The sequence below is a fragment of the Lissotriton vulgaris genome, chromosome 8, assembly GCF_964263255.1.
Source record: "Lissotriton vulgaris chromosome 8, aLisVul1.2, whole genome shotgun sequence".
NCBI lineage: Eukaryota > Metazoa > Chordata > Amphibia > Caudata > Salamandridae > Lissotriton > Lissotriton vulgaris.
Genome location: NC_141696.1, coordinates 824,001,023 through 824,073,111, shown reverse-complemented (window position 1 = coordinate 824,073,111; position 72,089 = coordinate 824,001,023). Strand labels below are relative to the sequence as shown.

Here is a 72,089-nt window from a genome sequence, read left to right as displayed (position 1 = left end):
CTGTCCGGACATATACTAGCACTCAGGAATCATGTTCCTCTGTCCAGACATATGCTAGCACTCAGGAATCATATTCCTCTGTCCAGACATATGCTAGCACTCAGGAATCATATTCCTCTGTCCAGACATATGCTAGCACTCAGGAATCATGTTCCTCTGTCCAGACATATGCTAGCACTCAGGAATCATATTCCTCTGTCCAGACATATGCTAGCACCCAGGAATCTTGTTTGTATTCCCAGTTGGAGCTCCGTTGCCTACTAGTAGCAGAACAACAGGCCCCACAGATATTGCTCTACTGCCCAGGATCCTCTTGACCCATAATGTGCTGGAATTGCTGAGAACAAGACTAAGCTTTTTTCAGCTGGGTCCTGTGAGTACAGGTGTGTGTTTTAGTTAGCTTCTTTCCTTGCATTCACTTAGACAGTAAATACTTAGCCTTTGTAAAGCATGTATTTGTCCCTCTGATCCCAGACATCCTGAAACAAAGTGCAGTCTATCCAAAGCACACAGAATAACTACCATTGGGCTCAGAATAATAGCTTACAGGGGCAGAGAGAAAAGTGGGGCCCATAAAAATGTGGTAGAGAGGAGGGAGAGAGATGGCAGTCACTAGGCCCATCCTGCTTCTCTCCAGCTTTCTCACAAATGCTTACACCTTCTCATTATATCTAAAGAAGAGAACACTGGACACACGATCGCAGAGAATATTTTGACCATCAATCTCTTGACCCCCAGACATCGCGGACAGGTACTAAGACACTTAAATCGGTTTAATTAGGGGAACCACGATTTAAGAACATCCCTAGCTAATAAGTAGTGAATACCGGTAAAAAAGACTAAAATAGAGAGATACCGGCATTATAATCGGAAATGTGATCAACTAAACCTTGCTATATGACCAACACCTGCTAGACTGTAACAACCAATTAAAAAAAGCCTAGAGGAAGCCCCAGGCCAGCCAACCGTAGCGGGTGAAACATGTTGGCTGAGCAACAGAGAACTGTGAACAAAAAGCTGTACATTCACTACCAAGGTTACTATCATTACAATAACATGATCAATAGAAATAGCGATTGGAGATTCCGTCTTATAATATAGAAAACTATTTATGTGTGTTGAACTGTTGATGAATATGAACTATGCATGTATACAAAACCAAAACCCAGAAATGTATTATCATGAAGATTAGGTTTAAGTAAGCAAAAGACCAAAGGAAGCACAAGGTGAAATGACTCTACTTCACATCATTTTAAAAATAAATCATATTGCTTATACATTTTTAGCTTCAATTTAGTCATTATAGTTAAGCATGTCAAAGAGAGGAGAGAGACATGCTGGCGTTTCTTTCGATGTTCTGATGTTTCCCTTTCAAACTAACAGTGATGCTCCCTTGTTCTGTTATGTTAAAATACTTGTAAAGCGCTATGTATGCCCTAGGGTGTCTTGGCGCTATCTCAGAAGAAAGCAGAGGGAGCAGACAGAGGGTTAGAGTGAAAAGCCAGGTCTTTAGAAGCTTTCTGAAAACCTATAGAGAGGGTGCCAATCTTATGTGTAATGGTAGAAGATTCCATTCCCTGGTTGCTCCTGCCAGGAAGCTGCTTTCACTCCATTTCCCTGTGAAGGAAAAGGCAGGATATTCGCCTGTCTTGAAAGCATGCTATGTGGGTGGCTGATCGTCCCTACACCTGCATCCACGGCAGCCAAGTTTGTGAGATGTCATCTTAGTTTTGCACCAGCGAAATATGGTACTGTCTGCCAAAACATGGCTTCTCTATGAATATTGAACCTTTTAAACCAAAAATAATGGATCTCAAATATAGTATATGCAGTAGCTAAACTGCCTGCATCACTGAATGACAGTTAAAATCAACCAATGACAAGAATGTGGGCTGAACATTTGAATTATGCTTACCAGAACCAATGGCTCAGAGGTGCTGACCTTTTACCACTCTCTCTACATAGATTGTATTTGCTTTGTTTTAGAATTTGGGTTGTTGATTGACTGGGGTATAAGCCTCAGTCAAGTAGTAACCACAGTCCTATTCATGGTAAGAATCAGACAAACCCTAAATTAACCTGTGCTTTCCCTTTGGTAGCTTGGCACGTAAAACTTAGGCTTAACATAGAGGCAATGTGTAAAGTATTTGTGTGGCACTTCAAACAGTAAGACAGTGAAATACCACACAAAAAGATTCCACACTAGGTTAGAAAAATCAAGCTTAATGTTACTCGGTGACTGGTCCAAAGGTGATGTGTCAAGTCCAATCCACACAGCAGCGGTGATGTGTCAGTGCCGACCTACGCTGCAGCAGCGATGTGCCAGTTTTTAATCCATGCAGTAGGGCAATGAGTCAGTTCAACAGAGGATGTGTCTGTTCCGCTAAAGCAAACACCTTAGGTCCACTTCCAAGCCTCCAGGACTGGGGTAGTACCACTTGGCATGGCAGACTTACAGATGGCAGAGTCCAGGTGCAGAAGCAGGGTGGTTGGAAGTCTTTTATGTCCCTTAGACTTTAGATAAGGAGGCCAGCTAGCTAGCCCTCAGATTCACTTGATGCAGGTCCAGTCCGTTTCACAAAGGCAGGAGGGCAGCAGACAAGAAGCTCAGCACAGCACAGCAAAGCAGGCCTCCTGCAAAGTCTAACAGAGTGCCAGTCCTTCAGCAGCACAGCAGTCCTATTTACTGGGATATCCACAGATCCAGAGGCGTACTGAAGTGGTGGTGTCAGAAGTAAAGTACTGAAACCCAGGTGTGCTTTGAAGTGGGAGACGCTTCAAAGACATTGTAGGAAAGTAGAATATGCTTCTTATGGTTAACCCCACTTTTTGCTTGATATTACACTGTTTTTGACTAGTCTGACTGGGATCGTGCTAATCTGGACCCCAGTCTATCTGCTTTCTCCTTAAAATGTTATGCATGTACTTAGGTATACTCCAGATTGGATACTGGGGTACCCTTGTCAGTCCCTAGTATATGTTACACATGTACCCAGGGCATAAGAACCACAGAGGCCTCCCATGGGCAGAAGTATCTATTATGCCACCCATGAGAGGCCATGCAAAATGGAACTACAGACCTGCCATTGCAGCCTGTGTAAGATAGTGCATGCACCACTTTAGATATAGGTTTACTATATCTACAGGTCACCCTTCTAGCAGGCCTTTACAATCCTGAAGGCAGTGTGCTGGGTTTTACGGGAGAGGGTGCCCCTGCATGAGCAGAGCCCCTCTGCAGCCTTTGGAGACCAAATTCCTGGGTTGTTGGTGTTGCAGCCAGACATATAGGTAGAGGTGCATTATATATTCACGTAATATGCTATCCCGAAAACGGTTGCAACAAAACATGTTGTGTTGGGTATGAAACACCTTGGAATCATAACTCCACACCGGTAACCGGTGTGGGAGGTATCATTCCACCCTTTTGAAGCAAGCTTCGTGGGGTCACTGGTCCAGAGACCCATTTCTGCCTTCCTGCTGCTGAGCCAAGCTCGAGCAGGGTAAGGCAGGACAATAGGCATCCTGTCACAGTGAGGTGTGACCACCTCCCAGACAGGATTTAGTGTATTGGGGCTGAGTCGGTGCACTCCCAAAGTGCCTGAAGGTCTGCATTTGGGGCACACTTGGTGTCCCTGTGCATAGTCCAGTTCAAACCAGTCCTGGGAGCCATTTGCTTCTGCTCTGGTGCGAAACTGGACACAGGATATGGGAGTATCCTCCCCAATGTCCTGACACTCCCCTGAGAGGGTCTCCTGAACCTGTCCAACCCTCTCCCGTGGGTACAAAAGGGCTTTCCTGGCTGTGGGATCCTAGATTCGACGTGGACAAGATTCTGATCAAGAAACGGCTGACCTTCGACTGTCTGGACACTCTGGACTTTGACTGGGCCCGACTTCATCTCGCTCTCCATCCAAAGCATTGTCTGTGCCCGTGCACCATACAGGCTCCATGCAGGACCTGTGGAGCATCAAGGACAGCTAAGGTATCTCCCTAAGGGTGAAGGAGTCACTCCCCTGCATTCACAGGCACTGTAACACAACTGACTGGTCAGCTGATCTTGAGCTCCTGCGGACTCTGAAGGCTCCAGCAACACAGAAGGTGGGTTCCTACATTCCTTGACATTGAGCTGCCCTCTCACCGAATTTGAGTCCGATATCCCTCGTGGGGACTGCTAGCACATCCCACATAGACGCCAGCGCCCCGCACCCTGAGGCGCATGAACTAAAAACTGACGCCAACTAATTGACTTGCTAACCCTCACTAAAATATATCATTTCCCATACAGTGAATCCCAGTTCTACTTATCCATGCTGACGAGTTATGTTCCCTATTGTATTTAGGCACACCAAGCAGTGGTCTATATCACCGGTGCAGCAGGACAGCACATGAGATACAGAACATCATGCAGGAAACAACTTAAGGTCGAATGGATTATAGTGACACAATGTTCCCAGAAACAAAGACGTTTAAAGAATCCTAACTTATGTCCATACCTACTGTTACAATACCTGAGTAATGCGTGGCATGTAGAAACTGTAATGTACATCTTTCAATAATCTTTCATGCTGAATGTACCTTGCATAACAATAAAATGGCAATAAAAAGGATTTGCTAAAAAATGTAACAATCCCTCGTGGGGACCGCATAACTCAAACCCCTGTGCACCGCGTACATTTGCAAGTGCATATGCTTGTTGGTGTTCCCCAACTGAGTGCATTGAGCTATCGATAGCCCCAACCTCTGTGCACATTTCGTACAAAAGACTTCGGCCTTCTTGCACTCTGTGCCCTGCAAGCTGTTGTTTTGCGAAACTGCTAGAGGTCCCACAGGACTCCTGTGCCTTCGGCCTGTGGATCCATTTGAGGGACAACATTGCTTTTCTTGGGCTCCCCTGGTTGCTCCAGGCCTGCCCTGACTCCCCTTGCTGTGGTGAGTCTCCTGGTCCTTGCTGGGCCAGACCGTGATCTTCCTCGACCTTCTTCGTGGGTTGCTGCTGCCAAGGCTTGTTGGTGCTCCCGCCGGACACTGACCCCTCAGCACTCGACATCCTTTGTGGGACAGCTCATATGTGGCTCCTGGTCATCCTCAACATCTCCTGGTCCCTGTGGCTGTAGAGATAAGTTCTCCCTCTTCACACCTGAAGCACCTTGTAGTGTAGTTCCTATATTCCCAATAGGCTCTGCGCATTGGAATAATATATTCTATAGATGTTATGTGTGACTTAAGTCGAATTGGTCTCTATCGAATATATGTGACTTAATTGTGGGTGCCAGCTAGCTCAGAGGTCACTAGAAACTTTCTTGAATGCACAAGAAGGGATTAGTTTCTGACAACCGCATAAACATGACAACTTTGTTTCCCCAAGATAAAACTTATCTTCAGAGTCGTGGAAACAATAGATAGATATTTCACACAGTCAACCGTGCATGCTTCGTTTCATCAGAGATGCAGAGAAATAGAGAGACTGGCATTTTCAATAAAAGTATTTATTGAACAGTCTTCTTTCTCATGCAGAAGAAATTAACTGCTACAATTGTAATACTGTCTGTAAAGTATAATGCGTACAGCAAGAAGAGTATTATGAAATAATACTGTAAAAGCAGGGTATGGCTTCTAAATCATAAAATACATACATAAATAACAAAGACTAAAAGTACTCAACTGGTGCTTCTAAAATACGCCTACCTCGATGTACCTAACCTAAGTCTTAGTACAAGGGAAGAAGTATGTGTTTAGTTTCTTTGCCAAGAATCTATCCAAGATTTCTCTTAGGGTATAATCAGCTCCGTACTTGGTTTTAGAATGAAGGAGGTCCGGTATCTCTGTCTCCGGACTCGATTTCCCAACACCCCGCAAGGGGAGCTTGGAAACACTGGAGCTAGATTCTCAGCAAGAGAAAGGCAGCCTCTCTGTCAGTGCGTCAGCTGGAGGGTCGGCTTCCTTCGGCACTTGCTGTAGCGAGCTGCGTCGGGCAAGTAGATAGTCGAACTGCTCCACACCACTGTGTGTTGGCTAGGGCAAGTGTGGGCATATTTATACCTTGAAGGTGCCTGGTTTGACGTAAAGTCGGACATAATAACGTCACCAAAGAACCTCAAGGGAATGGTAGTTCTTTGGAAACGCCATGATTTCTAGGACAAATCAATATTCAAGAAAGGGGATGTAACTGACTGTTGAAGCAGAGTTTTCCAAGAAATCGTTGTGGCTTTTTGGAACTGGTGGAAGTAGCCATGCCTGTATTTGAACTGCATGGGCTATGTCTAAATATGGGTATGATTTCTATACCTATATAAGGGTAATGTGAACTATACCTATTTTAAGGGCATGAATCGGGAAAATAACACTAGGGTCCTAAAACGCTATACCACAACCTGACATCGGTGGGCATTTGTCTACAGAGCCCCTGATCACTCCTGAGTGACCCAGACTCTGTCCCCTCTGCTTTCAGGTTCCTTCCTTCAAGAATCCACCTGTGGGTTCCACCGGACACTTTTCTTCTTTCCAGCAGTGGCATTTCTGTGAAGACTCCCATTGAGATCGACAACGGTTTCCGACGACATTTCAGCCCTATGCACCTGGCTTCCATGGGATAGGTAACTCTGGTACTTCGGTAGACACAGGTGGTGTGGCTCTCCAATCTTCTATGTTCCAAAGGGGTTCCGCGCAATTGACTGGGAAGGGTCCTTAAACACTAAAACTGCAACTTCGACTCTCCCATTGAATTGTAGGTGGAACGCGGTCGTGTTCTTACACTGCACCCGTCCTCCGTGGAGTCCCTCCTTACTCACCTTGGGTGGTTTCTTGGAGTCCCAGCGATTCTACAACCTCTAGACACTGTCTTGTCTCGAATCACGGTTCTTATAGCACTATTTTAGTGTATGGTTTGGTCTCCCTCTGGAGCCCACTGTGCATTAGTGCTACTTACATTTGTGTCTGTACTACTGTATTGTGTGCTTTGTGTTTATCTGCATGTAGCAGATACTGTGAGGTATTTAAGATGTTTTAAAATAATAAATACATATTTTTATAACTACTTTGTGGTTTTCCTTTCATTTAACCAAAACAATAAGATTGTGTTCTGGTAAAACAAGCTGCTTAACATTCTTTCAAGACTAAGCCTGAAGTCTGCTCTCCACAGCTACCAGTTGGATAGCTTTCTAAGGTTATCTTTTACCTCTTAAATCACCATAAGGGTTGTTTGGACTGGTGCAAGGTGCCCACTTTAACTAGTGGACATCATATACCAGGCCAACTTCTCACAGACATGCCTTTGAATGGGACAGAGGTCCTCCCTTCCATCCCTGGCTCTAGGATCACTCCATGGTGGTGTGCAGCCCTCTGTGTGGGGATAGGACACAGCCCATTCAGGTGTGAGGCTGTATCCAGCTCCTCCCTCCCATCCTGCCAGAATGACCCATCAAGTCACACATAAGCTCCTATTGTGTGTGGTTGTCTAGGAGTAATACACAAAGCCTAACTGTCACCCACCCTAGACATGTGATCATAGACAGGCAGCAGACACCAAATGACTAATGTAAGAAAATGCCAAATTTCTGAAAGTGGCATTTTCAGAGTTGCAGTGTAAAATCTGATTCCACCATAAATTTGGATTTTAAATTGTGATTCCAGATTAACCAAACTTGAAAAGTCTATCTCTTCACAATTGGGAATTACACTTATAAAATTCATTAATGTAATCTCAATGTTATCCTATGGGAGAAATAGACATTGCAGTAGTGAAATAAGAATTTGAGAGGTTGTCACTACCAGGAGATGTGTAACTTAAATTTACATGTCCGGCCTTTTAAATACATTGCACCTTGCCCTCTGGACCGTCTGGGGCCTACCTTGGGGGTGAATTATATGTATATAAAGGGAAGATTTGGACCTGGCAAAAGGTTTATTTTGTCACTGAATAAATCCAATAAATTGAAATTTATATGCTTAATTCGCTTATTTCATTGCTTACTCTTTAAACTTTTCCCCTGTTTTCCATTTGGATGTAATCAATTTATTTGACTTATTACCATTCTTCTGCAAAGTTCTTCGTAAAACACAGGAACAAGATCCGTTGGAAGGTGAGATCAAACCCACAGCAAAAGCTTTTTTTCTTAGGTCTGATGTTAGCAAAGACCTTTAGATTTTACTAAAATTATATGTATGATTTGCTTACAGGAGTTTTGAGCCATCCCTTTTAATTATTTAGGCTGTTATTGTATCATTCACATTTTTCTTCCACCTACTACAGCATACATGATGGGGCAATGGTTCAGCCACCTTGTCCGTTGACTAACTTCACTGTGAGTGAAGTAATTCTGACATTCACAAGAATGTCTGCTTTTTGAGGTTAAAAGTATTCTTGCTTTGAGCCAATGTTTTTTAGACTGATGTAGGCCCTACATTTTTTCAAACAATAACATTTTGCAAAGACCATGACAAAATAGTTATTGGCGAAGTCAAAAGGCTAGTGCCCAGCGCCAGACTTTTTGGCTTTGCCATTGCTTCTTTAATTCACAGTACCAAACCAGGTTTTGAGAGTGGAGGTCAGTCATATTTCTGCTGCATAGCCTCTTTTTAAAAGATCCACATTTTCAGATGTTCTCTGCACATAACATCCCTCATACACAAATTACAAAGTATTTGCAATGCAATAGGTCTTGCATTCATGCGGGTTTGAGCTATTGGCATTGTAAATGACAATGCCTTTTATTTATGTTTTGGGTCTTAAAACATAAATGAAAGGCATTGTCATTTACAATATTAATAGCTTAAACTCTAGCAAATAAGAGACCTATTGCATTACAATAAAGGGCCTTCTAGACCGCTTATTGTAAATATCAGAGGAAGAGACCGTCCTGTGACGTCTTCAAAGTAGAGCTGAATAGTGCACTGAAGAAGATGTGTAAGTGTTGTAAATTACACGGACCCAAGGTGTGAAGTGAGAGTTACATATGATCCGAGCTATAAACACTAACAAAGCCCATCAACACCTTTCGTTCCGTGATTACACTGTCGCTGCACAGGAGGCTGAGCGGGAGGGGGGGTTATTTCATGCCCTCTCCGTGATTTGAGTGTGCAGTGTGGAATTGTGTAATGTCATTGCTATCTTTGGCCTAACAAAAATACTCCAGCTTTAGTAAGACCCTAGCTTCACCTCCTGGTGCAGGGCGGGCTGTGCTTTATAGCAGGCATGGAGGGAGGGAGGAAGGGAGGGATGGTCTTGGCTGCAGTTCCGGCCTCGTACAGTGCCCCTGCTATTACTAGTGAGCGAGAGGTGCTGAGGTGGTGGTATTGGTATTGGTGGCGGTGGTATTGGTATTGGTATTGGTGGTGGTGGTTGTGGTATTGGTATTGGTGGTGGTGGTATTGGTGGTACTGGTATTGGTATTGGTGGTGGTGGTGGCATTGATGGTATTGGGGTGGTATTGGTGGTGGTGGTATTGGTGGTGGTGGTATTGGTGGTGGTATTGGTATGGGTGGTGGTGGTGGTATTGGTGGTGGTATTGGTATTTGTGGTACTGTTGGCATTGGTGGTGGTGTTGGTAGTGGTAGTATTGGTGGTGGTGGTGTTGGTAGTGGTATTGGTGGTGGTGGTATTGATGGTAGTGGTGGTATTGTGATATTGGTGGTGGTGGTTGTATTGGTATTGGTGGTGCAGGTATTGGTATTTGTGGTATTGGTTGTGGTATTGGTGGTATTGGTGGTGGTTATGGTATTGGTGCTGGTGGTATTGGTGGTTGTGGTATTGATTGAGGTGGAGGTGGTGGTATTGATGGTGGTGGTGGCATTGGTGGTGATGGTATTGGTTGTGGTGGTGTTTTTGTTGTTAATAAAACAGGCTTTTGAAAACAACCTGTCAGATGGCTTAGTGCAGATGACATGTAACACGGATGTGCTGCTAGTTTCAGCCCACTAGCACACGATTATGTGCTACCTGGAATTCACATGACTTAGTTCCCTAATGCTTTCTAAATCCATTTCACTTGCAGGGGGAGGGGGGGGGGGGGTTGAAACAGACATTTCCCGGGTTAAAGTGAATGAAAGCGGGCGCCCATGTTACGGGGCGGCCCTGCTGCTTAAAAACTTATAAGCGGTTTCAGGTGAAGCAGCGCATGTCCGGTCTGCAGTGAGAGAAATTTAATAAAGTAAATAGTGCTTACATACTAAATAACAGGTCCCGTGTAGCAACCGAAGTAAAGGGGCCAGTAGCTATGGGAGGTTACAAATAAAGACAAGGTTGTACTAAGGATGGACTAAAAAGCTTATTAACAAGTCCAAAGGCAGCATTTACCAAAGACAATGACACAAGCCAGTGAAAATATAGGAGGAGAGTGGGTGTGGCTTCTCTCTCCTACTCTTCTACAGCAGGCTCGCAGAGTGAGCAGTGCATGCACGCTGCCGCTATGCTAGACGTAAAAGCTTGGGACGATGGATTTAAACACAAACACGTTCTGTTTGTGGTTGGTTTTATGTTTCCAGGCAAATCTTTCAGTCTGATGGAGATCACAGATTTGGGGCCTTACTGTGAGGAGCTGTCATGGCTCAAGGCAGAGCCAAGCACCAGTATGTTTGCGTTTGATGTGTTAAGCTCATACATGTAGCTCAGAATTTTGGAGTTAATGCATGAAATGCATGCAGCACAAGTCGAAAACAGTCTGTTTCTGACTTGATTACACTTTAACTCTGGGAAATTCTGAATTATAAGAATAGACTTTAGAACCCTCAGAAACAAAAAACACATGCTTGACTCTGCCCTGACCACCACAGTTCTTCATGAATCTCTCACTTCTCTGTTTAAAAGTCAATTTAGATCAGAAAGATCACCATTGTCGATTCTGCCAATTTCGCTACGATGAATTCCCCACATTGCTGCTTTTTGTTTTTTTTGTTTTTTGTATTTTGCATGGATAGTCCCATCATGTAATTCCATACAGTGGTGCATTGGTAGAGTTTGAAAGTGGTAGGGCATAAGACCATTTAAAGAAATGTATTAAGGTTGGGATTGATTTAGAAGCAATGTATAAAGTATTTAGGCAGCACTTCAAACAGTAAAAAAGTGAAAACACAACACAAGAAAAATACCACATCAATTTAGAAAAACTGAGTAAAATGTAATAAATAATTTGACAACAAAACAACAGAAATCCAATCAATACAACCAGAGTTATGAATTTTCAATTATTTGGTGAAAATTGCACCAAAAAGCCCCAAAATGCCCCTTGCAGCTATCTGGTCATGTAAGACTAGGAGGAAGTCACAAGTTCAGCCCGACTGCATGCCACACAGGTTGGATACAGGGTCCAGGTTAGTCCTGCAAAAAGAGTTACCTTCTCAGTCCAGCCAAAAGAGTTCCGTTTGCGGTAGAAGAGGCCACAATGAGCAGGGAGTGTGTCACAGATGTCTGTTGAAGTAGTGAGAAGATCCGGCCAGGAATCGCGGAAGGTTGCTGCTCAAGTGTGAAGATCCTGTCAGCATTGCGGACGGTTAAGGCTGGAGCTTCCCATTGGCTGTCACCATGGCAATCAATGCTATAGTGCGAAGAGGTGGTTTGCCAGTACTTCATGTTGGCACCTGATACCGTTGGAAAGGGCTTGGTGTGAACTAACCTATTTGTGAAAAGCCCAAAAACATCAGGGGAGCTCAACTGAGGCCACACCAAGGGCGCCCACGGGGTCAGAAACTCACTCCAGTAGAGTCAAGCAGTGCGCAAGCAAGTTCAGATGCAGATCCAGCGAGCAGATCAGCTGGGCAGTTGCAGGGAGCCTCTGGAGCTTGTTATGTCACTGTAGCTCAGAACAGGAGGTCAGCTGGAGGACCCTTGGAGTCACTTGAGCCTGGGATGAAGGTTGCAGGTCTAGTCTTTCTTCTCAACAAGAAGGGCGGCAGACAGTAGGGCAGCAGAGTAACAGGCCCGCAGAGTGGCCTTCTTCTGTAGTATTCACAGATCTGGGAGTATAGTAAAGACTTGGTGACTGAGGTCCAATATTCATACTGTGTGCCTTCTCTGAAGTAGGAGAAACCTCTAGAAGATGTCCTTTGAAGTTCTCAGGATTCCTGCCTCCCTTGTCCTGGCTCCTTACTAACTGAAGGGGGTATGCAATCCTTTGTGTGAATGTAGGACACAGCCTATTCAGGTGAAAGTGGGGCTGTACCTAACTCCACCCTCCCATCCTGCCAATATTGGCCTATCCAGGCACACCTAAGCTCTCTGTTGTGTGCTGTCTAGGAAGAATATGTAAAGACCAACTGCCAATTCCACCCAGTCATGTGACCCACAGACAGGTTTCAAGCACAAGATGGCTTAGCCAGGAAAATGCCTAATTTATGCAAGTGGCATTATAAAAATTGAAACCGACATCTAACTTCAACATAAAAGAATATTTTTCATTATAATTCCAATGACACCAAACATTAACTGTTTACATGTTTCCTTTTGGAAGTTACGGTTTATGAAATGTAATAAGGTAACTCAAAAGTTATCCTATGGGAGAAGTAGGCCTTGCCGTGGTGAAAAACAGATTTAGGAGGTTTTCACTACCAGGACATAAAAAACTTAAAATTACACGTCCTACTTTCTAAACAAGTAATTCAATTTGGATAGTAAGATGACCACAGCCTTGCGCTAACTCCTACCTACTGCGTCAGTACCCAATTGAAAATTCAATCTATTCAAAAAATGTAAGGAGCTCAATTCATATTCATACATCCAGTTTTTACTCAGACAGTTAAAAGACACACACTGCTTACAGAAAGGCATAATAAAAAGGAGATGGGTTCTCAAAAAAAATTCTGATTCATAACCAAATTGTGTGCTGAGAATGATAAAATATATACCGTTTTGAGGAAACTTTGGGATGTTCTGAAAGCGGACAAAATTAGCATCATCACAGCAAAACCATTGGTAAATTTTTGAAAAGCAGAAACTCTAAAGAATATACTCAGTCCGAGTGACATGGCTAGGTTTATAAATGATTCTGCAAATTATTTGTATGAAACCTGTATAGTTGCTTTAAGTGTAATAGTTGTGTTTGTTGCAAATATATTGCAAATAAAACAAAACAGTTTTTAATCAAGACAGGAGTAGAAAGTTTAGTATCATCTCATTTATTCATTGTAACTCGACTTTTTGTGAGTACATGATCACATATGTATGTGGTGGCCTCCTTCCTTTGACAACCAGACCGCCCACCTTGCCTTTTCATGGTGACCCCTTGGGCACACAGGGTCACCATTCTTCCTCTGCACACGTGCTATGGCCCGATCAGTAGAGCAGCCATCTTTACTGTAGCCTCACCTGACATACGGGGTCACAGGCGTTCAGTGCATTAACATTGATGCCTCACTTCATGGCAGGACTCCTGTACCTTTCCATGCACATGGGCAAGGACGCAATCAGTGCAGCAGTCATCTTCTCACCTCACTATAGGAATCCAATCACCAGACCCCTACTGGACCTTGCTCCCTCCAAAGCTATCCTTTCCCTCACAGGTTACACTTGTCTTGGCAAGCAAACAGACATTGGTGCTCCAGGGGCAGGTGGTCCCAAAGTCCCTGGGTGATGTCCCCTCACCCAGATGGGATACTGGCAGGCCTTGGGCCCCAGTCCTAGTCACAAGCAGAAGTTTTGCAGAGCTTATCTATCTCATACAGCCCGGCTGGCTGCTTGAAATTTTACAATTTTGGGGGCCTTCAATTCCGCTTCTTATAATTCATTTCTGGGCACCAAATCTGATTTAGAGTCTTGGTCTTTGAAGTTTATGTTGGGGGTCTTCTTCCTTTTTAATTGCCTTCTCCTCTGGCCCGGACTTCCTTCAGAAAGCAGTCTGCCACAGCCGGAGCGACTGCAAATCTGATAGCCCACCACACGGGCCATGGGAGTGACTAGAGGTTCATAGCTGGATGTCAGCCACAGTCATATGTGTGTCTAAAGGTTACTCTAAGCCCTCAGCCCTACTCTTCATAATTCTCTTATCCGCCCCATCTCCTCCCTGAGATGTACCAAAGCCCCTTCCACATTATCTCTCTGAATCAAAGAGCAACCTTTGAAGTGTACTGAAGAACATAGCTCTCACTTCCTCCTGTGTGCCCCACCCAGCTTTCAGTAATGAAGCAATACCCAAATCTGTCTGAGAGGTTCCTCTACCTCCTTTCCTCATGTTCCTCCAGTCAGCCCTGGGTCTCCCAAAATGGAACCCTAAGTATTCCATGTATCGTACCCTTCACGGGCGCACATATGCCCAGCACATGCATATAATATACACTCACTAAACAGCACTGCGTTATCACTGTATTGTATCATTCATATTCACAAATATATTCAGCACATGTATACCACACATGCACTGCGCAGCACTACGCAAAGCAATACAGGGCAAGGGTGAGTTAAGCACACAGCAGCGGAGCTTTAAATGAGTGAGCCCGTGGGCTTCACTCCAGTGACACAGGTGAAAAAGACCTGTTCCCTCTTACTGTTCCCTATTCAGTATACTGGCACCACTGCACTTGTGCTGCTTAACTCTGTGTAAAAGCAGTAGATTTTCATCACTATGAAAGAAGCGCTTTGTGCACCCCTTCCCGTCCAAAAACGTCTGTAAGCTCTGAGACCGGCCTGTGTCATGGCGCACGCGCATAATCCGTGTTTATCCCTGACAACAAAAATCAGCATTAGAGATCCAGACATCATTTCAGCTGGGAAACTCGGGGCAGGTATGTGCATCTATCACCATGCAAGGCACTTTCCGTCCATCCCTTTCCGTCCCAACAGCAACTGGGTCACTAAACCACGCACTGTTGGACAGCCAAAGTGCATGCTTCTGCCTGTCCCCAGAAGGAAGACACCTAGTAGTGGTGATGGCTGAAGATTCCAAATGCCAAACATAAGTGCTTCTGAATAGCGCCATAGCGGAAGCAGTCGCTCCGAAACAGCAAACGATAGTAGCCATCTGCAGGCTACCAGTTGACCTCAAGATGAACAATGAACCATAATTCTTCCAAAATCAAGTATGTTTTTGGCATCAACACATTACACCCAACCCCCTCGTGGGCCCAAGCCAAAGGGAAAGCCAAGTTCCCAGTTGTGCCATGAATAAGGTGCTAAGGATGGCAGTTAAAGAAAACCAAGCCATCATGTATACCAATTGCTGTTGGAATGCCAGAATGCCCCCATAGCACAACAAGAGCGACTCCAACCAATAACAACAACAAAAATCACATCCAAGGGGCCATTCCAGTGGCCTCAGCTGAGTACCTAGGTTCCCTGATCTTGATGAGTTTGAACCATGAAATGGATAGGCTAATTCATTCATGGGCCAATGGTTAAGAGCCAAAGCATACATTATTCAAGTGGGTTACTGGGTCCTGATTCAAGACTGGTAACATGGGGGCGAATTCCACATGCCCTGCTGGAGCAGATGGGGATGTGTCTGGTAAACTGCAAATGACTTAGCTTTGTAGGTGTGTTTTTGCATTTTTTTTGCATATCCCTGCTTCTGCCCCTTAATTTTTTTAAAATTCTCTGACACTGTGGTAAATATTCCCCACTTTCCAGCCACTCCCCCTTGCTACCCCTTTTACATTTGAATGTAGGGGTATGTGTGTGTGGCTCTCATACATTGCAACATTTTAGGAAGGAAAAGTGCGAGTTTAAAAAAAAATGTCCATTTACTTCTATTGAGGGAGAGGCAGTTTCAGGCTGGAGACACCTACAATAAAACATTTTTTTTCTTCAGAAATCGGGAGTCTTCCGCCTGAATCAGGTCTGTTGGCATTTATGACCTCTAAGCATTATTTTCGGAGAACTATGCACAGAGATAGGAATGGCGTGGGCACAGATTTACATACACCCTTACCGTTGTGGATTGCCTTTCTAAGTATGTGAAGTTCTACAGAACTGCTACACATAACGGTATTTGCCTTTGGTCAGTTACCCCAATGAAAAGCAGATTCGGAGTTAGCGGGGCCAGCCGCCAGAAACAGGATGGCCTTTATTATTTCAATTAAAAAGAAACACATATTTCAAGAGCTAATCCACGAACGAGATATGAGTACAAGAAATACATGGATTGAATAGAGAATGCAAAACTGTTGGCAATCTTCACGTGTAGAGGGTGCTTTAAATTGCTTTAGATAGGACTATTTTCCTAAGTATTTCTATGCTTTTAGAGGTATCCGTGGAGAAGCAGCGAAGATTATGATAAGACAACACAGGCTTGAAATGGTCAATTGTAATCGAGTCTAGTTTCATGGCATCCCTGTAACACTGGCACAGCCCTGCAGGAATCTGCCACACCTGGCAGTAACTCAGAACTGCAGCAGGAAGGCCATCAACTGCTCCAGCAGTGAACTAGAAGTTTCTTGTGTCAATTCCATGGTAGTCAAAGCTTTCAGAAATGGGACTGGGAGTGTGGAAACGGATTCAGTGGGTTTATAACTGGCTAAGGGGCAAGTAGACATAACAGTCACTTTTAAATGTGCCTTCTCCATGCAGCTGAACATCTTTTCACACCATTAACACTGCTGAGCTGATCCTCACATGGATGGCGCACTAGCAGACGTGTGTTGTGGAATCAGAAACCAAGCGGTAGAAAACGCAAGAAAAATCTTTTGAAAGGGAGCCAGGTTCTTCCATTAGACTTTGCACAGAGCGCTATTCTCATAGTGGTGGAAATCTACTGTTTTTACAAGGAGTTAAGCAGCACGAGTGAAGTGTTGCCAATATACTACCCAGTGAACAGTAAGAGGGAACAGAACGTAAGTTGACAGAAAACCTCTGGGGGCATATTATCAAGGACGGCGTTTAAATTATCGCCGGTTAGGCGGCAGAAAACTGCTGCTAAAACGGCAATAATGGGCTTGATAATATGTCCTGGAGAATTCCAATAGAAGCCCAGGTTCACACTATAACATGGACTTCTATTGGAAGTCTCAAGGGCATATTATCAAGCCCATTATCGCCGCTTTGGCGGCAGTTTTCTGCCTCTAAACCGGTGATCATTTTTTACGCCGTGCTTGATAATATGCCCCCTGCTGCGTTGTTTCCAACGGCCAGAATAAAATGTGAACGAGATAAACGAGTATCGTTGGAGATTTCCGTTGATGGCCAGATTTCAGAGTTCCACGATACATAACTTCCATTTGCCTTGCTAGTTCTCTTCGGATAGCCAGGTCTTCTTCGTGCTCATTCGTCACTTCTTCGTCATCATCTGTAGCCCGCGAAAAAACAGGCACAACCTCCAGAAAAAAAAATGTTCATCCTCGTTGAAGAAGATTTACCTTTATCAATGAAAAACAGGAGTTGTGATTTAGATAGTATGTAAAACTGCAGTTCGCTCTTCTGTCACTGGAGGGCACCAAAGCAATACATGACCATGTTTGATAATTCAACCTATTAGATTGCCGTGCGTTCTAAGTGACATTTCAATGACCAACTTGTTGTGACATGTAATGAATGATACACAGGACCAACCAGGGTACAAGTCCTAAACAAGCATTTACAATGCAATGGTCTCGGCTTTGTTAAAGTTAGAGCTATTGGCATTGCAAATGGAATTTTTTTCATTTTTTTTTAAAAAACATAAATAAACAGGATGACGTAAATGTATTAATCTGGTCTGTGAACTGCAGATTAGAGTTACAGATTACCCCATAATTCCTGACATTAGGTTCTGGCATGGGGGGAAGACCCAGAGTCTGGGGCCACCAAGATTGATTCCAAAGGAGGTGTCCTTCCCAAAGAGGAGAACCTCTGTTTTTTTCCGAGTTCAACTTGAGGCAATTACCACTCACCCAGCTAACAATTTCACACATGCATCTGTTAAAGTGGGCAGCGACCTCGTCAACATTGCTGGAGATCAACACCACCATTTGAGTGTCATTGGCAAAGGACACTCTGGCAAAGCCAAAGGAACTGATCAACTTGCCTAAGGGAGCCACATATATGGTGAAAAGCATTGGACTCGGTGAGGACCCCTGAGGGACACCACAAGGCAAGAAGAAAGATTTTGAGATAAACTCTCCAAGGGCCACAGACTGCTCTCCACTCGGGTCAATACCAGGGAGAACACTCATTTGCCTTTTGTCTTGCACTTACATTTAGCAATACACTTATTATGAACCATTACAGCTTTCATTCTTGTGGCCATTGTTGAAATGGTGGCACTTGTCAGTATACGAGTATTTTGCTGATTTAGGGGTTATGCACAGACATTACAACATTTAGGATATGTGCACGCAGTTTAGTTATGATGTTACGTACAAGTCAATTAGTGGGGAAAGTTTAATGCCAGTGTTGGGCTGCAGTGCGTCCCTAGTCGTGTTGAGTCGATGCAGGATGCTCTGCAAGGCCAGCCTATAAGTGGCAAAATGTAGGCTAAGGACATGTTGAGTGGGTTATGTATCATAATGTGTGGTTCATGTAGCCAATAGTAATGGTAATGTGTGTTTGCTCCATGGTGTTGACTGAAAGTAAAGTGAGGGTAGATGTGGACTGCTTTAAGGACAACACTACAAGTGCCATGGATGTGGGGGTAGCATCTCCAAACATCACTAATTCAGTTTGTGTTGTTGTTAGTATGTCATAATATGTTACTTGAAGTCTGTAATGGTTGAGAACATTGTTTTTAATTGGGTTGACCATAAGTTACCACCTACGTAAGTGGATGAAGACTCTGAGGTCTTACCCCATGTGCTGTCTCTAACTCTGCATCTCATAATTACTCTCACTATGCTTTCCACATGCAACACTATCTAGCCCAGTGCGTTTGTTTTAAAAACAAACACTGGCGTTGCCAATAGGTCTCGCAGTAGGAAAGTTTGAGCTATTGGTTTTCTAAATGACATTTTATTTTTTTGTTTTGTGATTTACAATGCCCATACTTTTAACTATTCGCATTAGGAAAGTTTGAGCAATTGGTATTGTAAATGACACTTTTTTAATGTATGTGTTGGTTTTTAAAATAGCAAAATTAATAGCTTTGTCAGTTACACACATCAGTTTATCATTTTCATCAAGCATCTACATGTACCACAGCCACACACGGGTACATTTTGTGTTATATGCCCAAGTATCACAATCTGAGGCCACAGATTCCCAAAATATGGCAATAATTACCATAATTATGGCAGGATTATCATATTAATTAGAATTGGCACCATCAAAGTTCTCAATTTAGGGGGGCGTGGCTTGGACGCCGATGGTCGCCTGAGAGCTCGGCTCCGGGACTGAGCCCGCTTTGATCCTGCAGATCGGAGTCCGCGGGGCACCCCGGCCTCCGCAAACCGACGATCGGTCCAGAGGGGACCTGCTGGGACGCCCGGTGATACTTGAAAACCGGTTGTTCCGACGAAAAACCGAAGTTAAGGGGACCGCGGAGCGGGACCCAAGATGGCGCCCGGTCCTTCTCGATTGCTTTGCCGAGACCCTGGACCCGTGGAAGCCTAGCAGGGCTCCGCGCATCCTCTCTACATCCTATCTCTCCGGAACACGTTAGTCTGGTTGATGATTTGGAAGGATCCGAGCACGGTGGCCATCCCCAGACGGACTGTTGATCGAATTTTCGTCGAGAACAGAACACGGAGGACCGGAGGCCTTGTATGGAAAGACGGTCCCGCGAGACACACCCGACTGCCCCCCACTGAGTGCCTGAACTCGCCGAAACCCTGTGCACTTCATGGGCAGCACAGCGACCTGGCGCCACAGAGTTTCCGGCAGCACTGGTGATTCTCATTCAAGATCCTCATCGGCCAGGCGGCCCTACCCGACCTGGCGCCGATCGTCTCCGCCTCCCCCTCGTTGGCCTCCGGCGACGCGGCGGTGGCACGGCCCGAAGAGTCGGAGGAGTAGTGGGCCCTGGCGACGACGATCGGCGACCCTCTGCACGACGACTGCGTACCAGGAGTGCCGTAGTCAACGTACACACTTGGAAGTGCCTCTGACGGACTCTCCTCCACGAGATTCGACCACCATGGGGAAACCGAGGGGGCCCAAAGGGACCACTCCGGCCGCCTCGGACACGGAGGTGCCAGATAAGGATGAACGAGTGGACCCGGAGAGCACTGGTGGTCCCCACCTACAGCAACAATTTGACCGGGTCCTGGAGGCGATTGCAACCACGCGATCGGCTCTACAGCAAGACATCGCCCAGGTTGCGACGAGCTTGGGCCTCCTCAGGGCAGACCACGGCAAGCTCTCGGACCGAGTTAAGGAGGTGGAGAGCTCAGTAAAGGTTCTGGAGCCAGCACAGAAGACTCTGGCTGCGACAATGAAGGATGCCCTGTCCCGGATCGAGGCCTTGGAAAAACGGGCGGAGGACGCTGAAGGGCGTAACAGGCGGAACAATATTCGGGTGGTGGGCCTGCCGGAGAAAATCGAGGATGGCGACATGGTGGCCTACTTGGAAGCTTGGCTCCGGGACAAAGTAGCTCCGGAGGGTCTGTGCTCCTTCTACACCTTGGAACGGGCACACAGGGTGCCGGCGAGGCCGCCGCAACAGGGCCGCGCCCCGCGTCCGGTGGTGGCGCGTTTGTTGCATTTTCGGGACAGAGACCTCATCCTCAATGCCGCCAGGCATAACGGCCCTTATCAGGTGGAGAATAGCCAGGTGAATATTTTCCCGGACTACACATATGAGACCCAGCGTAAACGGACTTCATTCCTGGCGATCAAGCGCGAGCTTCGGAGCGAGGGCATCCAATACTCGCTCCTTTTTCCTGCAAGGCTCCGCATTATCATTGACGACAAAACCCAGTTCTTTGATTCCCCGGAGGAAGTCTGTAATTGGCTCGAACTTTATAGGGCCGGCAAAGTTGGCTTCGGCTCGTCGTCCCAGTTGGCTGTGGAACCTGGGCAACAACGTCGTTCCAAAAGACTCCACAGCCGCCGCGGCAAGCCAGGCAGGCCTTCAACTGTGGAGACAATGGCGGAGCGGCGAGGAGTACTGGAGATGGTGTCTACTCTGTCTGGTTCGCAAAGTGGCCCCATTGCCGAAGAATCGGAACCCGGAGGCGAGGGGGCGCAAACGGACACGGAGGAATCGGAGACCGATAGTGTCCACTTGCCAGTGGTTACTCCAGACTCGGCTGAGGGCATGCTGGATGACTAGGTGAGATACTTCCATTTGGGTGGGGGTTTCCGGCGAGTGTGGTAGGGGAGGCGATTGATTGCAGGATCCGGTGGGGGGTGGGGGGGCCCCGATCGGGCTGTAGCTTTTTGACTTGGGCTCAATTTAGTCTCGGTAGTCCGAGACTCGAAGGCCCATTACTGGCGCCCAGCCCGCACCTAGCCCTTAAGGCTTCCCTGCAGTGGCGACCGCAGGATTAGTCTGGGATTGGGGAGTTATTGGGGACATGGTTTGGATGGGAACTAGATGGAACTGTTTGGGTCCTGTTCTGGGGTGGGTGGGAGGGGGTTTGTTTCAGATGGGTGTTAAGTTTTTGTTGGGGAAAATGGCCGCCATCAGTGTTGACTTGACTGTCGCTCGTTCTTTGTTGAAGCTTTGGTGGGAAAGCCCGGAACAGACAATATGGGACAATGGCTGATATTGCTAATGTGAAATGCATCACTTGGAATGTACGGGGGCTTCACACTATGTCTAGACGACACAAGGTTCACGCTTATCTAGTGCGTAGAGGGGTGCAGATAGCGCTGCTGCAGGAGACTCATCTCACCAAGGCGGAAGGGGCGGCGCTACAGCGTAGATGGAGAGGGCAGGTCTTTTATACCTCGTACTCAGCGTATGCAAGGGGGGCGCTAATATGGATCAGGGCTGGGGTCCCCTTTCAGGTTGCGAAATCAGTGGTGGATCCGGAGGGTCGCTACGTGGCTCTCTCAGGCACACTGGGGGGTAGGGACTTAAATGTTTGCTGTATTTATGCACCTAATGTGGACCAGCTTGCCTTCCTCTCCGGGTTATCGGGTTCATTGGCCCACTTTCTCTCGGGAACCATCTTACTGGGTGGTGATTTTAATTCAGTAGTGGACGTAGAGGCCGACAGCTCGCACCCCCCTCCCGGACTCTCCAGTCCGCCGAGTGGCAAAAGGGAGGAAGGAATGGCAGACGCACTGGGGGCTCACGGATATTTGGAGGGCACAGCACCCCGACTCTAGAGACTACTCCTATTTTTCTGGCCTACATGAGTTGCACGTGCGACTGGATGGGTTTCTGGGATCGGCAGAGTTGGTATCCGCAGCGGTCCGCTCTGAATATTTGACCAGGACCATCTCGGACCACAACCCCCTCCTAGTGGACTTCCGTTGGTTTCCCGGGGTTCCTAGTGTGCCCACCTGGAAAATGCGCCCGGAGATCTTGGAGGACATAGTCTTTAAGGCGGACCTGGAGGACAAAATCTCGGAGTATTTTGCGTCCAATGGGGGCACTGCGGGATCGAGAGCGTTAGAGTGGGACGCCTTTAAGGTAGTGATCAGGGGTTACTGCATTTCTAAAAAAGTGGGCATGCGGCGAGTCATCCTTGATGACTTGACCACGGCTGATCGGAAGCTCCGTGAGATGGAACTTCGTCGCCCCGGTCATCCTGAGCTCCAGGAGCGTACGGCGGCGGCGAGAGAGACAGTGGCGGCGGAAGTCGAAAGGCTGCTCTGCTTCGATTATAAGGCCTACACCACTAGGTCGCTCACGGAGGGGGATAGGTCGGGCGCGCTGTTAGCGTGGCTAGCCAATCCTACACGCTGGACCTCTCTGACGACGTCCATGCGCAAGGCGGAGGGATCCGAGGTGCACACTCAGCCGGAGATTTTAGGCTGGTACCTGCGCTACTATGAACAACTGTACCGCAGTAACTCAGCCAGGGACCCCGACCTGATTGATGAGTATCTACAACCCCTAGAGTTGCCAGCGCTGGAGCCGGATGTGGCGAAGGCTCTGGGCTCCGACATCGAACTAGGCGAAATCCGTAGTGCCATTAAAGGGATGGCGAGGAATAAGACCCCAGGCCTGGATGGCCTTCCGGTGGAATTCTACTCCACCTACGCTGACCTCTTGGCGCCTCGGCTGTTGATAGTCTACAGAGAGGCGAAGCGATTGGGTCGCCTCCCCGGCTCGATGTGTGAGGCCTTAGTGGTTCCCCTCCTCAAGCCTGGAAGAGAATTGACTGACCCGGCGTCCTACCGACCATTATCAATGCTGACGGTCGATTATAAGATCCTGAGCAGCATATTGGCATCGAGGCTGCTAGGGCACATGCGCTCTTTAGTACACGAGGACCAGGCTGGATTCATTCCCAAGCGAAACACAACCATGAATATTCGCAGGCTGTTTCGCTTGCTGGGGGAACCGCACTTAGAGGCCCCGTGCCCGGTGGTTCTATCGGTGGATCTGGAAAAGGCCTTTGATAGTCTGGAATGGGACTACCTGCGCGGAGTACTGCTGCGTTTCGGTCTGGGGGAGGGCTTTGTCAGGTGGACCACGGTACTGTATGCCTCGGCGTCGGCCAGGGTAAGGACAGGCCCGCTGATTTCCCAACAATATCCGGTGGAGCGAGGCACGAGACAAGGTTGTTCACTATCCCCGCTATTCTTCGCGCTAGCGGTGGAGCCACTAGCGCTGCTGACCCGGTCCGGGGTCTCCTTCAACGGTTTGCGGACACCATCTGGCCCGCATCATATCTCGCTATATGCTGATGACCTGTTGCTCTTTCTTGAGGACCCGAATGCTGCCTTGAATGGGGCTGAGACGGCACTAACGGCTTTTGGGGAGGTATCGGGCCTTCGGGTGAATTGGGCCAAGACTTGTCTGTTCCTGGTTCGCAGGGGAACGCCTAGACCTGACATCAGTGGGGAAATTAGGTGGGAACCCAACTGCTTCAAGTACCTGGGGGTATACATATACCACGACCCCACCGACCTCCTGGATGGGAACATAGCCCGCTGTGCTCGCGCGTTGCGTGGTAGTATGGACTTTTGGGCTACCTTGCCGCTCTCTGTGGCAGGGCGGATAGCTCTATTGAAAATGGTGGCACTCCCCCGGTTGCTCTACTACTTTCGAGCGCTTCCAATTTGGATCCCGCCGGCCACCTTTCGGCTATTGCGATCCATGGTGGTGGGATTCCTTTGGGGTCCGGGCTGCCGGAGAGTTGCCCTCAAGACCCTGATGAGGCCGAAGTCTGAGGGTGGCCTTGCGGTGCCGGATTTTGAGAAATACTACCTGGCGGCGCAATTGCAGACGTTTAACCCAGGAGGTCGCGAGGGAGTTTCGTGGCCCGGAGACCGGGAGGGGCACGGGGATGCCCAGGCATGTTATCTCCTTCATCACACTGCGACAACATTTGGCCTTGCAGGACCTGACGCTCGAAGAAAAGACCATTCGATTATGATGGAATCGCGCCCACGCCCGGGGACAGTTGAGGTTTCCGTATGCACCAGAAATACCACTAGGGATGCTGACGGCCCTACCTCACGGGGGAGATTGGTCACGCCTGGGGCACTGGGAGGATGCCGGATTGCAGTTGGTGGGGGACCTTTATGAGGACGGGGTGTTACTGCCCTTCCAAGAGATCATAGACTGTTTCGACGTTCCCCGAGGCGATTTCCTTTTGCACACGGCTCTGGTCCGAGCGATTCAGGCGCACTGGAAAAATGGGTTGGAGGAACCGCCTACGTCTCCGGTGTGCCAATATGTTATGATGTCCGCGGGGACGGTCAAGGCAGTCACGTGCCTGTATAGCAGATTGGTTAACGAGGGGTTGGCCCCCCTCGCCACTCTACGGACCCGCTGGGAGGCCGACATAGGGAAGGAGATACCGGAGACGACCTGGTCGCAACTCATGCGCCGTGCCTGGAAGGGCACACTCCATGCCCGCTTCCAACTGGTTCACTTTTACATTCTCCACAGGGCCTATTTGACCCCGGCGAAGATCCAGCAGTATTTTGCCCCGGATTCTGCAGAGTGCCCCAGGTGCCGAGCGCCTGAGGCGGACCTCCTCCATATGTTGTGGTCCTGCCCGGCGCTGTCCTCCTATTGGCTTGGGATAGAGGATGCTCTGAATAGGGTAACGGGGAGGTCCTTATCGGTCGACGCGGCGGTGGGGCTCCTACACTTGTTCCCGCATACCCCAAAGAATAAAATTTCTAGTAAATTTATTGATTTGGGGCTTCTCCTCGCTAAACGGGAGGTGACTAGGAATTGGAAGGCAAGAGTTGGTCCAACAGGAGTTAGGTGGCACAGCGAACTTTTGAAATGGGCTGCGGGGGAGAGCACTCTGCGATACCAATTGGCTAGGCGGCAGCATAACGAGAGAGCGCTGGAATCAACACTAGAATGGGAGACGTTAGTGCAGGCCCTTAGAGATTATTGCGCTTCCAGCGATTCCGAGAGTGAAGATGCGGCACATCCCGAGTCCCGATAACCATTCACAATACAGTTATGTATAGAATCATCTGGGGTTTTCCCCATAGGCTCTTCCTACACACACTACGACACACTGATGGCGGGGTTGGGGGGGAACAAGTTGAATCATTGGGCTGTTGGGGGGGGGGTTTCTTTTGCCCTTTTGGTAGGTTGATCTAGAAAAGCAGATGAAGCCCATTGGATTATCCGGACCAGCTTTGACCTTCTATCAGATCCCCCCCGGTGATCGCCGCCCGACCCTCGGGTTGTGGGCTGAATGGCTGTGTACACATGTCGTTTTCTCACGGGGGATTGGATGTGTCCAATATTCTATCACTGTAACTGTATTGCTAGTCCGATATGTAATTTTGGCTAATTCCTGCAATAAAAATATATTTAAAAAAAAAAAAATCAAAGTTCTCAATTTAGGCCTCAAATTACAGCCTTTATAGCACTGCTTGCGTTTTTGCTGGAACTGACACCGTAGTTGCACATGGTACCCCAGGCTTTGCCACCATTATTCCAGGCCCAACACTCTTGCAAGGGTGGCAAGAGGACATAAATGTCCACCTTTTGCAACACATAATTAGCGTTATGCCAGGGCCAGCAACACCATGGATGGGCACCATGATGCAAGGACTGCTTTCAGTGTGTCAGCAATTACCATACTTATGCCAAGCACAGAGCACTACCAGGAGTGAGCTCCAGGAACTGAATGGGGAAGATGTGGAAGGGCTCAAATGGAATTCTTATGAGTCCTGTGAGTACAATTGCCCTGAGAGTTCCAGTGGAACCGAGGGAGGAATGGCCCTTTTGAGACCTCTTTGAATGCTTAAATGATCGGTGTCCTGATGAGAGATATGTGGTGTCTATTCTAAAGGTAGACAGCCACAGTAGCTAGATGTAAATCTATAAAGGTAAAGGCTAGACCAGAAAACTTCGAATGAAGTAAGTTATAGACAATGTCTTGTACGGTGGTTTTCAAAGGCTCAATTTCTATTGAGTCACAGTTGCAGACAAATCTTTCACCTGGTCGCATAGCAGGCACAGGTGGTAGGTCTGCGGACATCCTTGAGAATGCTCATGCATTCAGAAGGAAGATTAAGGTATCCAAATTCTATGACCTCAGGAGCTAAATCGAGTACACATGGGAAGACGGAGAGAAAGAGTGAAAACACCGTGGCCATAGATGAACGTCATTATACTGCAACAGAATGCAAATGTAAAAGTTGAAAAAATGAAACACAATTATTCTACTTACCTTGGAGAAGTTGATTGAATGTGACAATGGAGCCCGTGGCTGACTTGGTGTCGGGTTGCAGACAAAGTTGCACTCCCAAAAATGCAGGGTCCTGTAAACAAGTTACGAAAAGCCGGAAAGCATGCTCTGCAGGAGGTATGGCTGGGAAACTAAAGCTGTTTTCACTGGCCCAGATTAGTCCTGCAGTGGAGCAGCGAGCACTAGGATTGGCTGATGGCTTGCAAGCCAATCCTAATAACTCTCCATATAACGTCCTGGGCAAGCATTGGAGGGTGAAAAACACTGCTTCGTTGGCTGTCACTCAAATTATCGAAAATGACAGAAAATGGCTTTGGTTAAAGGCATTCTCGTGGACAGTCCGTGAAAATAGGAATAGTTAGTCACCCTAGGTGTCGGTGGGATTTGTGGGGCGAGATGAGGGATTGAGGAAGGGATAGCCCATGCCAAGCACCACTGGCACTACGGTGGTGATGAGCAGCCAGTTCTTCGCCGTTTCTTTTATGGGTTTTTTTGTCCTCTATTTTAACTGCTATGGTGATGGGAGTGTAAAAGGACACACGTGGGGAATTGTGTGAGAGAGGCCTAGGTGTAGATATAAATGACTACGTGGTGTGTGTGGCACAGAATGGGCAACTATGTGCAAGAAAGTGTGTGTGCATGCAGATGGATAACGTTTACACGGTACATTTCGTGCGTGTTTTGGATGCTTTAGTGCCGCTAGTGCTTAATGAGCTTGCAGCACCGGCAGCAGGCTCCTCCTCATCTCTCCTGTCTCACACAGGCACCACCAGATATTAAAACAAATGATATGCTTTCGGGTGACAACTGCTTTTATTTGCGCCGCATCTGAGGTAAAACGTTAAAATGAGAGAAACACATGGCTCACGAGCGATGTACATTGAAGAGAAGACATGCAATGAGAGAAACACATGGCTCACGAGCGATGTACATTGGAGAGAAGACATGCATCGACACAGAACGTGATCGCAATCCGGATTCGATATCTAGGACTTAAACGTTAGGTGAAGGAGAGTTCAATCATGCAAGAGACATGAGGAGTACTAGGCAACTATCAATCAAGACAACAGGCGCACCTACAAATACAAGCACGTGAAACTGAAAGCAGAGTTCACATTGCACTGCAGTAGATAGGGCAGCTACTGTTCAATTTTTCAGAAGACGCCAGCTCCCGTGGAGTAAGATTGTGTATTATCACTGCCCTTTTGTGGCCAAAACGAGTGAATACAAGCATACACACCTAGAACATTTAAAAACAAGAGCGGCCGGGAAACTGAAAGTACGGCCGGCCACCGGCCAGCCATGAATAATTAGGGGAGGAGAAGCCGCAGAGCACACGCTGGGAGAAGCCCTTTGATGTGGTGGCGGCCGTGAAAAAATGCAATTAGGAGGGAGGGAGGGAGGGAGGCTGATACGCGTGCTTGTTTGGTCACGTGATTCACGTGAACTCGAAGAAAACCGCACGAAAAACCCGTGGTTTCACAAGTATTTTGAGCACTTGAATTCTCGCCGTTTCCCCTTCCTTCGGAAAGGAAAAGGCGAGACCTAAAAAAGACTTGTACTTTGGTAAACACACAAAACTACACGCACGCACGCTTCAAGATTGCCACTTGCCCGCAATTCACTCTCTCTGGCCTTTACATCTATCGGCCTCCAGGCCCCTCCGCCAGATTTATTGAGGAACTCTTGGAACTTGCTCACACCTTGGCAGTCTCTTCCCCCAACTTCACCATCTTGGGTGATCTCAATCTCCACTTCGACTCCACCACTGACTCCATTATCAAAAACCTGCTAGCCGACATCACGGCCTTGCAGTTAAACTCCCTGGTTCACTCCCCCACCCACATTGCTGGGCACACATTAGATCCCGTTTTCTCTAATTTATCGGAAGTCACGGCTGATCCCCCTGAACCCATGGGCTGGACTGATCACTTTCTTGTTAAATTAACCATTATGGCAAAAAAAACGCCCCCCAAAGTCGCGGCCAACTCCAGCCACAAACGACCATGGCACAAACTCATTTCCGGAGACCTCATCAACCACCTAGGAGAATTCCACCTCCCCGATGAGAATAGGGATATTAATACAGTATACGCCGCCTTCCACGAATGGATAGTCACAGGGCTTGACGCCTTAATTCCGCCCAAATGGACTAAAACCCGCAGTTCCCCCTCTAACCCATGGTACAATGACTCACTCAAAACATTACGGAAAGAGTGCAAAAAAGCCGAACGCGAGTGGAGGAAAAACTACTTAGACATTAACAAAACCCTTTACCTATCTAAACTTCGCACCTACCACAAGGCGATTCGCACTACTCGAGCCTCCTTCTACGCAAAGGAAATCGAACGCAGCTCCAATCCCACCAAAACCATCTTCAACTTAGTCCAAAGTCTCCAGAAAATCCCCAGTCCAGGCTCTTGCATCACCTCCCTGAAACAATGCGAGGACCTTGCCACCTTTTTTATTGAAAAGGTGAGGAAGATCTACGCGTCCTTTCCACAAGACGATGCTACGCCCACTAACACCCCCCATTCGGCGGCAGAGACATCAAAACTGTTAAGAATACCTGACATATCCCTCGACGACCTTTCTAAACTGTGTAGACAGGTCAAGTCTGGTTCCCCAGCAGACCCCATGCGACCGTCCAAATTCTTGGAATCACTTGACTTCTTCCTCCCCCGCTTGCCAAACTACTCAATCTCTCCTTTTCCTCAGCGGTGGTCCCCACCTGTTGGAAATCTGCTTGGGTTTCACCCATCATCAAAAAACCCACATTGGACCCCAATAAACCAGAAAATTTCCGGCCCATTTCACTGCTCCCCTGGACGTCAAAACTGGCTGAAGCTCATGTCAACAAAATACTATCCCACCACATGCAGCAAAACCACGTCCTGGACCCTTCCCAAAACGGCTTCAGACCAGGTCACAGCACTGAGTCGGCTCTGCTGACCACTACGGAGCACCTTCGAGGTATCCTAGACGCCGGTCAAAGTGCCGCGCTGATCCTGTTGGATCTCAGCGCGGCCTTTGACACGGTCTCACACAACATCTTGCTGAAACGACTTGAGGCCATTGGGATTGGCGAATTAGCCCTTGAATGGTTCCAGTCCTTCTTAAAAGACAGGTCCTTTCAAGTTTCAGCCCCACCCTACATCTCTCAACCCCATTCCTTCGGACAAGGGGTCCCCCAGGGGTCGGCGCTTAGCCCATCCCTTTTTAATCTATACGTCCAGCCTCTCGCAGTGGTGGCAAAAGAGTGGGACCTTACGTTGGTGTCGTACGCTGACGACACACAGCTGGTCATCACACTCTCAGAAGGTCCATCACCTTCGGCAACCAAATTCAGAAATGGCCTCGCAGCAGTCGCACAGTGGATGACACTCAACTGCTTGCAGCTAAATGCCGGGAAAACGGAGGTCCTCCTCCTGGGAAAAAACCCCACCCTTTGGAGCGATCATTGGTGGCCCTCTGTGCTTGGCCCCACCCCCGTGCCAAAAGATGTCGTCAAAAACCTAGGTGTCTGGCTCGACCCTTCACTTAACTTTCAGTCCCACACGAAGAAAGTGGCAGCTACGTGTGTGGGTCTCATGAGGAGCATCAACCCCATACTTGGATTCTTTGACTCCAAAACCCGCCAACTCATTATACAATCTATGATTCTTGCCCGGCTGGACTATGCCAATGTCTTACTCTTGGGGGCAAACAAAGCTGAACTAGCAAGACTGCAACGTATCCAGAACTCGGCCGCCAGAGCAGTGGTTGGTCTCCCACGTAGGTGTTCTGCCAGAGCCACCATCCGCAATTTGCACTGGCTGCCAATTGAATCTCGGATCCATTTTAAAACCCTGACCATGGCATTTAAAATTCTCAACTCTGATTGTCCTGAACTCCTGCGCCCGCGTGACCGAGCTACGTCTCCGGTGTGCCAATATGTTATGATGTCCGCGGGGACGGTCAAGGCAGTCACGTGCCTGTATAGCAGATTGGTTAACGAGGGGTTGGCCCCCCTCGCCACTCTACGGACCCGCTGGGAGGCCGACATAGGGAAGGAGATACCGGAGACGACCTGGTCGCAACTCATGCGCCGTGCCTGGAAGGGCACACTCCATGCCCGCTTCCAACTGGTTCACTTTTACATTCTCCACAGGGCCTATTTGACCCCGGCGAAGATCCAGCAGTATTTTGCCCCGGATTCTGCAGAGTGCCCCAGGTGCCGAGCGCCTGAGGCGGACCTCCTCCATATGTTGTGGTCCTGCCCGGCGCTGTCCTCCTATTGGCTTGGGATAGAGGATGCTCTGAATTGGGTAACGGGGAGGTCCTTATCGGTCGACGCGGCGGTGGGGCTCCTACACTTGTTCCCGCATACCCCAAAGAATAAAATTTCTAGTAAATTTATTGATTTGGGGCTTCTCCTCGCTAAACGGGAGGTGACTAGGAATTGGAAGGCAAGAGTTGGTCCAACAGGAGTTAGGTGGCACAGCGAACTTTTGAAATGGGCTGCGGGGGAGAGCACTCTGCGATACCAATTGGCTAGGCGGCAGCATAACGAGAGAGCGCTGGAATCAACACTAGAATGGGAGACGTTAGTGCAGGCCCTTAGAGATTATTGCGCTTCCAGCGATTCCGAGAGTGAAGATGCGGCACATCCCGAGTCCCGATAACCATTCACAATACAGTTATGTATAGAATCATCTGGGGTTTTCCCCATAGGCTCTTCCTACACACACTACGACACACTGAGGGCGGGGTTGGGGGGGAACAAGTTGAATCATTGGGCTGTTGGGGCTCCTGTATGACCTCAGGAGCTAAATCGAGTACACATGGGAAGACGGAGAGAAAGAGTGAAAACACCGTGGCCATAGATGAACGTCATTATACTGCAACAGAATGCAAATGTAAAAGTTGAAAAAATGAAACACAATTATTCTACTTACCTTGGAGAAGTTGATTGAATGTGACAATGGAGCCCGTGGCTGACTTGGTGTCGGGTTGCAGACAAAGTTGCACTCCCAAAAATGCAGGGTCCTGTAAACAAGTTACGAAAAGCCGGAAAGCATGCTCTGCAGGAGGTATGGCTGGGAAACTAAAGCTGTTTTCACTGGCCCAGATTAGTCCTGCAGTGGAGCAGCGAGCACTAGGATTGGCTGATGGCTTGCAAGCCAATCCTAATAACTCTCCATATAACGTCCTGGGCAAGCATTGGAGGGTGAAAAACACTGCTTCGTTGGCTGTCACTCAAATTATCGAAAATGACAGAAAATGGCTTTGGTTAAAGGCATTCTCGTGGACAGTCCGTGAAAATAGGAATAGTTAGTCACCCTAGGCGTCGGTGGGATTTGTGGGGCGAGATGAGGGATTGAGGAAGGGATAGCCCATGCCAAGCACCACTGGCACTACGGTGGTGATGAGCAGCCAGTTCTTCGCCGTTTCTTTTATGGGTTTTTTTGTCCTCTATTTTAACTGCTATGGTGATGGGAGTGTAAAAGGACACACGTGGGGAATTGTGTGAGAGAGGCCTAGGTGTAGATATAAATGACTACGTGGTGTGTGTGGCACAGAATGGGCAACTATGTGCAAGAAAGTGTGTGTGCATGCAGATGGATAACGTTTACACGGTACATTTCGTGCGTGTTTTGGATGCTTTAGTGCCGCTAGTGCTTAATGAGCTTGCAGCACCGGCAGCAGGCTCCTCCTCATCTCTCCTGTCTCACACAGGCACCACCAGATATTAAAACAAATGATATGCTTTCGGGTGACAACTGCTTTTATTTGCGCCGCATCTGAGGTAAAACGTTAAAATGAGAGAAACACATGGCTCACGAGCGATGTACATTGAAGAGAAGACATGCAATGAGAGAAACACATGGCTCACGAGCGATGTACATTGGAGAGAAGACATGCATCGACACAGAACGTGATCGCAATCCGGATTCGATATCTAGGACTTAAACGTTAGGTGAAGGAGAGTTCAATCATGCAAGAGACATGAGGAGTACTAGGCAACTATCAATCAAGACAACAGGCTCACCTACAAATACAAGCACGTGAAACTGAAAGCAGAGTTCACATTGCACTGCAGTAGATAGGGCAGCTACTGTTCAATTTTTCAGAAGACGCCAGCTCCCGTGGAGTAAGATTGTGTATTATCACTGCCCTTTTGTGGCCAAAACGAGTGAATACAAGCATACACACCTAGAACATTTAAAAACAAGAGCGGCCGGGAAACTGAAAGTACGGCCGGCCACCGGCCAGCCATGAATAATTAGGGGAGGAGAAGCCGCAGAGCACACGCTGGGAGAAGCCCTTTGATGTGGTGGCGGCCGTGAAAAAATGCAATTAGGAGGGAGGGAGGGAGGGAGGCTGATACGCGTGCTTGTTTGGTCACGTGATTCACGTGAACTCGAAGAAAACCGCACGAAAAACCCGTGGTTTCACAAGTATTTTGAGCACTTGAATTCTCGCCGTTTCCCCTTCCTTCGGAAAGGAAAAGGCGAGACCTAAAAAAGACTTGTACTTTGGTAAACACACAAAACTACACGCACGCACGCTTCAAGATTGCCACTTGCCCGCAATTCACTCTCTCTGGCCTTTACATCTATCGGCCTCCAGGCCCCTCCGCCAGATTTATTGAGGAACTCTTGGAACTTGCTCACACCTTGGCAGTCTCTTCCCCCAACTTCACCATCTTGGGTGATCTCAATCTCCACTTCGACTCCACCACTGACTCCATTATCAAAAACCTGCTAGCCGACATCACGGCCTTGCAGTTAAACTCCCTGGTTCACTCCCCCACCCACATTGCTGGGCACACATTAGATCCCGTTTTCTCTAATTTATCGGAAGTCACGGCTGATCCCCCTGAACCCATGGGCTGGACTGATCACTTTCTTGTTAAATTAACCATTATGGCAAAAAAAAAGCCCCCCAAAGTTGCGGCCAACTCCAGCCACAAACGACCATGGCACAAACTCATTTTCGGAGACCTCATCAACCACCTAGGAGAATTCCACCTCCCCGATGAGAATAGGGATATTAATACAGTATACGCCGCCTTCCACGAATGGATAGTCACAGGGCTTGACGCCTTAATTCCGCCCAAATGGACTAAAACCCGCAGTTCCCCCCCAACCCATGGTACAATGACTCACTCAAAACATTACGGAAAGAGTGCAAAAAAGCCGAACGCGAGTGGAGGAAAAACTACTTAGACATTAACAAAACCCTTTACCTATCTAAACTTCGCACCTACCACAAGGCGATTCGCACTACTCGAGCCTCCTTCTACGCAAAGGAAATCGAACGCAGCTCCAATCCCACCAAAACCATCTTCAACTTAGTCCAAAGTCTCCAGAAAATCCCCAGTCCAGGCTCTTGCATCACCTCCCTGAAACAATGCGAGGACCTTGCCACCTTTTTTATTGAAAAGGTGAGGAAGATCTACGCGTCCTTTCCACAAGACGATGCTACGCCCACTAACACCCCCCATTCGGCGGCAGAGACATCAAAACTGTTAAGAATACCTGACATATCCCTTGACGACCTTTCTAAACTGTGTAGACAGGTCAAGTCTGGTTCCCCAGCAGACCCCATGCGACCGTCCAAATTCTTGGAATCACTTGACTTCTTCCTCCCCCGCTTGCCAAACTACTCAATCTCTCCTTTTCCTCAGCGGTGGTCCCCACCTGTTGGAAATCTGCTTGGGTTTCACCCATCATCAAAAAACCCACATTGGACCCCAATAAACCAGAAAATTTCCGGCCCATTTCACTGCTCCCCTGGACGTCAAAACTGGCTGAAGCTCATGTCAACAAAATACTATCCCACCACATGCAGCAAAACCACGTCCTGGACCCTTCCCAAAATGGCTTCAGACCAGGTCACAGCACTGAGTCGGCTCTGCTGACCACTACGGAGCACCTTCGAGGTATCCTAGACGCCGGTCAAAGTGCCGCGCTGATCCTGTTGGATCTCAGCGCGGCCTTTGACACGGTCTCACACAACATCTTGCTGAAACGACTTGAGGCCATTGGGATTGGCGAATTAGCCCTTGAATGGTTCCAGTCCTTCTTAAAAGACAGGTCCTTTCAAGTTTCAGCCCCACCCTACATCTCTCAACCCCATTCCATCGGACAAGGGGTCCCCCAGGGGTCGGCGCTTAGCCCATCCCTTTTTAATCTATGCGTCCAGCCTCTCGCAGTGGTGGCAAAAGAGTGGGACCTTACGTTGGTGTCGTACGCTGACGACACACAGCTGGTCATCACACTCTCAGAAGGTCCATCACCTTCGGCAACCAAATTCAGAAATGGCCTCGCAGCAGTCGCACAGTGAATGACACTCAACTGCTTGCAGCTAAATGCCGGGAAAACGGAGGTCCTCCTCCTGGGAAAAAACCCCACCCTTTAGAGCGATCATTGGTGGCCCTCTGTGCTTGGCCCCACCCCCGTGCCAAAAGATGTCGTCAAAAACCTAGGTGTCTGGCTCGACCCTTCACTTAACTTTCAGTCCCACACGAAGAAAGTGGCAGCTACGTGTGTGGGTCTCATGAGGAGCATCAACCCCATACTTGGATTCTTTGACTCCAAAACCCGCCAACTCATTATACAATCTATGATTCTTGCCCGGCTGGACTATGCCAATGTCTTACTCTTGGGGGCAAACAAAGCTGAACTAGCAAGACTGCAACGTATCCAGAACTCGGCCGCCAGAGCAGTGGTTGGTCTCCCACGTAGGTGTTCTGCCAGAGCCACCATCCGCAATTTGCACTGGCTGCCAATTGAATCTCGGATCCATTTTAAAACCCTGACCATGGCATTTAAAATTCTCAACTCTGATTGTCCTGAACTCCTGCGCCCGCTTCTAGTACCATACACTCCCCAGCGCAACCTGCGCTCACTGGGACAACACCTCGTGATGGTCCCCCGAACTAAGCTCTGTAGAAAGGGTGGACGTTCCTTCAAAGTCTTAGGGGCTAAGCTGTGGAACTCCCTACCTCCACACATCCGTACCCAAACCAATCTGATCGCTTTCCGAAAGGAACTCAAAACCCATCTCTTCTCTGTCATCTAATTCCTCTGTTGGTTCCCCCCCTCCCCTCAGGTACTGGTTAGGTCAGCGCCGGGACGCTCCGTTGCTGGGGCAGCTGTTTGCGTTTTAACAAATAAATAGCATAACATAACATAACATAACAATAGGATAGTCTGTTAGATACCAGATAGCTGGATGCGCTGCAAGGTGTGCCCGCTGCTGGGCACTCTATCAACCATTTTTCCTCTACCATATGGGCTTGGGTTCTGGTGTCATTTCTGTGTGCCAAATAATCTGTATAGGTTCTCACTGGTCTCTTCTTCCTAGCGGAATAGAGCTTCGATGGCCCTTATGCGGATGGCTGTGTGCAAAGGACCAAGTATATGCCATGTGTTAGTCCTGCTCAGGTAGAGTGGCTGCAAGCCGCATGGCGAGTCTTCGGAGGGAGTTGGCAAGAGTAGCAGCTTCGGCATTGGCCCTTTTTTGGGTTTCCAGGGTCTCTCAGCATTGGCAGGCCTCATGGGCCAGGCAGGTCCGAATCCTCTAGTGAGTATGCTCACCCATGGTAGAAGTGGTTCGGTAGTCCTCTTCACTAGAAGCCGGGCTCAGGCAATGATGATGTACTTCACGGAGCTGTTGGGAGCAGGATGGCAGAAGTCTCATCTGGCACTGGAGTCTTAAGTGCCTTGGTTGCCAGGTGCTAGTTCGACACGTAGTGCCTCAAAGAGGCAGCCTCAATCTTTAGAGCAGCCTACTTCACTTGACACCCTTGAGGCAGTCAGGCTAGCCATTCATGGAAGAGAGGTATTCCGTACAGGCACAATAGGTTTGCAGTTTTCACTCTTAGGATGCAGGGACTGCAGGCTTGGCGCGGTTGCCCCAGGCCAAATGTCGATCCCGACTTCAGCCGCACCAACTGATCGGACACACTTCGTCATGTGCCAAGGCATCAACGACTGGGATGACACAGGAGGATGTTCAGGCAGGCTTTAGGAGTACCACAGTTCCACTGAGGATCTTGGGGACAGGCCCACAACATTGATCACCCCAGTCCCAGAGTTATTGGGTCCCTGGTGGATGGACCCTTGCACCAGGTGCAATTGCTTCTAGCCACATTCCAACAGTCAGCATCTCCATTCAGACAGAACTTTCTTAGGACAAGCCAGAAATGTATTTTTCCAGACAGGTTATGTCCTTTCACCTTTAGAAAGCTTAGTATCAGGCAGACACCAGCCCTGGGTGTGCAGTAGTCCTTTGGGTTCTGTGTGGAGCACCCACTCTTTGGTCAGAGGAAACTTGGAATTGGAACAGTAAGTGGATCAGCAGCTTGCACTTTTATACAGTTAACAGAGGACATGTGAATTTGCTTTCTATATCTGCAGAACAGTACCGTTTTGGGTCGGGTACCGTTTTTTGTGCACTTCTCAGACTGTCCTCCAGTGTCAGCCAATGTTTTGAGTGATGCTATTGACAGCAAAGTCATCTGCATGCTGGAATGCTCACATCAGGAGCACAAAGAGGTGTGAACCGTCAGGACCTGACTATTAACAACCTCACTTAATAGTGATCAGGAAGAGAACAAAAGGTCTGCTCCCCTTCTATAGGACTCTTCACACCTTACACAGAAATGGCAGTCCCATCCCTCACCCTTGTCACCCACCTTATGGCAGGCTCAGGAAGGCTAGTTAGCAGCCCTCTGTATCAGAAAGGACACAATCGAATTTCTCAGGCAAAGCCTGTCTCCTCTTTCCCTACTTGGGGTTTCCTCCCCCCAGTCTAAAGAATGTCTGAGAAGGACACCTCACCTCCATCTTGAAAAATCCAGCGGCTTCCAAAATGAGACCCACAGGATATTGGGCCGTATGTATCAAGAAACCAATTAGCGATTCTGTAATAGCGATTTTTAAGAAATCGCTATTTCAGAATCGCTAATTGGTATGTATCAAGAAAATCGCAATTTTTTTGCGATTTCATGATATTCCCTAATTGCGAATTCGAATTCGCAATTAAGGAATACTCTTCGATTAATTTCTATGGGCCTCCTGGCCCATAGGAAGGAATGGGAATTTATTCACAATTTGCGATTCGCAATTTGCTAATAGCAAATTGAGAATAATTTCAAGGGTGCAGGGGTGTCCAAAGGACACCCTGTTACACCCCTAAAATAAGTATGGGTGCACATGTGGTGCACATACATGCCCTAAGGGCATGTGCATTTTTCAAGGAAATCGCAACTTACCACCAACTAGAAGTTGGTGGTAATTTGCGATTCCTTAAGTGCATTTTGGAATTTTTTTTTGCTTAATAAATTGCATTTAAGGAATCGCAAAATTTGTGATTCCTTAAATGCAATCGCAAAATAAGGAATAGCAAATTTTGCAATTCCTTATTTTGCACCCAAATTCTTTCATACATACCATTTTGCGAAAATTAGTTGGCAAACACCGAAATTCTGCGAATTTCGGCATTTGCAAACCCATTTGGCCTTGATACATATGGCCCTAAGTCACTTTGGCTCATTTGGGCACTGCTGCAATGCATACCCAAATAGTTCTAGCCAGTCTCAAAAATGGTCTAGATGTATCAGCCACCTTTCATGATGGTATGCTGACAATTAGTTCATGGATATCTAGACACTGCCTCAAAATAAACTCTAATAAAACTGAGGTGATTGTGGTTGGGAATTTACTCCTTCTCTTGTCCTCTAGCTGGTGACCGGAAGAACTGGCATCTCCTCTCCTTCCAGCAGCTAAGGCAAAAAATATGAGTGTTATAAAATGACAAATTGAACTACCAACCCCAAGTCGTCTCTTTGGGCTCTTCCTGTTTTTATCTGCTTAGAATGATAATAACAATTCTTTCCATTTATTACGGTGGAGGCGAGAAAGACAATAATCACATTGTTAGTGCTGTCTAAATTGGATTACTGCAACAATGTATTCCTTAATACTCTGGGGAAAAACCTCAATAGGCTTCAAATGGTGCAGAATGTGGCTGTTAGGATTCTCTCTGGGACTCCTAAATTTAATTTGGTGACTAAAATAATACGGCAGTTGCATTGGCTGCCAGTCAGAAGCCGAATGAAATTTAAGGCTCTGTGCATCGCCTCTAAAGCGATACACAACGTAAGCCCAGGGTTTCTGATCAGTCCTTGCGAATATATACTCCTGGCAGACAGTTGCAATCGCTGGGGATGAACCTTTTGACTACTCCTAGAATCTACAGAGCGAACTGGGGAGGTAGAAGCTTTTTGGTGGGAACTACCAAACGTTGGAACATCCTACCTCCCCACATCCGAGAGCTCTTTCCACCCTCATTTCTTTCAGAAAACAGCTAAAAAACGTGACTCTTCAATAACTAGGCTTATCCTATTCAGGAGTAGACAGCACCAAGACACCCTAGAGTATACGTGCGCTTTACAAATCACATTAACATAACATAACATAATTAACATACATGCAAACACCCTGGCGCACCAGATCACGAGCTAGGATTCCAGGTTTTACCTTAAGCAGTGGACCTTCAGGGAAATGTGACAGTAGGCTCCTGTTGACAGGACAGAAGTAAAAAAGATGTGTCATAATACAATCACTATAAAACCTGGTATGTTGAATCCACTGTGCTACATTTGCACTTTTTGTAATTTAGGGGGAAAAGGGGATTAGGGGTGAGAGAGAGAGACAGTGAAACCCTCATTCCGGCAGGATGGTTGTACAAAACCTGAACTGGACATTCTGGGGTACAAGATGGCACAGCATTACAAAGGTACAGTATGACTCACTGTCTAAAAGACAAAACAAGAGTAACTGCACAGACATTTGAAATAGCTAAATATATTGTAAAAAGCATTAGCGGTTTACACAGTGTATGAGGCTGCATCAATGTAACTAGGTTCCCCGGCAAACCAGGACACTTGCCCAAGAACTAAAAAAGAAATGGTTAACAAAGATGGCCGACGGATAAGTAGCTCCGTCTGGGAGCTGCTTTTTGGCAAAAATCCTGGATTATGTCCCCCTTTTATCGTCATCCACCCAAGGGATTGGAAGGCTATTATTTGTTGATATTCTCCAGGACGATGCGATTGCCGAATTTAAGGCAGCCTTCCTCAATAACGAGGAACTAACTCAGCCAATTGATTCCCTGCATAATGGCCGATTGCCCGGTTGAGCTGTTCAATTGCAGCTGTGAGGAGACGGGCTCGGGATCACCCTCTGGGTTTTACTCCCTTGGCTATCACCTACCTTCTGGTCTCGGCCAATATCGCTTTGCATCCCGCCACGACTTCTAACTGGCAATTATTCACTGGATTTCCTTCTGGACGGTGGCCCTTCACGTTTTCTCACAATGGTTGCCTTGGTCCCCAAGATGATTTCCCCCTGCCGGAGTGGGGAAAGAGCATTGGGTTCCAGTCTTCAACCATCTCACCCCTCTTGCAGTCTTGGAGTCGGGATAGCTTTTACTCCACAGGTGAGTCGTGTGGGGTCTTAGGGGTCTCCACCCTACTATTGAATGGCCGTTGTTTTTGTTTGGGACTGACGATCACTGACGGAGTTCTCCATCCTGGAGGTGGGAGGTTTTCAGATGGGAGTCTCCACGTGCAGCCTGCTCCTTCGTGGGTGTTGTTTTCGGGTGTTTGGTCTTCGCCTAGCGCCGAACTGCAAAATCTCACTCTTGCTCTCCCACAGCCGTTGGTCTGCTTCCTATCGATTGAGAGATGGTGAATTCCAGGCAGCCATTTTCACTTCATCTGATGGCCTGCTTGTCTACGGCTCGGCGAGCAAAACCGTCCCGCTGCGTTGCTGTGCCGCCTCCACAACCCTTCTGTGGGTTTTTACAACAAACTCATATTGGTCTGCCTTTGCTTCCAGCCCGGTGGGAGGGACATGACCCTGAGTGTGCCCTGGTGGGAGCCGGTCTGCTGGACTTGAATCTTATTCTTACTGCCTTCTGCCTGGCTCCTGATTTCCCTCTGCTCCTTGCTGCCTTTGTCTGTTCTTTCCCTTGCTCTGCTGCACTTCTCATATGTTGGACATTGATGTTTGTATTTACTTGTATGTTAACTGACAAAGTGTCCTTTAATCCTTATCACATTCCCCTCATAATCTCTTTTTATGTCTGCTACCACAAATGTTAACGACCTTAGAAGGAACAAGGCATTTATTATGTCTAGAAAACTTTAGGAATAAAAGGCCAGGGTAGTCTTTTTTTTTTTTTTTTTTTTTTTTTTTTAGTATCCTCATTTGCATGCATAGCTCCAATCTATCCAATCAGAAATATGCCACAGAGCTAAGAAAACCGGCTGTGCTTCTGTACCATCTCAGCATTAGCTGGGAGGGAGATCTTAGTTGGAGGGGGAGGAAGCCAAATCCCAACAGTACATTCACACAAGCCTGACAATTCTTACTTAGGGCTTTTCATTGGAAGATAGTGCCCGTGACACAGTAGCCCCATTTGTTCCATGTTGAAAGCAATGGTTGGCTATGCTCGCATTAATCATAGGACCCTGGGGAAAAAAAAAACAACAACAAAAAAAACTCCAGGCTCAATGCGACCGTGCCAACTGTGTCCAAAAAGCTCTCCTACTTGGATTTCCACCTCTAGCTAGATCAAGTTTGGAAATCTGAAGGACAGAAGTTTGCCATTCATGAATAGAAGGAGGCTGGGCGTCCTTCCAATGTCTACAGATCTCTCTACGAGCTGCCAAAATGGAGTAAAATACGAGGTTAGAAGCTGCATTACGTACTTTGTTCTTCAGGCCAAAAATGACAAGAGCGAGATTTATGGAAAGGTGAAAGCCCAATGCCAAAGATAAATCATTTCCTATTGACTCCCAGTATGTTGTTAATCCTGGACATTCGTAGAACATGTGGATATCAGATGCAGCAACAAGTCGGCATCTTGGGCACGAGACCGGACCTGTCGAAGAGAATTTTGACAGTCTCAGCGGGGAATAGTAGGCCCTGTGAATTGTGAAGATGTGGTTCCGACGCAGCCAAGCTGGCTTCACCAGATCCCATAGTGCCACACAGGAAGCTGACCAAAGCTCCTCCAAGTCTATATCTGGCAATACGTCGGCCCATAATGTTGCAGGGAGGCAGAATTTACCATCTATTTCCTCCATGATCTTCTTATACCAAAGTGATATTTCCTTTTTTGCAAGGGGGCTATCTAGCAGACACGTTACTAATTCGCTAGTGGCTCCTATAGGTAAATTGCTGCTCCGGGATATCTGTGTGTTGTATACATGGGACCAGCTTGAAATTTGTATAAATTTAAATCTAGACAAACTTGGCCCAACCTTATTTATTAAGTAATCCCAAGGGAGTAGTGTACCGTCCATAAACAAGTCGCCCCAGGTATTGATACCAGCCGCTCTTAATGGTTGGGTTAATGTATCTTCTGCCCAAACTGGGGGAGATGGCAGGTCCCATATTGGAGCTCTCTCTAGATAATATCCCAGTTTAATTGCCTGCCTCATTCTGTACCATGTGGAAACTATCCCCTTTAAAGTCTTTAGTTTTATTTTATTTTTAAATGTTGGGTCTCCGAATTTAAATAAAAAGCTACCCTGTCCGACTCCCTCACAGTTCAGTAACATAGAGAACATATATCTGGACATTCGTAGAACATATGGCCTACCCCTGTTGCTGCTGGAATATTTAGCAACATGCGTGCGTGCGAAAGCTGAAAAGCCCACGCATAGATCTGAAGATCCGGTCCCGCTAACCCTCCCTTCTCTCTGCGGCGTCTTATTTTCTTCCAAGAAATTCTTGGATTTTTACTATTCCAAATGAAAGTCGAAATCTCGCTTTGTAGTTTAGAGATTAATTTGGGATAAAAAAAAAGTGGGATTGAATTAAATAAAAAAGAAATCTTAGGCAGAATACACATTTTACTAGATTAACCTTACCTAGGATAGTGAGAGGAAGATGTGACCAATCCCTCATATTTTTACGACACTGTGCTGCTATTATAGAAAAGTTTAAGGAAGCGATCCGGTCGATGTCTTTAACTATATTTACCCCCAAATATCGTAATTAAGGTCTAGATGACTCATTAAAAGTAGTTAAGTCTGTGTTCCAAGTCATTGACTCAGTTTTGGAAGCATTAACTTCGTATCCAGAAACTTTGCCAAATTTGAGAGCTAGGTCTATCACCTCCGGATATGCTGCATTAATGTCTGACGTGAAAATCATTATATCGTCAGCATAGAGTGCCACCTTTTTTTCCCAATCACCAAAAATAAAGGGTTTAATAAGTGCGCTATCTCTTAGTGTTTGTGCAAAGGGTTCTATATACAAATCGAAGAGGATAGGAGACAAAGGGCAACCCTGTTGGGTTCCTCTGGTTACATTAAATGACGCTGTAAGGCCCCCATTAATCAGAATTGAAGCTGAGGGGCTTCGATATAACAAATCTATTGCCCTACGAAATCTATCTCCAACATTAAACTTTCTCAAGGCCTCCGACAAGTATAACCAATTTACCCTGTCGAAGGCCTTGGTAGCATCCAACGTCAGAATAGATAGGGGGAGAATCTCTTTTATGGCCACATCAACAGATCCTATTAGTTCGTAAGTGAGCTCATATAATTGTCTCCCTCTTATAAATCCTTTTTGATTAGAGTGAAGTATGTCAGGGGCTACCTGGCCGAGCCGTTTGTCTAATATGGTGGCAAAAATTTTATAATCAGCATTTAAGATTGAAATAGGCCGATATGAGCCACAATCGGTAGGGGGCTTCCCTGGCTTTAAGATAAGCGTTATTGAGGCTTTATCCCATGAGGCAGGTGGTGCTACTCCTTCCCTCAATATTTGATTAAACAGAACTGTTAAGATTGGAGATATCTCTGAAATCAGATGTTTATATACCTCACTCGGTAAACCATCGGTTCCTGCCGCCTTTCCCCCTTTGGATCCCCTTATAGCCTGCTCTACTTCGGCAACACTTATTTCCTCTTCCAAAAGTTTGCTCTGCTCGGATGACAGAGAGGGAAGGGAGACGCCCTCTAACCAGTTGCCAACATCGTTAGTGTTGATATTGAGATCTTCCTGATATATTGTCTGGAAGAAACCACGGGCTAATAAAATCATGCAGTACCTTCGTGACGTGGATGCCGAGATCATTATACTCCAGGAGACACACTTAACTGAAAGTGAGATATCTGAGTTAGTGAAGAAAAATAAGTGGATATATTCCTCTATTTCAACATCTCAATCACTAAACACGCGGGGGGTTACAATTTTATTTAAAAAATCTTCAAACTTAAATTTGAACATTTTTCAACAAAAAGTAGATAATGGAGGGAGATGGGCCTTAGCTGGTTATTACGGGCCAAATTGCGATGATCCTTCTGCATTAGAATCCTTATTCCAACACCTCTTGAGTTTTCCTGAGCCGGTGATCATAACTGGCGATTTCAATATCACTATCAACCCTTTACTGGACAAATCTACAAACAGTAGGCAACAAGTTCCCTTTAAATCTAGAAATTGTTTACTGGGTTTAATGAAACAATATGGATATGTCGATATTTGGAGGCTGAGAGAGGGCCAAAAACAGAGTTTTTCTTTTAGAAATCTTAAATACAGACACAGCTCAAGAATAGACTTTATCCTAACAAGTAGATCTTTGGTTGATTCTATCATCTCAGTAGATTATATTCCATCTCATTTATCTGATCACTCAGCGATGAAGCTGGAAATTGAGTGGGGTACTAAGTCTTATTCCCCGAAACTTTGGTCATTTGACAGGTAATTTCTTAAAGCAATAGAAGATATAGAATTCCTCCAGTCTGAGACTCGCGAATTTTTCACCTTTAACACAGATACAGCCCCTACGGGTATAGTATGGGACGCCTTCAAATGTACACTAAGAGGAACAGTCAAGAACAGGGTAGCTCACAGAAGAAGGCAGTACAGGGAAGAAATATCTTCTATTGAGAACAGTATGTCAGTAATCCAGTCTTGTATAGACACTGACAGAGCTTTAGATAGTCATAACTTGTCCCTAAAACTCGCAGAGCTAAATGAGCTTAAAAACAACTTATCCTCGATAATAGAGAAGCGAGTCTTGCAGAAATGGGAGTCAAGCAAACTCTCTAATTTCCAGTATGGGGAGGGTGCGGGAAGGCTGTTGGCCTGGAAAATTAAATCAGAACGGGTTCGTAATAATATTGCCTCAATCACATCAGACATGGGTACCCTTACCAGTGACGCTGAAATTAGAGAGACCTTCAAAACATTCTTCCAGACAATATATCAGGAAGATCTCAATATCAACGCCAGGGTAGTCTTTGTGTCAAAACCATGTCCATTAAGGTACGTTTTGCTGACTACTACAAAATCCAGGTCTATTTCTTGACCTTATTTTAGGGGAGGTTAGTTCCCTAACAATCCGTGACATTACTTTTAGCATTTCAGGTTTTATAAAGTGGGTCCCTAGTCTGTAACCCTCTCAGGTGATTTTACCTCCCATGCAAAGACTGTCCATGAATCTTTCGCAAAGGTGGTACCGTAGGTGTATTGAGAGGTGTGTAGCAAATCTTTTGGTTTGTCTCTATCAAACTATTCCCAAACAAAATAAAGCAGAATGACAATTCCAGAATCTTTAACACTATGCACAACATTACAGTGCCTGGTTTGGCGCCTCCTAATCAGATACCTTCCTGGACCATTAAATCCACAGGGTTCTCCATAGTTTTATTGACATTCTAACTTTCTCGAGTATTTGGAGACAAACTAACATGGCATAGAGGTAACAAAGTTATTGTTAACATCCTGGAAGCCCCAAATTCAAAATGGTTGAACAAAAAGTCAAGAACAAAAACCTCTCTCCATCTACAGCACTCTTGTACCCCATCCATTCCCATAGGAGATTTGAGTCACAGTGTGCCTGGGCTTTGGTGTCACTGGAACCCTTATTCAGGACTTGTCTTGGGGTTTCACCCTCCCTTGCCCTGTAGCACTGAGAGCAAGGGGTTCTCCATTCTCCACACGGTGGCCCTCATCTTACTTGACCTCTCTGCAGCCTTCGACATTGTCTCCCACCGCACTCTCACCACCAGATTCCACGACGCAGGTATACAAGGAACTGCCTCATCTGGATCTGCTCGTTCCTCACCGGCAGAACCAAAATAATCAGAATTCCACCTTTCCTCTCCAAACCCACAGGGATCATATGCGGTGCACCCTAAGGATCGTCGCTCAGCCCCACGCTCTTCAACATCTACATGGCCCCCCTCGCCCCCATCGTCAGAAAACATGGGCTCAGCATAGTATCCTACTCCGACGAAATTCCCTCACGAAACAATCCGACATCGCCAAACTCATCTTCCAGAAAGGAATGAAAGAAGTCCCATCATGGATGAGCAGCATCTGTCTGAAGCTCAACTCAGAGAAGACAGAGGTCCTCATGTTTGGAACCACCCCCTCAGCATGGGACAACACCTGGTGACCTCCCGCCCTCAGCAGCCCCTCTACCTCTATGGACCATACCTGCAACCTCGACATCTCTGCCTCTGAAACTCCAGACCATCCAGAACAACGCCACCAGGCTCATCCTCGGCATCCCATGACATGGACACATCACCCAGCACCTACTGAGGTACTGGGTTTTTCAGAACCAGTACTGATCCGGTAACCCAGCGGTGTCAGGGCAACACCCAAAGACCTCAAGTCCTTTCCTGATTCAGACCACAGAAACACGAGTCTTCTAGGTGAAGTCAAAGATCGAATTTATTGGCTGAAACCAAGTAACAGGCGTCCTAGAAGTACAACAACACGGTGTGTATATTCTCAGGAGACTGCTCGTTTTTACAGAGCCGGCCTTCTCTTTTTATACACGATATTACACTTCAGGCAAAAAATCTTGGTTTTACAATTCGACCATAAACATATTTTCACAATAAAGAAAAAGCAAAGTCATGATGGCAAGCCCATATTTTCGTTTGTCCAGTTCGTGATAGATTACCTGGCCAGGCCCAGAACTTCCATCAGATATCGATGAAACCCCAATAAAATCGGGCACCTCCTCCTTGTAAAACTAGCCATAAAGAAGAAACAGGGACAGGTGTGTGTATGATAAAGCGTGGTTTGTATGCGGTAAATGGTTTAGGACATGTTGTGCCTTGATGCTAATCTTGCTCGGCCACTGGGTTGGGGACTGCCCGAACAGGTTTGGCTGGAGGCAGTGAAGGCAGCTCGCCCAGGTCACAGGTGAGTCAGGAAAGGTGGACGTGTCCTTTCAGCTCGAATTCGGCCTGGGTCAATTGACTATGTAAGGGCAACCACAAGATGGATGCCACTCACAAAATGGAACCCGAGGGTTCAACACAGGAAGTGCGATTTAGGGGTGTTCCCGTCACTCAATCGTGACGCAAATGCACAGTAATAATGTCCTAATCATTACCGGTCTGCCAATACTAAATTCGTCATGGTATGATGATATTTTCTGACACGAGTGTTGGGCTTCGGTATCATAATATAGTAGGGTCCAAAATTTTCAGAACCACACTACGACACCTCCACCGGCTCCCTGTCGAGAACTCCTCACGCACGCATAAAAATCCCTCCGCAATATCGAACCCCAATACCTCAACGAAAGAGTCTTCCATGAACCTGCTCTGCACGCCTTCAGGATGAACCTCAAGACCTGGCTCTTCGGATGAATCATAGCTGCATGACCCCCCCTCCAGCGCCTTGAGACCCTCAAGGATGAGTAGCATGCTTCACAAATCCCTGATTGATTGATTGATTGATTCTCTCAGGGGAGGGGCAGTTTATCTCACCCCCCTCTCCTCCTAGTGTTGCCTATCATAGACTGGTTATCCAGTTGCATTACAAAACATACAAGGTAGGGGAGGGCCTAAGGGGAATCGTGTTTATAGACTATTCTGGTACCTTGTCCCCCAACTTAGCAATAAACAACACGAGAGATACCAGAAGTCTGCATACAGGAACCTAAATAGTGTTCACTCTGTAAAACAAAACCAAAAGGTTAATGTTTAGGTCATAACAATCTTAATTGATGCGTAACCGCAGGAGAAGAGGAAAATGAAAGACTAGAAAGGTAGCCTCAAGGGTGCTAGAAAAATCCCCATCAGCCCGCTCAATAGCGGAGCATCGTCATCTGGGTAGTATGGTTGACAATTGTGGTATCCAGAGTGCCCTTCCTTAGGAACAACCTAAGGCTAGCACAACTTGGACCAACATGTTGACCCTCAACCAACAGAGATGGAGACTGAAAGGGTTAAGTTGCAGTGCTCAGAAAATTGTGAAAAAGGAAAGGAAACAAAAACTCTAAATCCAAGTGTTCTAAAAATACCTACCTTGATGTCATTGAAAAAACTTTATTGGGTCTGACCATCAAGGTGGTATGGTTAAAAAGCAGAGTGAAAAATAGCATGCAAGGAATTGCTATTCACCATGAATCTTATTTGGTCGACATGTTTCAGCCTAGATAGGCTTTCTTCAGGACCTATGATGCACTACTGCAACATCAACTTACTGTGTCAAGAAAACTAATAAGTGGTTTCAACTCCTCTATAGTAGGGAGTTGAGCGTCTTCTCCCAAATTGTAGGGAGGAATAACCTCACCTCACCTGGCACTGGCTCACAGTGAAGGAGGCCACGCACTATCCGTCGTTGCCTCGCTCAGGAAAGTGAGCCGAGGGGGAGGTCGACCAAATAAGATTCATGGTGAATAGCAATTCCTTGCATGCTATTTTTCACTCTGCTTTTTAACCATACCACCTTGATGGTCAGACCCAATAAAGTTTTTTCAATGACATCAAGGTAGGTATTTTTAGAACACTTGGATTTAGAGTTTTTGTTTCCTTTCCTTTTTCACAATTTTCTGAGCACTGCAACTTAACCCTTTCAGTCTCCATCTCTGTTGGTTGAGGGTCAACATGTTGGTCCAAGTTGTGCTAGCCTTAGGTTGTTCCTAAGGAAGGGCACTCTGGATACCACAATTGTCAACCATACTACCCAGATGACGATGCTCCGCTATTGAGCGGGCTGATGGGGATTTTTCTAGCACCCTTGAGGCTACCTTTCTAGTCTTTCATTTTCCTCTTCTCCTGCGGTTACGCATCAATTAAGATTGTTATGACCTAAACATTAACCTTTTGGTTTTGTTTTACAGAGTGAACACTATTTAGGTTCCTGTATGCAGACTTCTGGTATCTCTCGTGTTGTTTATTATCCAGTTGCATTCCCAATACCTGCTCTGCTTCCACCTTTTGTACTGTCTGATGAGACTTGTTTTGGCATACAAAAGCAATGGTAAATTGGAGCAGCCAGCGATATTGTATTCTTTCATTTTTTTTTTTTTTAATTTGTTTTTTATTGTTGCATCATAGTATATGGGTACAGTGTAAATCATCTGCTGACGTGGCGTCAACATTCAGCCACGGTCAGCTAGGCGCGCAACGTTTTCTTGTTTTATATAACTGGTACAATTAGGTACTTCCGCCATTAAACAGCACAGATCGAGCAAATATGTCTGCAGGCTGGAATACAGTAAACGTATTCCGCCAAGGGGACGGAGAATAACAGTGGGCATGTGAGTTCCCGCCTCGAGGGCGTAGGATCGGGGTCTGTACAGTTCGCATAGTGGTGCTACCAGAGAACGGGGGGGACAAAACTGTGGGAGGGAAGCATATGGGCGCTAGCAGGATCCAGGTAGGGGGATACTGGTGACGGGCATCGGGGGGGCACGGGGCTTTCCAGTTTGCACTCTCAGGGGGTGAGGGACGGACAGGGGGTGGATACATCCCGTGCATGTGAGTGATGGGATGGGTGATCTGATAGATGGGAATTGACCAGGATGCGTGGAGCACCGCGATTCGGCCCTGGGATGGTTGGCACCAGGCAGAGACTACTGGCCCCCTCGGGCGGGGGGGGAGTAGGTGGGTCTCCTGCATGCAAGGACTGCCGGAAGCTATGAAGGAGCATGGCCCATTCTATGGAAATGGGAATTTTACGCGCGCCCCTGGCTTCCTCTTCCCTAAGAGCATCCTCTTCCGCCGCCGCCCACTTACAGACCGCCCCTGTCCATGCTGCTATAGGGGGGCCCTCCGGGGACCGCCAGTGCATGGCTATGCATCTGTTCGCCAACAGGAGCGCTAAGGACACGAAGCGTCTATGCACCGGTTCTTGCTTAGGGACATGAAAAATGCCTAGTGCGCTGGACTCCCAGGTGGCTAGTGTGGTAAGACCTGTGAGTTCCGACAGTGTTCCGTGCACCGCCCGCCATAAGGGGTGCAGGTTGGGACAACTCCAAAACATGTGACGAAAATCTGCATCAGGGGAGCAACATCTGGGGCATAGGAATGGTGTGGAGGGATAGAACTTCTGCAAGCGCGCTGGGGTGAGGTATGCCCTGTGCAAAATATAGTATTGAATGTTTTTGAAGCGGGTATTCCTAGAGACGCGTTTTGGGGCCTCGAGTGCTTTAGTCCATTCCGAGTCGTGTAGTGTGCGACCTATGTCCTCCTCCCACATAGCACGTAAGGTCGTCAGGGGAGCGTGCAAGAGTTCCCGGATAGATTTATATAGCCAGGTGACCAAGTGGCGTCCCACCCCCATATGTAGGATGGTATGTTTTACTGGATGCATGTCTGGCTCGCCGGTTTGGAGATTATAATGGGGCCCGTACCCATCGAGCAACTGTCTGTATCTGAGGAATTGACCTGGGGGGAGCCCGTATTCAGCGACCAGTCGGTCGAGTGATTTCAGCTGGCCTTCTTCAAAGAGCGACTCCATATCTGTGATGCCACAGTGCGACCATTCGGTTAACAGTGGAGCCGTGAAGTATGAGTCCTGCCTGGGGCTGCCTATCAACGGTAGTAGCGGGGAGTATGGAGGTCTACTGGGGGACATCCGGTGGATCCGCATCATGCACCGGCGAGCTATCGCTACCTGGAGGGTGTATGTTCGCCGTGGCTTGGTGCCCAGGAGGAGAAGACGGGTGAGTTCCGGGGTTGTGACCCTGTCGGCCGGGGTAAAAGTCTCTTGGGGGTAACGGTCCGCCGTCCAGTATGACAGCCATTGGAGCTGCGCCGCAAGGAAATAAGACTCGAAGGACGGAGCTCCAAGCCCACCTTGCGTTGTGGGAAGTTGGAGGGTTTTCAAGGCAACCCTGTGTCGGCCTGCGCCCCATATAAGGGTACCTAGGAGGGAGTCGACGTCTCGGAAGAAGGACCTGGGTGGCACTACCGGTAGATTTGTGAAGTGGTAGAGGAGTCGGGGAAGCATCACCATTTTAGCCAGGGCTATCCGTCCTATTGGGGCTAGCGGGAGTTTATTCCAGAAGGCAACAGTCGGGCGCAGGCCAGCGAGTGCTTTACGGTGGTTACCCTCAAAGATGTCTGCTGGAGAGTGGTACAGGCGGACACCGAGGTACCGGAGAGCTTCTGCGGACCATGAGAGTTTATGCGGTCCGAGCTCAACTTCCCGGGGGGGTAGACTCGAGAGAAAGGGGTAGACTGTGGACTTGTCCCAGTTCACCTGGAGTCCCGAGGCGTCTGCAAATTCCGCTAGCGTTACCCCTATGGGGGCCAGGTCAGTCTCGATGTCTCGGACGTATATGAGGAGGTCGTCCGCGTACATGGAGACGCAATGTGTGCCGTCCGCGAGCGGAATGCCCCAGTTCACACCCTCCAGGCGCAGCCGAACCGCCAGCGGCTCGACTGCTAGCACGAATAAGAGAGGCGACAGGGGGCACCCTTGTCTCGTGCCTCGCCGAACTCCAAACACCGGTGATATGCGTTTCCCGATACGAACACGCGTGGTCAGATCGGTGTACAGAAGGCGTGTGTATGCCGTGAGCGTCGGGCCGATGTTGAGGCGCCGCAGGACTGAGAATAGATAGGGCCAGGTGAGGGTGTTGAACGCCTTCTCCAGGTCCATAATGAGGCAGGCGGCGCGGGGGAACCTGTCACGTACCTGATCCTGGACATGGAAGACTCGGCGGAGGTTCTGGGAGGTGTTCCTCCCCGGAACGAAGCCGCATTGGTCGGGGTGGATTAATGGGCGTATGACCTGTGCATACCGGTCAGCTAGGATTTTCCCGAGGATCTTACAGTCGACAGGAGCGTGATGGGACGATACGACCCCATGTGGAGTGTGTCCCTGTGGGGTTTGGGAAAGGTGACAATCACGGATTCCCGCAGTGACTGGGGTAGCTTCCCTAGATGAAGGGATGCCCCGAACATCCGAGATAGTCGGGGGACCACTAGGGGAGAGAATGTCGAGTAGTATTCTAGTGGGAAGCCATCTAGTCCCGGCGCTTTATTCCGAGACATGGCACGTATCGCTTGGGTGATGTCTGAGGGTGCTATCTTGGCGTCGAGTGTGCGCTTGTCATCATCCGATATCGCGGGTAACGTCAGCGGGTCTAAAAAACAATCCACAGAAGACGGGGAACACTGGGCCGGGGTCCCGTACACTTGTGCATAATAGCGCTGGAACGCCAGAAGGATCTCGGCCTGTGAACGCACCAGCACGCCTTCCGGGTTGATAATATCCGTGATCGGCTTGATTTCGGTGTCCTGCCTCGCCATCCAGGCCAGTAGTGCCCCCGTTTTGTCTCTGTCTTTATGCACCCTAGAGGCGTAGGCCCTAAAATTGTATTTTCGGAGATCAGCGCAGGCAGTCTGATATATTGTCTTAGCTTCGGCCGTGAGCACGGCGTGTTCCTCCGAGTCGTCAGGCCGTTTAGTGAGTGCAGCTAAATTCTGCTCTGAGGATAGGAGTGTCCATTCCAATGTGCGGCGAACCCCTACTACCTGTTTGATGCATTCTCCCCTTGCCACTACCTTAAACGCGTCCCACTCCACCAGTACCGACGATGCCGTGTTCGTGTTGTGTGAAAAGTAATCTTGTATGCTGGTTTTGTGTGCGTCTCTAAAGACTGGGTCTGATAGGCAATCTCTAGGGAGGCGCCAGGTGGGGACGGGCGGGTGTGGGGGGCGCCAGGTCAAGCGAAGGATGTGGGCGTCATGATCTTAGAGGATCCGACCTAGGTAATCTGTAGATGTTATCTTAGGGAGGATTGGTGCAGAGCATAAGAATCGGTCTAGACGGACGCGGAGGTTGTGTGGAATCGAGTGGAATGAGTAAATGCGAGCCAGTGGATGTAAGTGTCGCCATGCGTCAGTGAGCGCCCAATGTGTGGTCCATGCCCTGAAGAGTTCCGCTTGCCGAGGGACTGGGGAGTGTGTGTGGGGGGGGGGGGTGCGAGCGGTCTAGGGTGGGGTCTAGCGTGCAGTTATAGTCACCTCCCAACACCCACGGAACTGTGGTGAATTGGGCCAAAATTCCTGTGAGGTGGTCCCAGAATTTATCCTGCTCCGTATTAGGGGTGTAAATGCTGCCAAGGAGGATTCCATGTCCGTCTAGTATTCCCTCCAGAAGTGCATATCTGCCCTCTTTATCCACTACCCGTCGGAGCACCCGGAAGGGAGTGCCCGGTCTGACCCAGATTAATGCGCCGCGCGCAAATGCTGAGTATTGTGTGGCACAAAAGGTCCCTCGCCATTTGGCCTGCAAACGATTGAGTTCGGTAGCGTTAATGTGCGTCTCCTGCAGAAATGCAATACTAGCTGACATACGCTTAATGTAGGAGTAAACAGAGTAGCGTTTGCTGGGTGTGTGTAGGCCTCGTACGTTCAGTGTAAGGACATTAATGTCTGATTGTGGGACCGCCATCCTTAGGGTGTCGTGGTTGGGAAAGGGACCCTCCTGCAGTCCCCGAGGGCCACCAGTGCTTATGTGTCGTGTGTGCTCCTGCGCGCCAAGCTTCCATAATCGTGGGGGATGAACTGATGGGGTTAACAACAAGTAGAACCTTGGGTGGGTAACAGCCCCAATACTGAGGATATATCACCGGGGGTGGCATATCCAAACTAGTGTCCCACTAGGGGAGAAATACAACAGGAATCTGCGGGGGTGGCAGCGTGTGTCGCTGCTGGGCCTGTGCGCGGGTCGGGCTCTTGCAGGAGAGATGTCTATTGCACGCTAGCGCATACAGTTATCTGGTTAAGCAGTCTAGGCTCCTAGACGTCATGCAAAACAGTAGGCAAACATGAGAAGGATATAGCAGTTGACAGTCCATCCATCACGAAGAGGTGTTAGGTTGGCTGGCCAGGGTAGCGTCCAAGGTGTGTGCCGCAACGAGGGGGGAAGAGATTGGGCCAAACCCCGACATTGTTCCATCACTGTCCCGGTCTTTCTCAGGGGTGAACAGGTGCGGTTGGCCTTCCAGATCTGATGCAGGGGTGATGTGTGCAGTTCGGTCACCGCCCGTAGGGCGTCTCGTCGCTCCTGCATGATTTGCGTGAGGTCGGGTGAGCCCGTGGGGGAGGATGCCTGGCTTTTGGGGCGGCCTGATCGGGCACGGCTCGCACCCCGTCTTCTATATTGTCTTGAGTCGTTGTTGCGTGTCCTCTGGGGTCCGGGTTTAGGGATTAGTGGGCAGTGAAACTCAGTCCAATCCTGTGCTTCCTCCGCTGTGTTGAAGAAGAGAGCTTTTCCTTTGTGAAGCACATTAAGGCGGGCCGGGAACAGCAAGGAGTATTGAAGATCATTTGCGCGGAGGCGCCTTTTAACTTCCAGAAAAGTGGATCGCTGCTGCTGGACTTCCCGGGCATAGTCCGGGAACACCATGACTTGTTGGTATTCCACCTGTAGGGGGCCCGCCGTCCAGGCCGCACGGAGCACCGCATCGCGGTCTCGGAAGTGCAGGAATTTAGCCAACATGGGCCGCAGAGGAAGGCCTGGCTTGGGTGCCCGGGCCGGGACCCTGTGGGCTCTTTCAATGGAGAAGTATGCCGACCGTTCCGCTTCCGGGGTGAATGATCTGGTCCATGACTCCATGTAGGTCAGAGGGTCCGAATTTTCGATTCCCTCCGGTAGGCCCAGGACGCGGATGTTACACCGTCTCGAGCGTCCCTCCAAATCCACCGTACGTTCCTCGAGGACCGCCATGCGACGCAGGACCTCCTTCATGTCTGCCTCCTGCATTTTCACCGTGGTCTGCAGCGCGGTCACGATCCGTTCCCCTTCCTTCACCCTGTCCGCCAGCTTGCGATGGTCGTCGCGAATCAGCCTGATGTCCGTCGTCAGGACGCCCAATCTCTCCTCCATCGAGAGGCGGGACAGTTCAATTGCCGCCAACACCTGATCCAATTTCGCCGATAGCGTGGGGTCGGTTTGCGGCGTGTTGGCTTGCGTCCACGTCCTCATGTGTGGCATCTTCTCGATGGCCGTTTCAGGGACAGCCGCCACCTGCGAGGCCTTCAATTTCCCCATGAGTGCTGTCAAGAGGGCCCGCACCCCCGTGGATTCCGGGATCGGCAGACCACCATCTCTCAGTGTACCCGGGTAGGCGGCAGCTCAGTGCAGGCCGGTCACCTAGTCTTTCTCGGTCCTGGGGCAGGCACTGGTTCACCCCGGGGAGCCCCCACTGGTTCGGGGTGTTAGTGGTGGCTCGCGGCTGCTGGGGATGGCAGCGGCGTGGTGGAGGGCCGCACTAGTGTCCACGGGTGTGAATTCAGCGGTGCAGCAGGAGGTCGCGTGGGTGCCCACGGGCGCGTGTCATCAGGGGGCTCTTCCTCCACTGTCCAGGTTCCCCAGGAGACGGGGTACCTCAAGTGCGGCCAGTTCTTGCCCTCTCCCCCTTCGGCGTGTGATGCAGTGTCTATGCCGATCGTTGGGGTCGAGGGTCAGGTGATAGGGACCTGGGGGGTCTGGGGCAGCGGACATCTTCGATGTGGCGTGCTACCGCCTCAGGTTCGGGGGAGCACCCCTGCTCCTAGGATGAGGCTCGCGCTGTTCACGGTGTCCAGGTCTCCGTGGGTGCCATTTTGAAGTCAGGCACTCGGGTCCGCCGAGCTGCTCGTGGTGGCAGGAGCGTTCCGGCCTCCCCGACCAAGGGACGATGCGACCTGTGACCCCCTATGGGCCCCAGAGGAGGTAGGAGGGCGTTGGGCTGCCGGCGCCGGGATCCACGGAGGGGGGGGGGAAAAGATTGGCACTCACCGCCCCCAAGTGAAGATCGCGGATGTCTGGAGGGCGCAGCGCCGCGCAGGCGGCGCGTCCACTGGTGCTCCGCGATCCGCGGCGGCGGGCTGGCTGGTGTTGGGGTCAGGTCAGGCTCCCGGTTGAGCAGGAGCACCGGTGTAGTGGAACTCCGGTATGGCGGCCGCCATCTTGCGTGCCGAAGTGCCGCTGTGGGAGAAAGCTTGTTCCGGAGTACACCTCCGTGGGCCGGTCACACCGCTCTCCCGGGACCTCCGCAGCTGCCGGTTGTCCGCGTCGCCCAGGGCCGCCGCTCAAGGAACAGGCTCTCGGCGGCGTATGCATCAGTGGGACGGAGCCGCGTCCGCCATTTTAGGGGCTCGGCGCTCGGCACCGGCAAGAGATGTTTCGGTACGTGCTGCTCGCCAGCAGCCTTCGCAGCTCACCCAGAAGATGCCCCAATGCGTGTGGGCATTACAGGTGCTGTTGCTGTAGGTTGAGGCTCCCGGCGATCTCAGGAACTGGGCAGGATGCTAGCCCGATCGCGGAGCCTCAGCAGGACACAGCCGCCATTGTGGCTTGCTAAGCCACGCCCCCGATATTGTATTCTTTCTTGTCGAAGTTTGTCAGTGAAATGCCTAAATTGTTGTCTAAGAGCCACGGTCAACGGGGCAACATTCTGGAAGAGGACGCACTTGTAACCTTTGTAGCTGACATAGGCTCTGTTGTGGGCTGCTTTCAATACGCATTCCTTTGTTTGAAAATCATAACATTTTGTCACACTGTCTCTGGATCTCTGGACCTTCCTAGGATGCTGCTAACCACCCAGATGGACCGTATCTAACTTTATGCACAGTAGATTGTCCTGCAGAATGGTAGCAAAGATGTCCTTCACCAAAGACTCCAAGTCTGATCTCGCTGCATCTTGCTGGAGGCCTGAATCTCACCAATTTCTCATCTGGTGCAGTTCTCTGAATCTAGCAGCTCAGGGTTCCATGTCAGCTTTTGCTTGCAATATATTTAGCTTCTCTGATCTTTGATAGGAACACCCTCTCTATGGCTCCATAATCTAAGAGAGCTTGAACTTCTAACTTAAGACAAAATCCTAACTTAAGACAAAATACTAACTTAAGACAAAATACTAACTTTACTACTACTAAATGCCTTCTGTGAATACCAAAAGTAGTACGTTTAGGATTTTGTCTCAGATTAGTTCTTTGAATCGGCCCCAAGGTGAGGAATCTGCAGCTAGAAGTAGCCATAAAAAATGATTGTCCAAAAGTGTATAATTAAAAGCGAACCAGTTGAATTTGATTTCCTGCATCGTTGAAAGGTGTACTGAACCTTATTCTGGTATTGTAAATGCTGCTGAGATGGCTCAAGTCACAGTAGGAACCACTTTCATTCAAAGGTTGTTGTCCAACATAAAGAAGAAATTAATAATCCTATTGGTTGAAATAACACAATGTCACGGAATTGGTTTCTTTAACAAACCCACAGTCTAGTGGTTTAACAGAGTAATATACAATCAGTTGAATCTAAGAAAAAATCATTACAAAAGCAATGTGTCCAACATACAGTCTAAGGGAGGCGCTGGGAATGTCTGAGGAGACTAGGTGAACACAAAGGGAAGGGTTGACAGTGGGACAGGAGAGCGGGAGGAGTAAGGACTGGGAAGTGGAGAGCTTGTCCTGCATGGTTACTCATATGCTCCAACTGTAGTCATCTAGGGTACTGGAAGTAATACTGTCCAAACCTTCCCTGGTACTTGCATGATTAATCAAATCAGTCTGATTTCTCTCCTCCTTCACAGATTTGATATCCAATGTTTTAGGACAGCCCAAGGGGAGACGACTGTGTTTGCATGCTTTGCATGCTTTGACTCCTGTAGATCTGAAAAAGAAGTACGAATGATGTGTTAATAAAGGAAAGCCCACTTCATGTCTTATAGATACTAGTTCTAGTCGATCCGCCCTAAAAATCTCTGAGCTTTCTACTCTTCCTCGCTTGTGCAAAACAATTGAGCCAGTTGGCATTTCTATCACACTTGTTACTCGCCCTATTACCAAACCACACCATAACAGACCAGCATGCCTTTCTTTTGAGTTCCACCTCTCTCACAAACTTTCTGGGTAGGGATCTTCTGTTTACGCTGAAAGGTACTGTATTCTTTTTCGGTGATGGTGTTTATTTGAATGTATCTATTGAAAATGAGACTTTTGTTTTAGCTGTGATGTGCTAAAATTTTAATTTTCCGACACTCAAGATGCTGTGAATACCCTCAGGCTGCTTTTGATAGTTTGTATCAAGTCCCATCCTCCTTGTGCTCTCCCAATGCAAGCAAAGTAGGGTCTATTTTATGGAGTCGAAATAAGGCTGAACTCAATGAAGAACCTTTACTGCATACACCAGTACCCTCTGTGTCCTGAGCATAAGCATGAATCTGCCTAGTTATTGCAGCCATGTTAAAGCAAAAGGTTTCTGTACTTACTGTAAGCATCTGTAACACTCTGTGTATAAAAAGAAATCTTGGTAAAGATTACTACCAATTTTTACAAGACCTACATAAGTGCAATTGTAAAAGTCGAAATTTCAAATCAAACAGTAATTAATAAATCTAATAGATTTCCTAGACATTAACGTGAAAACATATTATAGAAATCACTCATAGCAAATGTGCAAAGTGCACCAAGGGTGACATATTTGCTGGTAGGCTGCAGTTTGCTTTCTCTTTAACAAATAGAGGCTTGAACCATGCGCACATATATTTGATAGCTTGACCTTAATGTGACTTGCACGAATTTTAGTCAATACTGCAGAATGTTCCAGCTTTATAAAACATAATATTTCCTTAAGCTACATGTTTTCGTTTGCATCAGGCTTGAACTTCTTATCTATCTTGTGTTCATATAATGATGAAAAGAAATCATATAATTTTTTATTTTTTTTTAAACTTTATTTTTGATTTTGCAACATAGAAAAAAACAATCCCCCCCCGAAATTGGCATCAATCATCAAGCATGTGTATACAGTACGATAACCTCATTAAAGAAATCATATAATTGAACAATAACTCTCACTTACAGGAAATACGAAAGGCATTACCTAACTAGAAATCTGCAAGCAAATGTTCCTGTCTTTAACATAGCTCATTGCTATGCAGTGAATCATTGAATACATGATAGAATAAATTCTGCATTTACCCCTTGGGCGCGGCCACGATTCTGCGTCTGTGCGGCCGTTTTGAAGAGTGGGCGGGTTCATGACGGGCCCCCAGCCGTCATCAGCACACGCCCACCGTGATGCATGACGGACTGGGGCCGTCATTAGCATGCAAGGGGTTAAGCTTCCCTAAGAATCATAGTTTACACTTCTAAATGTACACATGTTTAGTGATGTCAGTCACAAATTTGATAGTAGACTGTTGACTTCATGTGTTTTCCTTGGGAAAGGAAGAACAAAGACTCCTTACCATCGAAAGATGTCTATTCATTGGATGGACATGATCTAACCTGCAACATTGTTATCTACATGTGTGTTCCCGCTCTTTTATATTAGTGCATGTTTCTAGTTAAACAGTCTATGGCATTACTGCTGATTTCTACTGCTGATGGTTGTTGCCTGCCACTTTGGAGGTGAGTCTCTGAGTCTCAACCTTTATATACATAGCTTTTAACGGATGTAGTTACTGCTGCACCTGTCTCCCCATATTTCCCTGTTAAGGCTTTTTAGTACAGATTGTATACTGATGCTCTCATGATATTTGGGCATCAGCTAAGTTTCACAAACTGCTCTTTATGAGGAGTTTCACTGCTAAATCTTATGCTCTATTGATCTCACTCTTTTCTCAAACTCTTCATTGGTTCTAATAACTTTTAATGCTGATCCTTTATTTAGAATAGGGACTAATTCCTATATGGAACACGCTTGTTATTTTGCATTATTATTGATTCTAACCATATTTCTCTTGATAAATATCTGTAAACAAATTTATTTGACTTTCTAATTGAGTAAAGGCAAAAAGATATTTACTAATCTATTTATGATAGTAAAGGTTTTGAAACCAATCCAAAACTCTCATTATTGACTGAGGTTACGTACTGATTAAAATTGATGTTGGACTATTAGTGATTTGATTGAGCTTTGATTCAAAAATGGTGGCAAAGATCTGTCGCTTGAAGAAAAATTTGGCATAGAGTTGGAGCCCAGTTTTGTAAGTTACAGGTTGAACCAATACTGATAATTGAAATGTGGACTCTTTCCACGCTATCACTATTGTGTTACTGAGTTTCCCATTGTGGCTAAACCCACCTACTATTCTATCATGTATTCTTTCAAAAGCTTGATGGTTTGCTGTTGGTGAATCTTGTTCTGCTTTCTTCTCCACTCTAATTTATCCTGATAGCCAGTGTTTTTCATCTTTAATTTTTTGGGTCCCAACTAATGTGGAAAAGTCTTTCCCAGGATTACACAGAGCCATTTTCTGGTTCAGTATGCTAATGATGTACAGGTTGCTTCTGGTTCCTTGGACCAGTGCTAAGGAGATTCCTTAAATATGCCCCATGAATTAACTAAGCAAGGGCATAAAGCTTTCAAGGAAAAAGTGCAATTTTGTCTTCCTCATGTTTGATATCTAGGCCACAACATCTCAGCTAGTGAAAGACATGTATGTGTTGACAGCATTAAGGTTGTCCATAAACTCCCTTGACCTGTTAAAATCTCCCCGGTATGCACTCTTTTGGAGATGGCGGACTACTGCAGACAGTAACATTTTTCATATGGTAGTAGTGTTGAATGTTTGCAAAAATTCACGAAAAGAGACACCCCTGAACCATTGCGCTGGTCCAAGGAGGCATAACAAGTCTTTGTGTCCTTAGAACATGCTCTATATTTGGCACCTTCTTTGGGACTACCCGAATATGCCAAACCTTTTACACTGTACTGTTATGAGAAGGAAGGCTTTGCTCTAGGAGTGTTGGTGTAAGATGATGGCGATTAAAAAAAATTATTGTGTATTATCTTTCTGCCCTTGATGCACTGGTGGTGGGGTTTGTGTTTGCATGCTGTTGCGGTGACAGTGTGTAGTGTTGCCGAATAAATGATGAGCAGGTAGGCAGAGGTGAAGAAAACAAGAGCTTTATTGTAAACTCTAAGCTAGAGACCTCATCCTCCAAAGTCCAGCAGACAACTGACTTGTCACTGAGACTTAACATTCTAACTAAGCACATTCCACATTAGAACATAATGCTCAAGTAAATAACATGGTGAAGGATTACAGAGAAGGATACACAGCACCTCCCTCCCATCAACCAAAAAATAAAAACAACAAAGTAAGACTAAGTCAAAACCTGCTGAAAACAAATTTTCAAGAAGTAATAAAATTGTTTAAGCGGGAAGAAACAATTCTCTCCCTTGTAGATCTTCTTACTTGACCAGCAGATGACGGCGTGGATGAAGAGGAGCAGGAATCATCTAGGACATCATTAGAATGAAAAACAACAACCCTGCTGAGGTTCCAAACCTTATCATCTTGTGTCCTGATTGCATTACCCAAAAGTTTAATAACTCTTATAGGTTTACTAAACTTAGAAACACCAAACTTCCTTTCAGGCAAGTTGAACCTCACCAAATCTCCCACACATACAAACGTTCTTTTTACAGCCTTCCTCACATCATACTCACATTTCCTTCTATCCATTGTTTCTAATTCTTTCTCTTTCCAGGAGGTAGTGTTGCGAGTGTTGTCACTAGAACCTGCAATCTGACCAAGTTTTGTTGAAACCCAAGAGGGTTTGAGTGGAGTGCAAGCAGATCTACCTTTAAACAACACAAAGGGTGTGACACCAGTAGAAGAATGTGCGGTGAACTTATATTCACAAACCTTCTTTTTTACAGCCTCCTCCCAATTACATCTAGAAACAAGAGCTAACTGCATGGCTTCCTTAAGAACCTTAATAAATCTCTCGACAACACCGTTGCTTTCTGGATGATATACAGCAGCACGCTTGTGAACAATACCTCTTTCACTCAAAAACCTCTCCAACAGAGCAGAAGTGAACTGCACCCCATTGTCAGTAGGAACTGAGCTTGGCAAACCCTCATATGCAAACAGTTCATGTAAGAACGAGATTACAGAAGCAGAATCCACACAAGTCACTATTTTGATGAAGGGCCACCTGGAAAACATGTCCATACACACTAGAACATATTTGTCTTGACTGTTCACTTTGACAGGACCCAAAATGTCTAAAGAAATATCCACCCACTGACCCGCAGACTGTTCTCTGATCACCATGGGTTGTGTCCTACATTTCAAAATGTTATCGTTTGCAGAACACTGTACACAATCTCGTACTGATCTTTCAACTTCTGTGTCCATGGCAGGCCACCAATACACTTCCCTAACTCTCGCTTTAGTCTTGTCACTCTCTGTAATTACACCCGCCGTAAGAATACACACTTTAAAATTCTCAGAAGAGTCTTCATTACAAGAAGAAGAAGAATCGTCCAGTTCATCGGGAACACAATCACCCGTAAGCCTGGATAAACAGTCACCCAGAATATTGTTGGAGCCAGGTAAATAAGAAACCCTAAATTCAAAGTCTTGTAAGGCAACAACCCATTTCCTTATTCTGTGTGAAATACAATCTATACCTTTCTTTTCAAACACTTCTTTAAGAGGCTTATGGTCCGAAATGACTGAAAAGCTCTTATCCCACACAAACTTTTTTAAGTTTGTGAACAGCCCAGTACACAGCTAAGGCTTTCTTTTCTACAACCGAGTAATTGCACTCTACACCTCTTACTGGTCTTGAAATGAAAAGGATGGTATTGTCTACTTTCTCACCTTTCTGTAGAAAAACAGCACCAATCCCTTTGCAGCTGGCATCTGTCATAATGTACGAGTCCTTAGTGGGATCAAAGCTAGCCAGATCCTGAGCATGACTAAGACAAGTCTTGATGTGATCGTACTCATCAGAACAACTTTTGTCCCAGAAAAATTCTTGGCCCTTCTTCAACAAACTCCTCATCCTCTCTGTCTTCTGGGCAAACCCTGGAACAAATTTATTGTAAAATTCTGACATCCCCAGAAACTTAACTAATTCATCTTTACAGCTTGGATACTTAAGATTGGAAATTGCTTCTACCAGTGACGGTTTAGGTCTAATACCAGACCCTGAAACCAGATGCCCTAGATACTCAATTGTTTCAACACAAAGTTTACACTTGCCAAGTCTAAGAGTGAGTCCTGCGTCCTGTAATCTTTCCAAGACCACAGATATCCTTTCATCATGTTCTTCACGGTTTACCCCATGCACTAAAATGTCGTCCTGATAGACTTTGACCCCTTGAATGCTAACTAAAATACCTTCTATCACCATTTGGAATACCGAGGCGGCTGACATCAAACCGAAAGGCATCCTAAGAAACTTATTGGTGCTGAAAGGAGTGATAAAGGTATTGAACTCTTGACATGATGAGTGTAATCTGACCTGGTGATAAGCGGATGAGAGATCTAGTGTGGAGAAATGCGTGGCACCACCCAAAGAAGACATCATTTCTGTTAAGTTGGGTAATGGATAATGGTCAACTATCACAACTTTATTCAACTCTCTCATATCAATACACAATCTTGCCTCACCATTAGCCTTCCGGGCCATCACGACCAGAGAAACCCACTCCGTGCCTTCCACCTCTTCTATCACATCATTGCTTATCAATTTATCCAACTCAGCTTTCATTTTGCCATGCACCAAAAGAGGGACATTTCTAACTTTGGCCACTTTAGGGATAGCATCCTTTCTTAATTTTATAAGATGGAGATATTTCTTGAGACACCCTAGTTCTTTAGTAAAGACGCTTGGGAATTTCTTGGCCCAGTGACAGTTATCTGAAACTTCAGCCACACAAGGGAACAGATCCCTCAAGCACACAGATGGAACCTGGTTGGGGTCAAGGTAAACACCAAGGTCTCTCTGATGAGCGCAACTAATGAGAGAATCCCCTTTCATAGAAACGTACATTTTTCTAGCAGTGACCCTTCCTTTGAAATCAATGGTGCCCATAAAATATCCCAACAGGTTTATGCCGCACAGCACCCGCCAAGCCGATCACCAGCAGCAACCACCTCAAGTGCATCCTACTCAACACCCGCTCCGTCCACAGACACATTATCGAACTCTGGAACCTCCTCAACACCACAGATCCTGACGTCGCCTTCCTCACGGAAACCTGGATGAACGACTCCTCAGTGCCTGACATCGCCATCGCCATACCAGAGGGCTACAAGATCACCCGAAGGGACCGAGGCAACCAGACGGGAGGAGGCATCGCCATCATCTACAGGGACACCATCCACATCACGACCAACACCGACGACACCCTGACAACCGCCAAACACCTGCACTTCCAGATCCACACGGACCCCAGAACCACCCTCAGAGGCACCCTCATCTACCGACCCCCGGGACCACGCACACAATTCAGCGAAGACATCGCCGACTTCATCAGCCCGCACGCCCTCCCATCCGCTGACTACATCCTCCTGGGAGACATCAACTTCCACCTGGAGAACAACAACGATCGCAACACCACCACCCTGCTTGACAACCTCGCCAACCTCGGACTCAAGCAGCTGGTGACCACCCCCACCCACCTCGCCGGACACACTCTCGACGCTGTCTTCTCATCCAGCAAGGACATCGTCTTCAGCCACGCCACCGGACTCCACTGGACGGACCACAGCTGCGCCCACTTCACCTTCAGAAGATCCACGATCCACCACCAACAGCAACTGGTTGCTCGAAGAAACTGGAACAAGATCACAGCAGACCAGCTCGCCGCTTCCCTGAGCCAGCACCCTCCCGCCAGCTCAGCGAACCCCAGCCAGGCCGCCGACAACCTCACAAAGTGGATCAGCAACTGCGCAGACGACCTCGCCCCACTGAGGACCCCGCCTAGCAGACCCGGCAGCAAGAAGGCCCCATGGTTCACCGATGAACTCAAGAGCTCCAAGAAGAACTGCCAAGCCCTCGAGAAAGCCTGGAGAAGGGAGCCAACACCGGACAACATGACCACCCTCAAGCTCACCACCCGGAAGCACCATCAACTGATCCGCGCCACCAAGAAAACAGCATTCAAGGACCGGCTGGACAACAACGCACACAACTGCAAGGAACTCTTCAAATCGTGAAAGAGCTCTCCAACCCCAACGCCGGAAACAACGACATCACCCTGTCGCAAGACCTCTGCAACTCCCTCGCCTCCTACTTCCACAACAAGATCGCGGACATACACAACAGCTTCAGCCCACAAACAACGCTCCCAACGACCGCACCAACGCCCCCCCACCACCACCCTCAGCGCCTGGACCCAGATCAACACAGAAGACACCATACGCACGATGAACTCTATCCACTCCGGATCCCCGACCGACCCGTGCCCCCACCACGTCTTCAACAAGGCCGACGCTGTCATCGCACCCCACCTGCGGGACATCATCAACTTCTCCTTCGACACCGCCACCTTCCCTGAGAGCTGGAAGCACGCCGAACTCAGCGCTCTACTAAAAAAACCAACAGCGGACCCCACCGAACTCAAGAATTACCGCCCCATCTCGCTCCTCCCGTTCCCAGCCAAAGTCATCGAGAAGACCGTCAACAAGCAGCTGGCCGCCTTCCTCGAGACGAATGGATCCCTCAACCCCTCACAGTCTGGCTTCCGAGCCAACCACAGCACCGAGACCGCCCTCATCGCTGCCACCGATGACATCCGAGCCCTGCTGAACAACGGTGAAACAGCGGCCCTCATCCTCCTAGACCTCTCCGCGGCGTTCGACACTGTCTGTCACCGCACCCTAGTGCAGCGCCTCAGCAACACCGGAATCCAGGAGAAGGCACTGGAGTGGATCATCTCCTTCCTCGCTGGAAGGACACAGAGAGTCCGCCTACCACCGTTCAGATCTGCAGCCACGGAAGTCATCTGCGGCGTTCCTCAGGGCTCCTCGCTCAGCCCCACCCTCTTCAACGTCTACATGAGCCCCCTTGCGGCCATCGCACGCCAACACAACCTCAACATCATCTCCTAAGCCGACGATACCCAGCTGATCCTCTCCCTGGCCAACGACTCCGCCGCCGCCAGAACCAACCTCCACGAAGGGATGAAAGACGTAGCCGAGTGGATGACGACCAGCCGCCTGAAACTGAACTCAGACAAGACGGAAGTCCTCATCCTGGGCACCTCGCCCTCCACCTGGGACGACTCCTGGTGGCCCCCCGCCCTGGGCACCGCACCCAAACCGACAGACCACGCACGCAACCTGGGCTTCACCCTGGACTCCTCCCTCTCCATGACCAGACAAGTCAACGCCGTCTCCGCGTCCTGTTTTAACATCCTGCGCATGCTACGGAAGATCTTCCGGTGAATCCCCACCGAGACCAGGAAGACTCACCCAGGCCCTCGTCACCAGCTGACTGGACTACGGCAACGCCCTCTACGCCGGAACCACCGCCAAGCTCCAGAAGAGACTCCAGCGGATCCAGAACGCCTCAGCCAGACTCATCCTCGACATCCCCCGGAGCAGCCACATCTCCGGACATCTGAGAGACCTGCACTGGCTCCCCGTCAACAAGAGAATCACCTTCCGTCTCCTCACCCACGCACACAAAGCCCTACACGACCAAGGCCCGAGCTACCTCAACAACCGCCTCAACTTCTACGCTCCCAAACGCCACCTCCGATCGACCAACCACGCCCTCGCCGCCGTCCCCCGCATCCGAAGAGAGACAACAGGAGGAAGGTCCTTCTCCTACCTGGCCGCCAAGACCTGGAACACCCTCCCTCCCGACCTTCGCCTGACCCAAGACCACCTCTCCTTCAGGAAGAAACTCAAGACCTGGATGTTCGAGCAGTAACGGCACCCCACCCCCCCCCAAGCGCCTTGAGACCCTCCGGGTAAGTAGTGCGCTCTATAAATGCCTTGTTGATTGATTGATTGACCTGACCACCATACCCTCTAGGAATTTTGTCTGGTTTGAGCAATTTAACTTTACCTAAAAGACATTCTCAAAGAAGAGCTTGGGTATCAAGGTGATTTTTGCCCCAGAATCAAACATGTCTACAGGACATTTGTAAATTAATACCTTTTCCATAGGACCATCCATACGAACAGTATTAATTTGACATACAACAGATCGTAAATGTCTACTTCTCTTACTTTCTTTTGACTTTGTTTGATTAACAACATTTTGAAGCATGACCTTTCCTCTTACACACAGAACATGTCATTTTCCACCCTGGACAATCCTTGGCATTGGCCAGATGGCCCAAATTGCCACAACGAAAGCACTTGACATTAGCTAATCTCGAATTTGAACTTGAGCTTTTGTTATCAGTAGAATTTCCCGTCTCGTGAGAAGCTGATTTTTGAGACGCAGCATCTGAGGATGTTTTTATTTCCTTGACCTCAGTACCCCCCTTTTTTTCCTCAGAACAGTTCTTACGAATCACCTCAGAGCATGTATTGGAATGTTCATGTAGCTTAAGTGCAGTTATCACCTCTTGAGGAGTAGGGTTGCCCTTTTGCCATAGATTGTCCTTCGCTTTTTTGAGAGAAGAACCAAGCATAAGTTGGTCTCTGAGCCGCTCATCTAAAGTGCCAGCAAAAGAACAGGTGGAAGCAAGCTTACGAAGAGCTGTAACATATTGTTCAACAGTCTCATCCTGCCTCTGCAACCTCTTCCCGAAATGAAAATGTTCTCATACCATGCTCAGTTTAGGAAGATAATGCGGATCCTTTTTTTTATGCATATTTCATATTCGTTAAGTGAAGCAGCATCAGGTAAATCAGGGAGATTTTCAAAAACATCTTGCCCCTCTGAGCCCAAACAGTGCATGAACAGAGAGGACTTTCTCTCCGCACTGAGTGAAGTGCCACAAACCCTGGCTTAATGAGCGAAAACTTTTTTCCATTTAAGCCAAGGGATGGTGGATCACCGGGCTCAGAGAGGAAGAAGGGCGGAGCTGTGACATTATGCATGGTGAAAACAGTTGTAAATCCAACACTCTCTAACAGTAATGAACAATTTAGATTCCCAACCAACTGAATTGTAGAATTTTAATACTCTGGAGAAATATGATCAAGAAAATTACCCAGAAGGAAACAAGTAGGAAAGAGCACAATAAATGACTTAAAATAAAACTTCACCTTCTTTCTTAGATAAACAGAAGATTAGGAGATCGCCATGAGCTGTGCCAATCAGCGTGAAAATCGTAAATGACTAAAATTTGACAGTAAGCATGAATAGTACTGTAGTAATAGTATTGTAGAAAGTCAAAACAGATGATCGGCATATGCTGTGCCGATCAGCGAGATGCGTGAAACATGATAGACTTTCACAGTTTAAATAATGAACTTTAGATGCAACAACATGAAAAGGCTGTGCCAATCAGCGAGGACAAGACCAGCTTTAGTGTATTCCTATGTGGTTTACCGCATGAACAGAAGTTATGTTGACTTGGAAATGCTGTGCCGATCAGCGAAAACAAGACCGGCGTTGTAGCAAAGCAACGTTGGAGCGGTGGAAGAGGTTCTGTGTTTTTCCTTTGACGAGGAACAAAATGGCGGATGACATGATGTTTATTTATTTATTTATTTATTTATTTATGTTTCTTGTAAAGCGCAGGAATTCAATCTCCGGAGAGATATCTCCGCGCTGTGTTGTTCCGAAGATAAGTAAGGACAGAAAGTTTGTATGACATAACTAGGGTTGCTGGGTGGGAAACAGGTACGTTTTCAGATATTTTCTGAAAGTAACAAGATTGGAATTTTTTCTTAAGAAGGGGGGAGTGAATTCCATAGAGTGGGACCTCTAAATGCCAGGGCTCGGCCTCCCTGTCTTTCTCTTCTGATCCTAGGGATCTGCAGCATGGCTTGATTTTCAGATCTTAAGGATCTACCTGGCTGATAGGGTTGGAAGATTTCAATTAGGTACCTAGGGCCAGTACCGTACAAGCATTTGTGGATAGTACAACAAATCTTGAATTGCACTCTCTGGCGTATTGGGAGCCAGTGTAGCTTGCTCAGTAAAGGATGTGAGGGGGATCTCGCAGGGACATTAAGGATCAATCTGGCAGCAGTGTTTTGAACAACCTGCAATCTCTTCAGCTGTTCTGCATTAGCGGATATAAGCAATCCGTTGCAGTAGTCAAGCCTACTCATAACTAAAGTTTGTACTAGTGTTCTCCGGTGATGGTCAGCTAAGTATGGGAACACCCTTCTGAGTAGGCCAATGACTCTCATGCAGGTTCCCGTAACCTGCGTGGCATGATCTTTTAGTACCAGAGATTGATCTAACTTGACGCCCAGATTTTTCACACTTTCCTTGGGACAGGGAGCTGTACCCAATTCTGGAGGCCACCACTCAGGTGTCCAAAGGAGTGGTGCATTCCCAAAAAGCATGACCTCCGTCTTGCCCACATTGCACTGTAGGCAATTGGAGGTCATCCATCCAGCTATGGCTCTCATTCCAGCAGCAAAGGAATTCCTTACTGCTGAGGTCATGTTTTGGAATGGGAACAACAGCTGGGTGTCGTCTGCGTAGGATATTGGTATGAACCCAAATTTCCTTGCGACCTTCGCCAGGGGGGCCACATACACATTAAATAATGTGGGGCTTAGACATGAGCCCTGTGGAACCCCCTTAGTGAGCTCCCTGGAGGCGGAATAGTGAGTGCCCAGGCGAACATTTTGGGATCGGTTGGAGATGAAACTTTTCAACCAAGATAGAGCAGTTCCTTGCACTCCTACTCCCTCCAGACGACTGATCAAGGTGTCATGAGACACCGCGTCGAAGGCAGCGGACAAATCTAATAGCACCAGAATCATAGAGCCTCCTTTGTCCTGTGCCATTCGGATGGTATTGGTCACGGAAAGGAGAGCTGATTCTGTGCTATGATTTGGTCTGAACCCAGATTGGGAGGGGTCCAGACCGTCCGCTGCCTCGATGAATTTGGAGAGATGAGTGTTGACGTGTCTCTCAGTCATCTTGCTGATGTGAGGTAGGAGGGATATGGTACGCAGATTATTGAGGTCTGACCATGGTAGCGTGGTATTTTTGCGAATGGGGTTCACGACCGCCATTTTCCAATCGTGGGGAATTCTACCTTCCTTGAGGGAAATATTGATCAATGCTCTGAGGCTTGGGGCCAGAATGCTGCCCAATGGCACAGCCACCGAGGCTGGTAATAAATCAGTCGGTGATCCGGATTTAATTGAATTAAGGAGCACTTCTACTTCAGTATGACTAATTTCTGGAATTGAGGTCAAAGTGAGTCTACATGTTCCATTTTGGGTGGGTTCATCTCTGAGACTGTCTATGTTATCTCTGTTGTTGTAAGAGGTTTTAGTAATTTTGTCATAGATTAAGTCTATCTTTTTCTCAAAAAACATCGAGATGTCATCACATAGGTTTTGGTTAAAATCATCTGGGCTCTCACAAGCTATAGGTTTGATGAAGGATTGTAAGACTCTGAACAATTCCCTAGTGGAATTTCCTGCCTCTGTAATTTGAGAGTCTAGTTTGTTCCTCCGAGCTTTCCTTATGTTCTTGAGGTAGTTGGAGTGGGCTTCTAGGTAAAGAGTTTTACTCATAGGAGTGTGGGTTTTTCTCCATTTTTTCTCCATGACGTCAAAGCGTAGCGTAACGACTTACGCACACGTCAGAGATACATCATGCCGTCAGTTCCAGCAAAGGATTCCGGTCTTCAGATGCAGTTGCCAGGTGACATGCCGTCGAGGGTTCCAGCGAAGGATTCCGATCTGTAGATGCAGTTGCCAGGTGACCGGGAGACGCTTGAAGAAACAGATGACGGAAGGAGGCGGCAAAGTAGCGAAGGTGGGGTTCGTTGCTAGGCACTGATTCAAAGAGCAACACAGTACGCTCCTACAGTTGTTATGAAACAATGTAAATGATAGCCCTTAAGTTGATACAAAACTTGCTCAAAGTTCTTTAAAACAAAATACACCTTGGTCGGAATGACGCACGCACAGCCTCCGATCCCTCCTCCGAGTAAGAGACACAATATCCGATTTCAAAGTCAGTTAGAGAACGGCTGGATATTGAGTAAATATTAAAAAAAATTGGAAGGAAGACACGAGAAAGTTCCACGTTTTTTTGAGCTATGGATAAAAAGATTGTCTCTACCTTCAGCAGGATATTGAAGCTGGAACTTGATGTAGATTGACTCCAAACTCCAAGGAGAAGTAAAAGATGACAAAATAAATGTGTTGAGTTGAGGTCTCTGGGCGTGAGATAAGTCCAATCGTTGCCAAAATGTAGTGTTGCCGAAGAAATGATGAGCAGGTAGGCAGAGGTGAAGAAAACAAGAGTTTTATTGTAAACTCAAAGCTAGAGACCTCATCCCCAAAGTCCAGCAGACAACTGACTTGTCACTGAGACTTAACATTCTAACTAAGCACATTCCACATTAGAACATAATGCTCAAGTAAATAACATGGTGAAGGATTACAGTGAAGGATACCACACAGTGCATCTTGTCAAAGTGTCTGAAAATATTGTACTTGGATCACCTCTCACGGTTGCTATACCATGCTGTGGCTGCACTATTGCTAGCCACCAAAAGTCAGCACCTTTCTTTGACTAGGTTGTCAAACTATGAAATATTATTGCTCTTTCCTCCCCAAATCACTCTGGTACAGTGTCCCATGTTAAACTATGCTTCAATGTTACCTACTTCCTCAATGAAGAACCACATCACATGATTATATTCTCAACTCGTCTAAGCTTACAAAAACCTGTGTTTACTTCACTGATGCACCTTTAAAAAATGGTGATGTTGTATATTAAGTTGATGTTTCTTGCCTCAGAAATGGTACAGGAAACCAGGTTGCTCATTATGCTCTTTGAATGATTCATGATATTTTTTAAGGTTATTGTTTATCCCAATTGCACTCTGCTCAAGCTTCTGAAATTATTGCTCTTACTTACTTATGATTTCATTCCAGCAACGCAGAAAGCAGTAACCATCTCAATGGATGCATTTCTGGTAGCCCATGATTTTGGGCCGCTGTGGTTGCAGCGATGGGTCCTTGCTTCAGCAAGAACCACGATCCGAATGGGACCTATGTCTAAGGTTAGCTTGATGCACTTCAATTGCAATGGAAATATGCTGTTGTAAAGTGTCCTGCTCATTAATCCACTGAAGATATGGTATCCAAGGGTAATGATTTTGCTGGGTGTGCTACTATAAACGCTGCTTTGTTTCTTCACTCTGAGATAACTTTCTGTGTGTCCCAAACTGCTGATCCTGTCGGTCCAAGAGCGAATGTCAACAGCATCCTGATGGATACGACTAGATGATTATGGCAGAGTATCCCCCAAAATGTTAATCTGAAATCTAATC

General features: G+C 47.5%; 1 pseudogene; it reads right to left on the bottom strand.

Moving 5' to 3' along the window:
* Nucleotides 1–16,093: 16,093 nt before the first annotated feature.
* LOC147698055 (proteasome assembly chaperone 1-like) lies at nt 16,094–54,893 on the bottom strand (annotated as a pseudogene).
* Nucleotides 54,894–72,089: the final 17,196 nt, after the last annotated feature.